Below are 72,089 nucleotides of genomic sequence, written 5' to 3'. Positions count from 1 at the left end.
TGGGTTTGAGAGCATAAGTCATTCCAGAAAACATGCTTGTAATCCAAAGCACTTGGATATCAAAGAGAATTTCCCCATAAGAAATAATGGAAATTCAGATGATTCTTTCTTTTTTTTTTTTTTTAATTTTTTTTTTCAACGTTTATTTATTTTTGGGACAGAGAGAGACAGAGCGTGAACGGGGGAGGGGCAGAGAGAGAGGGAGACACAGAATCGGAAACAGGCTCCAGGCTCTGAGCCGTCAGCCCAGAGCCTGACGCGGGGCTCGAACTCACGGACCGCGAGATCGTGACCTGGCTGAAGTCGGACGCTTAACCGACTGCGCCACCCAGGCGCCCCCAGATGATTCTTTCTATAACCCAAAAATATTCATATAAAAATGATTACGATACTTTAATATAATACAAAATAATAAATAAAACACAAAATATAAAAGAAAATACAAATTAACTTGCATTTACCTTTGAAAACCTTTGTGGCTCTTGTGAGGGAGACGAGAGAAAGGAGGGTTAGTGTATAGGATGACTTTCACTATCACTAATGGAATAATGCTATCTATTGACTCAATGGAATCTTTCTTTTTGTGTATCTTTAACAAGGAATCTATCCAATGACACTTGTTTCTGCCTCCTTTTGAGGATTTTGCAGAAATATGACATTGCATTGATGATCACCCACAATCCAGAGAGAGAGAGAGAGAGAACCATGGCTCAGTTGTGATCATATGACATTCAGCATCACATATGACTTGTGTTACAAGACATCACTTGTTTATCAAGTTAAAATTTATTAGAAATGTGTGCTCATCTTGCGGAACACTCGTAGAACAAGTTACTCGCAATCCAAGGTTTTACTGTGCTTTTATGTGAATTCTCTTTAAAGCCTTTGTTTTTTGTCTTCACTCATATTGAACTACAGCTGCACTCCCAGAACACTGCATCATGTGTCTCCAATCCTCTCTGGGCATTTGAGAGTTTGAGTTAATGGATGTGTCACTGAGAGCATCCCCACTTACAGAACAGTCCAGTGTAGAGTAAGAGAGATGCCTGATGGCTCAGATTCATTCATTCATCAGCTATCACATTCCTTTGTGCCAGGCACTAGTCTGAACACAGGACATTTAGTGGAACTTAGAGGCTGATGGGAAAGGCAACTATTCATTATAGAGATAATCACACAGAAATATATAGGAATTGTGATAAGGCCAATAAAGTAAAACCTGTTTCACTCTTTCGTAGAAATTACAGGGTTCTTTGAAACAGTAAAACAAAGGGAACAAATTGAGATTGGGGGCAGGAAAGTACTCATTGAGGAAGTGACATTTAATTCAAGATTACAAGAATGGGTAAGGATTAGCTAAATGACTGGAAACTGATTTGATATGAGCTGGCAAAAAAGGCATGATGTAAGCTTTAAATTTAGTCTTTAAATTGCCTCCCCACTTCCACTAAATGAGGAAACTGTTCCCCGATTAAACTTGAAATTCAAAGGTCCTTTGTATCCAAGGTCCTAACTGACTCTGGGGGTCAAAAAGAAATCTAGTGAAGATATTTAGTGAGGTTGTGAAGAAACACTCCAAGAAGAGAAGGCTTTGGAAAGCTTTCAGTTCATCTCATTCCCATGTCTGTGGCAATTGAAGGCTCTCTCTAGCATTCAGGAGGTTGGTGTCTGTAGAATCAAGCTTAAGAGGGCCATTCTGCTTTCAATCCATGACATTTCCTGCACCAGCCATCAAAATCGACTTTGTTCCTTTGCATAGTCACAGTCCTGCCAGGCAAAGGAACCAGAAATCACTGTAAAGCATTATGAACTGTTCCTTGTTAAGACGAACTGAATGTGCCCCAGTGAGATGGTTAAGCAGCTCTAATACTCAGCTTGAAGTATATCGAATGAAAGCCACAGATTGAACACTGTGAGATGTCTGTGTGATAGATGACGAGAAAGAGAGAGTCATCGGCTTTACCTTGTCTAAGAAGATAGGGATTTGGGGAGGGATATTAGATAACTCACAGAATCATCAAGCAAGCTGGGGAAATACTCTGGCCCTGACTTCTAGGAGCAATGACTGGAGTCATTTGTACAACTAGTCCCATAACGAGGTCACTGCCTCTGTCCCAATCACAGGACCACTTGATGGTGATGCTAAATGTCCAGATCAGGAAGCTGCCTTCAGTGCCACTGGCCACAGAACATGCAGCCAAACTGGCCCAGCCAGAAAGCTGTGCTCCTGGCCAAATCAAAAAGATATCATTCCTGCCAATCCCAGAACCATGCAGCCTCTACTGTCCCCAACTAAGAAAAGGATGTCCCTGCCTAGACTGTTCTTCACATGGCTCATTTCCCAAGTAAAAGCTCAGGTCCACACCCCAGCTGCAAGGGACCCTGGGAAATCCAGTTATCAAAAATAACTGACTTGACAAGGCAGAATTCATAGCATATGGAACTGTCAATGTGGGGATCATGTCTGAGTCCTTTTTGGAAGCCATTAATGGTAGTTGCTCTTTAAAGTAAAAAAGAATGCCCAAAGAGATAAAACAACAAAGATGATTATAGGAATAAAAGAAAGATTCCAAAGAATTAGAAATTTTCAGTTTAACATGAGAGATCGAGAGAAATTATGGAAAGTACTTTATAATTTAGTAATGTTACAATAGATAGTATAATGAACTTGATCATTAAAAGCTGAGTAAAGCTGAGGTTTGAAGCTATTTAAGGGCTCTACATCCTACAAAACCACATTATTACAAGTGTCAGTATAGTTTGAATTTATCCTAACTTGACATGAATTGTGGGTAAATGAATTCAGGGATGAGAAATAAAAACTAGTTGTTTTTTTTTTTTAATTTTTTTTTCAACGTTTATTTATTTTTTGGGACAGAGAGAGACAGAGCATGAACGGGGGAGGGGCAGAGAGAGAGGGAGACACAGAATCGGAAACAGGCTCCAGGCTCTGAGCCATCAGCCCAGAGCCCGACGCGGGGCTCGAACTCCCGGACCGCGAGATCATGACCCGGCTGAAGTCGGATGCTCAACCGACTGCGCCACCCAGGCGCCCCTAAAAACTAGTTTTTAAAGGCAGGTGTATTATTGATATCAGAAAAAAACCCAAATGCATTTACTAGTAACTATTTTTGCCAATGCCATCCATAGGTATCATTTATTTTTGTTTTTATTCTTTATCTCAAGTCGATGGGGCTGTTTTCTAAATATTTATATAAATGATTTTTTTGTTTGAAATGGCCAACAATTACTAGTGACTAGAGCCAGAGAAAATGAAATGTATGAAATTATTAACTAAAGAATTAAGAGGGAGGTTCCTGGGTGGCTCAGTTGGCTAAGCATCTGACTTTGGCTCAGGTCATGATCTCACAGCTCATGAGTTTGAGCCCCGCATTGGGCTCTCTGCTGTCAGTGTGGAGCCTGCTTTGGCTCCTGTCCCCCTCTCTCTCTGCCCTCCCCAGCTTGTGCTTTCTCTCTGTCTCAAAAATAAATAAAAAGATCAAAAAAATTTTTAAGTAAATCTATTTAAAAATAGACTTAAGAGGTATATGGTCAAACAATAAGCTCCCTTCTAAATTCTAGATATACTTGAAGAGGCATTGTTCCCTCTAGTGCTTTTGGATGGCTTTTTCTCTGGCCTCAGGTATTTTCCACATGCCTGATGAGCATTCTGCTGAATACTTGAGGCGATTCTCTGCACACCTTCTGGGACCTCTCTCTGTACACCTCTCTTTTCTCTGGTATCCTGTCCTATGAACTGTAGCTCCTCCAATCTCAGCTCTGTCTCCTCAACTCAGGGAAGCCACTAGGTTCTGCCTCAATTTCTCCTCCCTGTGCCCTGATCTGGAAACTCTCTTAAAGGCAATAATCTTGGGCAATATTAGGGCTTACCTCATTTGTTCTCACCTCTTGGAGATCATTGTCATTCATTGCCTGGTAGACAGTGTCTTAAAAACTGTTGCTTCATGTAATTTGTCTCAGGCTTTCTGTTGGTTGTTTCAGATGGAAGGGGCAAATCTGGTCTGTGTCCTTCCATCTTGGCTAGAAGCAGAAATCCAAATAAGATGATTTCTAGTGTTGTATCCATTATACACATGTGCCAAAAATTAAATCAATTCTTCTATCATTTAGGTTTTTCCCCCTTCTCTTTTCTTTTAAATAAAGTTCTCATGATTGTTTTAAAAAAATAAATCTTTATACATCATCTAACTTATTCAGCTAATATCTTTTGATAAAGGTAAGGTTTTTATTATTATCCTGGTTTTCCAGGTGATGAATGAAGCTGGAAGTGGTGATATGGTTTCTCTAAGGTCATTGGGATCAAGAGTCCAGGATTTTGCCCACTAAATGCTGCAAAGAAGTTTTTTTCAACAGAATCCTAGAAACTATTCTGTTCGCTTTACTTATTCCTGAAAACACTTATTGGATTTCTTCTAGATATCAGTTACTGGGCTGGTTGCGGGGGAAATACCAGTGAGCAAGACACACAAGGCTCTGAGCTCACTTACATTCTCTGTGAGCCAAAAAGACAATCCACGAGTCAACAAAAAGGCAAAATAAGGAGGCATAGAAAGAAAATCAGAAGGAACAAATAACTTCCAATGAAAAAGATGAATGCAAAGTAATGTAATTCCGCATTTTTTTTCCTGTTTCTACATTTGGCAAAGTAATATGCTAATAAGTCTGTGGATGTGAAAATGAACAAAATATCCCCCTGCCATGAAGAAACATTCATTATCAAAACAGATGACAAAACTGGGTAGATCAATGAGAACCTTCCTTACTCCAGGCACTGTGCTAAGCACTAGGCACACAGTCATGACCAAGACATGTGGTATCTGGCCTCATGGACCTTGGAGTTGTTCAATTTCAGGAACAGCCTGATTCATGGAAATGAGGCTTGAGGTAAGACGCATTGGGCCAGACTGAGTTTCTCTGAAGAGGGTTCTAACAGTTCCCTTGCAGTTGTCGCACCAGCCTGATGCTGATGCCTGGTAAGTGCTCTATGAGTACCTCCTGATTTAGTGACAGAGGACAAGATACAAGAGAGGAAAAGCTGACCAAGCCATGTTTCTCGATGGACCAGTTTCCACCACTTCATTCATTTGGCCACAAAAGGGTATTGATTTCTATTCAGAGTAAAGGATACAAATGAACTGTTAGCTTTGGCACCTTTACACCAGAGAATCTTTCTGTGCTCAAATCTTCCACACGGCAATAATCACTGAGGATACTTAGAAAAATTGAGACCCAGAAGTCTGTCTTTGTGAATGATCTTGTCAACCCAATGAAGCAGCTTTTATCCTTGTTTGTGTCTTCTCTTTATTTTTACATGTGGGTTTATCAGATGGAAAAGATCTTTTGGTTCTTGGGAAGGACCAATGGATCCTCAGGCAGATAAGATATTTTATACAAGAATAGATTTTTGCCTTTCCTCTCTGCTAGTGTCAGCGTATCCTGGGTCTCTCTTCTGTCTCACTGTGTAATTTCACTCAGATCTTCTGACTTCAGCACTTGATTTCAGTAAAGTGATGTAGGTGTGTCTCATCTGTAAAGCTAGGAACACATATCATGACAAGGAGAATGTTGTTGGTAGTCACTGAGACAGCTGCATGGGCCAGCATCTATGGCTTTTGAAGAGGAAGAGGCACTCCTGAGAGCAGATTGGAAGGGGTTGCATGTCTTCCTGTTCAGTGTTCTGTCTCTTCAGTGGGAGAGAAAGCAGTGTCTTAGCCTTAGTTTCCTTAAAAGCAGAACTAGAGAGAAAGACATCTATTTGGGAAGTGCGCCCCGGGAGCAGGTGTGAAGGAAAAAGGAAGCAGAACTGGACAGTGGGGAAAAACCACACTTTCAGTGGTGCATGATGGAGCTGGCCGCCATTGTTACACCAGTGCTTGATCCTGCTGGGACCTTCTGAACAGCCTTATGGAATGTGCTGCAGACTTTGCCTTCTGTGGCGGGTGGGGTTGGTGTGAAGGTGAAACCATTTATTTGGTGGGTTTTTTCCCCATTGTTCAAAAGTAGTCCCAAGAGTATTCATTTCTCCTGCACTTCTTGGTTGTGTGATGAGTGCTCAGCAGGTTCCTAAGGTATCCCACACCTTGATGTCAGAGAAGTCCCCAGTCGGGAAACAAGAGGTACACCTCTCTGGCCAGTTGAGGTGAGGCACTGAGATGTTGCACATGCATCCAGCCAGAAGAAGCCTGCAGAAACCTGGTTGTCACAAGAGTGACAACAGGAAAGGTGGGGCTGATGCACTATGAAGTTATGTCCAGGAGGCATCTGATATAAGCCATTTGGCACTTGCCGTCTTTTTTCCCTTTTCGCAAAATATTTGCTCCTATTTGGCTCCAAACCATAGGTCCTAGCTGTTTCGTATTTTCCAGCAGCCTGGGTCTAGGAATATTTTTGGTTCTTCAACTTCAGCTTCAATTATCCACTCACCAAGACATCATTGACTAAATCTCACTGCTTCTGCTTTCTACTGTTTCAACTGTCAATAAAACAAAAGGTGTTCTAGAAGTTCGTTCACACCTCATGGAATTTCAACATTGGCTCCTCACCAGGAAATGGGTACTTGAAATTAGCATTGACTTGATACGGCTATATAATAAGACTTTGGAAATGGAGTCATGTCTGAGGCTAGGAGAGATTGTTAGGCTTTTGGAGAACTCTGTTGAGTCTCAAGGACAAATAGAAGAGAAAGAAAGAGGGAAGACAAAAGAAAAAAGAAGAGAGAAAAAGTGATTGGGGTATGGTGGTGGGTGGTGAAAGGTCTTTGATGGATTCCTCCAGGTTGTCATTGATACTCTCACTCCTACTGGGATCCTATTTTGAAAGTTTCGTGCTTGTTTAAAGTTGATCCTCTTTTGTTTTTTCCCCAGTTGTCATCCATGGAGCACGGTCTCAGGGCCAGCTTTGTGCCTTTGGCTGAACAACTTGCTTATAAAACCCTCTTTCTCAGCAGAAATCTGTGTAAGATCCATTACCTTAAGACTTCACTAAAGAGATTTACACATGTTATTGGTAGTTGAAATAGTGGGAGATTTAAACAAATGAAATGAACATATGTCTGATGGATGACTGATGAATATCTGTCCTTGACTTGGAAATGGGGTTTAGAAGATGAGTCTGGCATCTTTCTTTAAATGGAGAAGGGAGCAATGTTTCAGAATTCAAGAAGACCTGCCAAGTTTGAAAAGGAAGTGGAGAGTCAACTAATGTTAATCAGTGTGCCAGGGCAGAATGAGAGAGAGCTAAAACAGGTCATAGAGGCAAAAAAATAATATTGCACCTGGAAGCCATATGGCTTCTCTGAGTGGTATGTGAGGCAGGATAAGAAACCTTTAGAGCTGAACATCTAACCTTATTCCCATTGACTAGTTTGCGCCCATGGATGGAGTTGTGTGGCTGTCAATGGACTTTAATTTCTAATTCTTCCCGCTTCCAGCCCCTTGAAATATAAAGGTTTCGTGCTCTCATGACTCAGTTCAGAGCAACCAAGGGAGAATCAGGGACACCTGGAGTCCTGTAGTTTCTAGGATTGCTGGATGGGAGGGTCTTTTTTCTGATCCTTCTGACCTTGGCTGTCTATCCCTTTTCTCCCTCACAGATCCGTATGCTCCTTCTGGAACAGATCAGCTAGGTTAGTAAGAGTGCCATAAAGAAAGAACCACAAGACTAAGAAAATACATACTGTCCTTCCCCAAAGCAGAAAATGTCCATGATCTCCAGGATGCTTGTATGGAATAGTGTCCTGTGACTTTTTTCCAATATCATAAGCCTCTTTAGAAGATGCTTTTATTTATTGCCTGACAGGACCCATTTATCGAAGGCATAGTCTGAATAAATGGAGTTTCAACATTTGTTCATTCCTTCTCCTTGTCTCCTCGAGCAAATAACTTCTTCTTTTACCTTGAAGGTAACTATGCTATCTATATGCTTTCACAAACTCCACAACAATGCTGCCTAAATGAAAAACATTGCTTGTTCATTTGTACTTTGAGTTTTATTATAAGTCCCGGTGATCACCAGAGTCTTTGGTCTCATCCTTAAAGGATTTATTTTTAGGTGCTTCACACCTGAGGCCAAATGTAGATCTCTCAGGCTGGGAGAGGTTGTTAGGGATCGTCTAGAATTTCCCTCCATATCACAGACTGTGGTGTTGGGGTGTATGTAATGTATGAAGTCTCTGACTCGTGACTAACAGACAAATTTAAGGGTCATCCTGGCCTTTCTGTAGCTTCCAAGCAGTGATGTTCCTAAACTTTATAATAAGACCATCTTACATAAGTGAATTTTTATATCTTCCGATATCCTGATCTTTCTACATGAGAGCACATTGTGACTTCTAGGAGAGGGACAAAATAAAGATACTTCATTCATAAAACTTATTTCCTGATCCAAACCTATTTTTGTGTAAATCGGAATAAAATGGGAATTTGATTGTCATAAAATATCATCGAGTCTCACATACACAGGTGTGCAAACATGCTTCAAGTCACCACAAATTTGTTTTATTTATTTATTTATTTATTTATTTATTTATTTATTTATTTATTTATTTTGAGTGAGACAGAGACAGCATGAGCAGGGGAGGGACAGAGAGAGAGGGAGAGAGAGAATCCCAAGCTACACTAACTCATGAAACTGTGAGATCCTGACCTAAGCTGAAACTAAGTGTTGGATGCTCAACTGACTGAGCCTCTCAGGTGCCCCACAAACTTCTGTTTTGAAAGATTACTAAAAAAAAGAGAAAAAGCATCCAATTTAACAGGAATCTATTCCAAACCTGGATAGGAATCAGTGGAAAGGAAAACACAAGCTGAAATTCGTGGGTACACACCCATGCTATAGATTTTCAGGATCTTCTTGGGGCTTGCAGGCTATGTTCTTAGGGTAAACAGTGTCTGGCTGACTTGGCCTTTGTATTGTAAAATTCTAGAAGGTACTGTCACATAGAATAAAGTAAGAAGGGTGCCCTCCAGAGTGGTGCCATGGAAAAGTACTGCTGGTAGAGTCTTGGGGATCTGGGGTTTTTGTGTCACCTGTGTGACAGATGCTGAGGTAGCTGTCATTGCTTAGGTCATCATTGTTTTACAGATCTTTCCTTCCAACTGCAGTGATTGCAAAGAGGCTAAATTTAGTTCTGAAGTGCTATCTTGAATTTAGTTAGACAAAGAGAGGAATGTCATGAGATTTGGGGAAAATGATTAAAAATTCTCCTTTCCCCTCAGAGCTTCACTTTGGCTGACACGATATTGGTGTTTCCGCAGTCATCATTTAGTTTTTCAGACATTTGTTACCCAACTAGAGATTCAGGTACTGCCTTAATAAGGAGTGTAACCAGGCCATATGCTAATTCAACTCAAAGGTCTTAAACCTGAGTTGCTCAAACCTCAGGGCTGATGCAGGAAAATACATTTAAATTGGAAGTAAGAATGTTAGGCAATCCCCAGAGGTCACTTTTCTGCAAGTGAATCACTTGTATTTATTTAGTGATATAATCCTGAATATCTACAGTTTTATAAATTCGAGATGAGTTTCTATCACTCGTAACAATAAAGTAGCACCTTCAGATAGCTTTGTCTTCTGAACGCATACTCTGTTGTTGCGTATTTTTAAAATCAACCAACCAACCAACCAACAAACCAACAGAATAACAAACTGCTCTCTCACCTCCGGTTCTTGTTCAGTTAGTATTCCATTTCTCTGCTCCCTTCTGAACAAAGCTTCTCAAATGAATTATTTTTCCTGCTTCTATTTCTTTGCTTCCCATTAGCTCCTCAACCAATTTCAATTCATCTCCCATTCCCACCACTCACTGAAACTGTTCTTGTCAAATGCACTAGAATCTCCTTGCAGCCAGTTGTCAACTCTCCATTCTTGTCTTACTCAACCTCTTGGCAGACCAGTACCCTCTCACAGTTAGACATTCCCCTCTCCTGACTCTCCTGGCCTTCCCCTACCTTATGACCACTCCTTCTAGGTCCCTGTGCTGCTCTCTCTCTCTCTTCTCTGCTCACCTTCTTCTGGAATGCTCCAGCCCGACCCAAACTCTTATCCCTTCACTATATTTTCTCCCTAGCAAATCTATCTCAACTGGCCTTAAATACCACCCACATGTCAATGACACCTGAGGCTTTATCTCGATCCCTGACCTCTCTATTAAGCTCAAAAATAATTTATCTAATTTCTTTAGGACATCTTTACTTGGGTTTCTAATGGGCATCGTAAACCCACACAAATCTTGGGACACCTGGGTGGCTCTGTTGCTGGAGCGTCTGACTCTTGATTTCACCTCAGGTCATGATTTCACAAGTTATAAGATGGAGCCTGAGTTGGACTCTGAGCTGGGCATGGAGCCTGCTGAAGGTTCTCTCTCTCTCTCTCTCTCTCTCTCTCTCTCTCTCCTTATCCCTCTGCTCCCTCCTGCACACACTCCCTCTCTTTCTCTTTCAAAAAAAATAAAAATAAAATGAAACGCAAATCTTGATTTCTCTTCAGTATCCCAGTCTTTTCTACATCAAGAACTCATACTGAGATGTACTCAGTTGCTTAGGCCACATAGCAAGAAGTCATTCTTGGTTCTGTTCCTTTTCCTCTGCCCTGCCCCTCATTTAATCCCTGAGCAAATCCTGTTAATTTCACTGTCAACTATATCTCGTATTTGAATATTTCTCTTCGTCACCATTGTTCCCGTTCTAGTCTAAGCCACCATCATTTTTGCATGGATTATTTCAACAGTCTACTAAATGTTCTTGTTTCTTTGTTTTTTGCTTTTCTTCCACTCTTCTCTCCTTATCTACTTTGCACACTGGAGCCAAATAATGTTTAAAAAAAAGTAAATCATACCATGTCACTGACCTGTTTATAATTCTCGAGCAGCTTCTCATTACACTTCGTATAAATCCCAAATCCAACTCACTGTGGTTTTTGTAAGGCTCTACAAGACACCTCCAGGAGCCACCTAATTCACTTGGCTCCTTCACTGCACTTTGGTTTCTCCCTTCTTATTCTTGTTCCTGGAATACACTGGGCTTTCCCTCATTTCAAGGCTTTTGTATTTGCTTTCCCTGTGCCTCGAATGCTTTCTGTCCATGACCTGGTCTTTATTCTGCTTTGAGTTTTAGCCCAAATATCATCTCACAGAATTTTTTCCCTCACCACTTGATGAAAGTGTTGTCCACTCTTATTCCGTCATAACGGCCTCTTTTATCTTCTCTGAATATTTATAATATCTGGTTTACCTTATTCACTAGAATATTGATTCCATGGGAGTAGATTATTTTGTTTATTTTGTTCACTGCTATGTCCTCAGGGCTTAGAACATATCTGGTAAATAGTAGGTGCTCAATAAATATTTGTGGAATTATTGAACGTATTTATTTCTGTATTTTTATGTCTCTCTCTATACCTTGATTGATATAAGTTTCATGGTCAGAAGGACTTTGCTTGTCTTGTTCATTGGTGTGTACCCAAAGTCTTGAATAATGCCTGGCCCTTAATAGTCCTTTCAACAAATACTTATTAAATTAACAAGTGACTAAAACAATACGATTTATGTACCCAGCATCTTTGAAAAAAAAGTGTTTTCCTACTCCCATTCAGGGAAGATGGTTCAACATTACTTTACTTGGCTTTTTAATGAAGAGAACTCTCTTTTAATGTTGAGGAAATATTTTATTCTTATCAATTTTTTATAGGTGTGGTAGACTCAGAAAAGCAAGTTGTGCCTGCCTACTTCCCTGGATGATAGTCATATCCAGGGCAAGGAATGTGGACATGTATGAAGTGAACATAATTACAGGAGGAGCAGTAGATACTATTAGGTTATAGGCTCCTCTGAGACACCAGAGAGTCTCAGGAATATTATATGCATGGAGCCTAGAAATGCTTTCTACTTAGTTACTCACGTATATTTGCTGAATTGAAATTTTAGAGTATTAGGAAGAAAAGACAGAATCCTAAACCTGTTCAGAGAGAAAAAAAAGTCATAAAAGAGAATGATTCAAAATGGCATTACCTTTCTTAACAGCAATCCTGGATATTAGGACATCAGGGAATGATATCCTCAAAATACCAAGGGAGAATGGAGTGCTTGTCACACTTTTTCTCCAAAAAAAAAAAAAAAAAAAAAAAAAAAGTCAGTGAAATTACTTTTTCTACTCAAATACTGGAAATGCTGAGGGGATTTCAACCTATAGTTTTCTAATTTTATATTCAGTCAAAATAGCAATAAAGTATGAGGGTAGAATAAAGATATTTTCAGACATGTGAAGACTGAAAAAAAATCTTATGTGTGCTTTATTACAGAAGTTTTGGAGAACGTGTTTCAGAAAAGAAAGGATTAAACCAAGAGATGAAGATATTTGAGGTTCAAGATGCAAGATGGCAAAAATGGTCAGTGATACAAAAACATCCTAGAATAACATTTATGCCCCAGGTCCAAAGAGCAATCAGTTCACACAAGCCAAAGGATAGATGTCTAGGGAGAGGGAATCTCTAGGAAAAAAGAAAAAAATAGATAATCAACTTGATGTGCATTTGGGGGAAATTATTAACAAGCGTTTTTTTTTATTATTATTTTTTAATTTTAGAGAGACAGAGCACACCCAAGGTGGGAGGAGAGGGACAGAGGGAGAGAGTGAGAGAATCTTAAGCAGCCTCCATGCTTAGTGCGGAACCCAATGTAGGGCTCGTCATTGGGCTCAGTGCAGGGCTTGACCTGAGGCTCAATACGGGACTTGATCCCATGACCCTGGGGTTGCCCCTGGATCATGATGTGAGCCGAAATCCAGAGTCAAATGTTCAACTGACTGAGCCACCTAGGTGCCCCCATTAACAAGTATTTTTAGAACTCTGCTGAAGAACTTAGAAAAAAACCAGGAAATTGATATAGAATAAATGGAAAAAAATGAAGTAATGATTAGCTAAACACAAATGGTACCAGAAAGGAAATGTAATCATAATACTCAGGTTGATAGGAAAGTGACAATATTTACATAGTCGTAATCATATCTGTACTGACTACTGATTTAACTCCGTATTGTGATATAACTGTGTTAAGAAGGTGAGAGTGGTAGTGTGTTACCATAAAAGGAGGTAAATAGATCATGCCTAATATTGATCAATCAAGAGAAAAACATATAATTTAGAAATTGTTGAAGTGGACTTGGTTTGGAAAGTGGGAGTAGAGCATGGTATTGCTGTTTTTTTGGGTGGAGGAATAGGGGAACAGACATTTGTAGCACTAATGACTTTTTAGATATACGCAGGTAGTAGTTTGATTTAAAAAAAACTTTAACTTTAAAAGAAAAAGACTTAGTTGTATGTTAATATATGCAATTAATTTTGTAAGTTACAAGAACAATGATAACAATAGTATGTTTCAGCATAAGAATTCCAGTGGATGGGAAAGAATGATGTAAGGAATCCTTGGTGAAAGAAAGGTGGAGAACCAGTGATTGAGACCCACTGGTTGATATTTCATTTCATGAATTTTTTGGGTTTTTTTTTTTTTTAAAGAGAGAGAGAGGAGAGGGACAGAGGGGAAAAGAGAGAGAGAATCTTAAACAGGCTTCATGCCCAGCACAGGGCCCAACACAGGGTTCAATCCCATGACCGTAAGATCATTACCTGAGCCAAAATCAAGAGTCAGATGCTCAACCAACTGAGCCACCCAGGTGCCCCTCTTTCATGAATTTTTATAAATGCCAGTTTCCATTAGGGATTTCCAGGTGAGAAAATTAGAACCTGCATTTTCTCCAAAGGAAGGCACTGAACTTCCCCATGACTGCTCTTACCTGTCTATCTCCATACAGAAACTAAACTGTAGTGTCATCCTTCTACTAGATTTTCTAAAACCGCTCTATGTTTTTCCTAATACAATTTTTAAAGTCTGATGACTACTGGGCATTATTAGTAAATAACTTGGAAACTCTAAGTATTATTAGGTGCTTGTTATTTATCTTCATTTATCTCTCCAAAGATTTAAGGTATTAGACCCATCAGTGAGTATTGGCAAACTCATGGTACATCTAAACCTAATACTAATGAGAGTTACCACTTACATAATACTAACTATGTGCTGGGGATTGTTTTAAGCACTTTACATGTATTGCATGTATTACCTTGTATAATTCCCACACGTAGGAGTTAGATACACTGTTTTCTCTTTTTTATAGCTGAGGAAAAACTGAGAAAGAGTAACTTAGCCAAGATCATCCCAGTGAGTTAAGTGGCAGAATCAGTATTTTTGTACCTTGGCTATTTAGCTCCAGAGTCTGTATATTCTACTTCCAATATAATAGATCACGTGTCGTTTTGGTTAAAATACTTGGTGATGATGCTTTACATTTTAGAGGTGGTTTAGAAAATATTTCATTTAAAAAAAAACTTAAAAAAACTGACATCATCTGCCCAAGGAGAGAGACAGACACGTTTAGAAAGACAAGAATGAGGGGAAATGATGCCTTTGAGCTTCAGAGTTTGGGTACAGGCTCCAGATGACGGTGGAGCACTGTGTCTCCACAGCACAGAGGTAGATGGCAGAGTCTCTGGGCTGGGAGGCTGTGATGTACAGAGAGCTGTGAAGTTCCTCTGTGTTTATTGTGGCTCTTATTCTTCCTTTCTTCTTCATCTCGAGGCTCAGTATAAACAAGGAGACAATACCTCCTCCAGGATTCTGTTGCAACCAGTGCAAAGCGGTCATTCCTACTGAGAAACTGCAGTTGATTGTGACAAAATTGCCTTCCTGGGCAGTCAGGGACTGGGGACTCTGTTCCACTCCATTTTTGCCACTTGCCCCTATTCTCAAAGACATGGTCAAACACAGAATATTACTATTATTGTAACATTTCTCCAAAACGTTTTCCTTTATACATTTCCCAGAGGGTCCTCTGGGTTAGCCACTCAGAGTCCCCTTATCTCCCCTCCTCAGAATCTTTAAAAGATATCCACTTAGGCTTCCTCTTCCCATATGCCCAAACTCCCCAACTTACAGATGAACTGAAACCACAGAGTAGCCAACAAAACTTGCTGGGTCTTCACCATTATTACAGCAGCTAAGGCTCACACGGTCTCTGTTATAGGATTTGGAATATATGTTAGTTGGTCAAAGGAATCTTTTATTATTATGACTTCTGCACAGTTACTTTAGAAATCAAATGGGATCCCCAGCCCATCAGAGACAGCACAAATGTACATATTTGCACTATTTATAGGGCTACCCGTACAATGAGCCGTTCACGATCTTTAAAATGCCCACATTGCCACCTAGTGGCTAGATGCACAGTCATTTGTTATGTAGGTCAAGTACTCTGAAAAAAACCAAGACAAATCTAGAACCAAAGTTAGCCTCCCCCAGCTGGGAGTCCCGGGGTGGGGGTGGGACTGGGGCTGGAGCTGTGGGGGGTGGGGAGGGGTAAGGTGGGGAAGAAAAGTCTGATGAATCTTTGGCTTCAGTTGGCAGTTCCAGATCAAGTAGAGTAGATGACAACCTGTCTGTGCCACTTTATACCTTCCTAAAAAACCCAAGGACTATTCTGTTCTGTTTTTTAAAGGCATTTCTTATAAATATCTCTGATTTCTTCACGTGACAGCCCTGTTTCTCCGTGTCATATGATTTCAGTCTCCTTTCCTAGTCTTAATCTTTCATTTTTGTCCATCAGTCTCCTTTCCTAGTCTTAATCTTTCATTTTTGTCCATGAGTGACCAAATATGTTTCAAATGTTATCCTGCCACAGTATCATTTTATTCATCTGGTTTCCATTCATCTATGATTGTTCCCTTGATTGTTTCAGTAGTTTTATCACTCTGTTGAATTATTTTGAGCTTGAAGTCATTTTTTAATTTGGGGACTCCTTGCTAGCCCCTCCATCAGAGGTGCTCCTTAAGGAACATATCTAGAGGTCATATTTGTATTAAGTGACCTTTCCCTGGCTGTAGCTTATTGGATCTGGGTAAACACTGGGGTTATGAATTTGGACTATGGGTATACAAACGGTTGTTAGATAGTGTTAGTCACTAGAGCTATAAAACCCCATGGAGTTTGAGCCAATCATCCCTTGGCAAAGCTGGGTATGTTCAAACTCAGGTTATTGTGGAATAGAAACTAACAGGCTTACCATGGAATCTAGTCTCCTAAGAGGAGAGCTGATTATATATTCAGAGAAAAGTAGATTCAGAAAGAATAAGCAATTGATGATATCCTTCTTGTGAGGCTCAGCTGTATTTTTCACAAATAGATTTTATGAGACTCCTCCGTATCCTTTCAGCAAATCTCTTTTTCTTCTAGTTAAGTTGAGCAAATTACATGCCCAAATCATTTTCACAAAAAGTACTGTCCATCCATGGTTCCCCTTCGTATGTATCGGAATAGATTTTGATAAAACTACATGCAGAAACACACAGTTATCCCCATAAAATTTTATTTTGGCTCTTTCATTTCATCTAATATCACCTAACATATTAACTACCTATCTCAGTATTGTGCTGTTTGCCTATTTGACGGGCACAGCTTATGTGAATTCACATAAAGTGAATATGAACCAGTAAGACGAAGGATAAAATCATGTGAAACAACAATAGAGATGGTGTTCCCAATTGAATCTTTATATAGGCCATTCTTTCAGCTGAGGACCATGGACTGTAGCATTACGCAGAGCGGCAACATGAAAAGTGGATATGATTTGGAGAGCCTAATAGACCTCAGTATGAGTCTTAGCCCTGCCACTTGCTAGGTGCTGGGTTTTGAGAAGTTATCAAAATGCTCTAGTCTTCAGTTTCCTATAAAATGGGGATAACAGCACCAAATTTGTGGTTTGTGGTAAAAATTGCTGATAACACTGGGAGTTAACAAAGTTCAGCAGTTAAGAGTACAGGTTTTGGTCTAATCTACCTGTATTTCTATGCCAGCTCTCTTCCTAATTCTGTTTGTGGACAAGTTAGGCTATTTCTCTGTACCTTAGTTTCCTGGGGACTAATAACTGAGCCTGCTTCATGGGGTTGTAGGGAAGATTAAATGAATGAATTTATGTGATGCATTTAAAACAGTACGTCATACATGTTGGGCATTTGATAAATGCTAGCTATTATTATTATTGATAGTACAATAGGGCCTGTGATAAATAGATCACTCAATGAGTGATGTATGATATTACTTATTTTCCTAATGATCTAATGAGAAACAAAGTAGTCAAATGTCTTGCAAACATTTGAGCCAGTTTTAGTCTAGAGAAGTAACTTGAATTCAGCAGGTTTGTTTAAAAAATATCTTTAGGGTATTCATTCTAGCTCATAATGTTTCCTGCATTATTTTCTAAGAGCACACACATTATCTGTTAATAATATGCTTGAAAACGTTGTTGCTGGATATCAATCCATTTCTTCCTTGTTTATAGGTTTGAGATTTCCTTCATTCCCCTTAGGCTTTCAAAGATTTTGCCCAATACCTCTCAAACGATGCCTGAAAATTCTTTTTTGTGTTTTAGAAATTAATTTAAATGATCCAGAAGACTTGATTATATTGAAAGCATCTAAATCTTTTCTTTGTATCTTTTCACTTATCCTTTCCCATTTTCTCTTTCCAGTTCAAAAATTATTCTGCCTGATGGAATAATTTCCCTTTCCCCACATGTCTTTTTCAGTTAAAGAACCCCCTGGAATTAGAGGCAGTTGCAGCTGATTTTGTTTTTATTTATCTTCCAACAATGTCCCAACAGGACTGTGAGAGAGAACAAGGTTCCTCAGCTTGGGGTTCCCAGGCTCGCTGCATACCTTGCCTGGGCCCCTGAGGTTTTTGTACAGGTCCTCCCACGCCCTTGGCACTGTGTGTATCTCTCAGAAGACAGTAGTACACCGCTGAGTCTTGTACCTGGACTGAGGATTTCGTGATAGGGGAGGTTTTGTCTTTAATATTTCTGCCTCCAAAGTTCTTGCTGTTTTCCATCGTCTCTTTCTGAAGAAATTGCAGAGCTTTGTTGGGGTATTGGACATACCAGAAAAGAGTAGGGTACTGTGTGGATGTGTACGTGCAATTCATGGTCACAGATGCTCCTTCCAAGGCAGTAATTTGGTCTGTCTGTTTGACGGAATTGCCACTGGTTCCTCCTGTAAGGAAAAAACAAAGGGCTTCTTTCACGAATTTGACCAGAGTTCTATCTTTTAGAGAAAGTTTTCATTATTTTGAAATAAAAAAAAAATAATAAAAAAAAACCCATTTCAGTAAAATGTACTTACCAAACATTAAGATCAGAATGAGAGAGCCCAGAGAAGAGTTCATTGCCAGTGTGTTTGGTCTACCAGAAGGAGGGATCACTATTGAAATGGAGATACAAGGGGATCACAGCTGTGCTCAGAATTCATGCATAAATGATGATAGTGTTGGCAACAGCGCCTCTGTGTGACAAGTTAATGAACAAATTATAAAATAGTCTTTTTGATTCAAAAATCTGCTCTTCTCACTACTGTCCTCATCTTAAGGGACCAGCTGGGTATAAGTTGGTTCTTTGGTGCAAGGGGAGTTACTACACCTCTAATAAATCTGTTGTTTCTAGGATACATATTCTGAGGGAGAATAACTTCCACTAGAACTTAGACATCACAACTATATCAGTATTGTAGATAAAGTAGTTTCCATTTTTGCCCAGTGTTTATAAACAATGCTGATAAATGTATGCTTACGTGAATTTCATCCATACCTCCCATTATTTCCCTAAGATATTGTGCACTGGAAACACGTTTTGGTCAGATGCTCAACACTGAGATGTTAGGCCAAAGCTAAAGGTGAACCTGAACATCAACAAAGTAGAATTAACTTCAGTAGTACAAGAATAAACCCAATTTTGTATTCAAAATTTAATTATTATTATAATTGTATTACTAAAGGCTTTAGCATTCAAATTTGTAAAATTTGACACTACAGTACAGGAAGAATAACTTTTCAGGGCTGTCTATTGTTTGCTCCTGTTATCACTCTATTTCACATTTGCAAAACTTTGTATTGAAAATGCAGTAATGCAAGATATTTTTTGGCTTGCTCTCCTGGGAGAGGGCTATGCCAATGGTACATTCATCCCTTTCTCACCTGGACCTGAAAGTTGGTGCAACTTTATTGAAGTTGTCCTTCCTACAAAATGGTTTGTGCACTTAACATTGTTCTCTTTTCCTTGATTGCTTTTTTTTCCCTGTCCTTTCTTCCTCAGCCCTGACATCATTTAATCTAGTTTCTCAAAACTGGATACTTTGTTCTTTGGGTACATAAGCCTGCACTGAGGCTAGATGTGATTGGGCTTAAGAATTGAGCATTTGCAGTCTTAATTTCTGATTATAGAGTGGGTGGTTCAAGACTTGTGGTACCCATTTGGGGAGAGGTTGGGGGAGGTCCTTGGAATAACAGAGAAGGAATAAGAAGGAATTCCATGATCGTGTGTGTGTGTGTGTGTGTGTGTGTGTGTGTACATAATCTTCACTATTTTGATAGATGGAAAAATGAATCACATTGTAATTTTTTGTGTTTCTTTGATGGCTAAGAATTTGTATACCTCTTTATAAATTGACTGGCCATTTGTACTTCTTTTTGTGAAGTGCATTTTCACACACCCCACCCCCCCCAGGATATTAATGGTTTCTGAAACAATTATTGAAGTATAGTTGACATACAATGTTATATTAGTTTCAGCTGTACAACATAGCAATGTCATCATACAAAGTTATTACAATATTATTGATTATATTCCCTATGCTGTACTTTTCATCTTAACACTTTTGTTATTGATTTATATGGACATTTTAATTACAAGGATATTATCAGAAAATCACATGGCGCATATTTTAAAATAACTGATGGTAAAGAAACTTCCTTTACGGCGTTGCTAGGCTTGTAGGTTTGATCAATGAGCCAACATTAAACAATAATTTGTTTCCTGCCTGGCTTGGGCAGGGTTGTGATAAATCTTTTCTTTCCCCGTTTCCAAAAAGCAGTCTCACAATGGTTCTTACTTGGGATAGCCAAACATAAGGTTTGTCCACCTTCCCAGAAATGTCCCCACATTCCAGGGCTCTGTGTCAAGGGAAAAGAAAGTTGCTCACCCATGACTGCACACAACCAGCCCCTGCTGTGCCCTCTTGGGATTTGTGTTTAGCTGCTCCTTTGGTCCTTCTCTTTATGTCGTTAGGAACACAAAGTACCCAGTTCTGCCTGCCACTTAGATGTAGGATTTCTGTAGCTGGAAGAAAGTTCTGCTCCTAACCTGATGGACCTGAAAACCTTGTGATCTTTCTCTTCATTTTTCCTGATGCATCAGAGAAGGCAGTGTAGGGCCTCTCTGGGATATTGGACATACCGAAAGAGGAAAGGGGAGTCACTGGCTTGGTACGTGCCGTTCAATGTTAGGTGTATCCCTTAAGAGAGGTCCCTTGTCTGGGTCACTGAGTCTCCAATGGTTCTTCCTGAAAATCCAAGGCTTTCTTTTTTATATTTAAACAAAGCTTTTATTAGAATGAGTAGAAACAGCATTGAATTCAATTAATAAAATGAGAATTAAGAGAAATTACAAAACCAACCAGAGGTTTAAACCGTCATTTTGCTTCCCAGAGAGTAATAACATCTCAGGCATCAAGGTGGAGGCACAGATCATGGCTGCTCTAAGTGAGTCCACAATTTCTCCATGGAAAAAGGATTGTGGATTGGTTGTGCCCCAAGACCTGCCCTGTCTTGGGAGTGCCACACAGCACATGTGAGGGTTAAGGCTGCCAACTTGTACCAGTGTTTGCATATCCCTCCTTTTGACTTTGGGGACTTTCTCATTTTAGCCGTGATTTCTCTTTGAGGTATGAGACTCACTAAATCTGCTGGGTCCTTAGCAGTATGAATATACAAGTACATGTGATTCCATGTAGGAATCTTCCTTATCTTAGATATGCCAAGACACACGATTATTTCTGCACTGGAAGAAGAAACAAAACAAAATAAAACAGAGTGGCACCCTACCATGGGTAGGAAGTGAACTTTGAGCATTTCCTATAATTTTTATTGACTTAGTCACTAGAAGAGAGAAGTTCTGGTTTATAAAACACATGCTGCCCTCAGTTAAATCAAAAGAAATTAATAATAATGGCAATAGCTAGTATTTCCTGAGGCATACTAAGGGTTGGGCATTGAACCAGAGGCTTTGCATACATTAATCCATAAAGCTATAAAAAGTAGATGTTAATATTATTGTCATTCTTGCTTTACAGATGAGAGAACTAATGATCAGAGAAGCTAAATAAATCACAGTCACACACTGCTCAACACCAGATCTGTCTCTCCATTCCCTGAGCCTGCAGGCCTTGTGTATCTGGTCACAGTTTTTTGAATAGATATTCACTAGGCTTCAGATACTATACAGGTCTGTCAAATAGTAGAAGCTCAATATTGGTCAAATAAATGAATGAATTGATCAGTGAGTGAGTGAATGAGTAATTGTTTTCAGAACCTGGGAGTTTAACTAGAACATATGCCCTTTCTAAGCATTACTTCTTTACATTTTTGCTCCTTGTCCTTGAAGACAACCAAGGCTTTCAACAAAAAGTCCCAGGTTGGCTATGATAAATTATTTTTATGATGATGCAGTTTCTTCTGTGATGGGAGAACTCTGAAACGTTATCAGGAGAGACAAATCTGGGGACTCTGATCATGGTGCACAAACTGGCCCCCTGATGCAGAGGGCAGGGAGGGGCTGAAGAAAGAGGCAGACCACTCCAGATTGGTGGGTGGCAGGTTTAAAAAGCAAGGGAATTTACATGTGAGGCTGGTCTTGGGTGGCCACAAGATGATAGAATTCCAGTTCCACCTGCCAGAATCTTAAAATTTATAACGGCCTTAATGGGGTTCAGTCAAGTATACAATCCAGATGGTCTCAACAACTCATTGCTCTCTTAAGGCTGCATCCTTGAAAATGGCTTCCACTCTGGGAACGGTGGGCAGAACATACATTCCAAGGACAGAGGAGGGGATAAGGAGCCTCTGATTGCCTGGGGCCACCAGTCATGCCCTCTTGAAGACCTCCTCCAACACCTGCCTAGATAGTTCCTATGGGGAAGGACAACAGATGCTTCTCACTTAGAAGTCGTAAAAAATCTCATGGTAAAACTCAGCCTCTTTTTTGTTTTGACTAATAATTCCTTTATTATACTATTTTCCTTTGCAGATAGATTTCTCCTATTACCTTGGTCTGTGCCACTGGGGTCCTAGTTAAACGGATTATATTCAATCTTCAGATGCCAAGAGAACAGGGCATCTCACCAGCTCAGAAGTATGTGAAAGAGGTGATGTGCCATCCCAAATGGCACAGTTAATTTGCCTTCACTCTGTCTTCTGTGTGGCTGAACTATTATCAAATTAATGCAAGTTCTTCCCCATGCTCCTGTCTGTATCATCTGTATCTGGACTATCTGTTTGGCTCATGCGAATTCAAGCTAAAGCTGAGGACCAGCTTCATGGGTATTAAACCTTAGCAGTCTCGTAAGACCCCATGCTCAGAAGGCCCCATGCTTAGTTGAATGCTCTGCTCTTGCCATCTTGAAATTCTTACTAAGTTTGAACAAGAGGCCCTGCATTTTCGCTTTGCACTGGGCCCTACCAATTTTGTAGACAGTCCTGTTTACAGGCCTGTATCTCCTGGAAGGTTGGGAACTGAGCATTCTTCTCCATTGTTGATAACTCACCCCTGCTCAAAGTAATGAGACAGCAGTGATCCTTATTGCCAGGCCACTCACAGGCATTTATACTTTCCCCCTGCTTCATAACGGCTTCTGTTTCTTGTTACCTTCATTGTCATGGGACAATTTTCCAAGGTCCTTAATATGCCTAACCTTGAGTAGGGAGTCTTACACAACAGAAGAAAACTCCAATATTTATCCTTGGAGAAGGTGTCTTCACAAGTCTTCTGGTATCTGGAATCAGGACTCCTTCTAATCCTTTTCCCCAAACTCACAGATCATCCACAGTTCAAGGATTCCTGGAGAGGTTATCAAACATGTCTCCACCTCTCCATCCGCAGAAGCAGAAATGACAGCTCCTGAACCAGCTTTCTTTGTGGAAGAAGCCTCTCAGCTCAGGGGAACATCAGACACTGTTTGTTCTGATGTTTACACAATTTTCCCTGTATTCATCTTGATGCCTATAGTCTATTCTCAATACAGCAGCCACACTGAGACTTTTAAATGGAAGTCAGATCATATCGTTCCTTTCTCAAAATTCTCCTGTGGCTCCTCGTTCCACCCAGTCCTTGAACACATTGGGAACTTCTTACTTAGAACTGGACTCTCTCTTCTGCCTGGAAAGCTCTTGCCCTGGATATCTTCAAGACTCACTCCCTCATCTTTATGTGTGAGCCTGCTCTGACCACCATACCTAAAATTACAAGGGGAACCACCTTCCTGTGCTCCACCCCCCACCCCGCACTCCCTCTTCCCTTTACCCTTGATTCTTTTTTTTTTTTTTTTAATTTTTTTTTTCAACGTTTATTTATTTTTGGGACAGAGAGAGACAGAGCATGAACGGGGGAGGGGCAGAGAGAGAGGGAGACACAGAATTGGAAACAGGCTCCAGGCTCTGAGCCATCAGCCCAGAGCCTGACGCGGGGCTCAAACTCACGGACCGCGAGATCGTGACCTGGCTGAAGTCAGACGCTTAACCGACTGTGCCACCCAGGCGCCCCTACCCTTGATTCTTATCTCCACAGGCTTATCTTTTAAAGTATTATATAACTTACTCTTTATGTGCTTATTGGAATGTCTGACATCATTGAACATTTCATTAACAGGTAAATCTCAAGTGCCTAGAAGAAAGCCTGGTATGGAGTGGACATTCCATAAATCACTTGTGGAATACATTATTTAATCTGAGATTAAATAAGGAAAAGAGTGGGATAAGAGTTTCAAAAAACACACTTCCTATAGTACAAAGGGACTGGACACATTGGCCCCGTGGCCACATACATTCATTCTACATTTATACCAACTCTCTCCTGAGCACTGTGCATGTGGTTTTCACAGACTTAGAAGTAAAGACAACTGATTCCCTGCAGGCTGCCCTTCCAGAGAGAAAGCTGGCTTCCTGAAGAACTCCAACCCAATGCTTAAGTCAACCGATTTCAGAAAAGTGTTGGGGTGATAGATAAGGACTGAGGACAGTCCATCACTTTCTATTGTTGCAATTACATAGTTTGGAGCCCAATCCTTATGCTGAGATAAGGCCTAGTGCTTCCCAATAAAGCAGCATAAAATCTGCATGGCTCAAGACTGGGATCTTATTCTTAGAGTCTGGCATTGGCCCTGCTAGAGTGCCATTTGGCACCCCAGGATGTCAAGGGAGGGGTGTGTGTGCTGTCCTTGGGGAAACCACAGACCTGCTCCTTCTCTTTGTGAGTTTCCTCAATAAGCACTATTCTAGAAGGTCTGGTATTTGTACTGTTTACTTGACATATATTCCATCTCATTTTAAATGTCATAAAAACTTTGGCAAGTGGATATTATTTTTCCACATATTTTGATAAGAAAAATGAGGCTTATGTAACTTGCCTAAGGGCACTGAACTCATAGTAGAAAAGTCTGAATACCAACAAATTCCTTCTGACATCAAGTTTGGTGTTCATGCTATTGTATTATTAGAATCTCCAATTCTATATGCAGTGGGATAAGAGTTTCAAACATAATCTGACATATTTTCCTTCTTTAAAATTCATTTTTTCCCCTCTAACCCTTTTGTCATAAATTCTGGGGATAAATTTTATTGATCCAGGAAAGGGAGATCACAAAAGGATCCAATGAGACCAAAGGTTCAAATTCTTGGCTTTGTGTTTCAAAATAGACTTTAAAAGTCTTAGGAGGAGAAGATGTCCTAAAAAGGAAAGCATTTTTGAGTTGCATGATCCTGGCACATGATTATTTTACCTTTTGAAAATTTACATGTCAAGAGCAAAGCTTGATGTTTCGGGGTGGTTTTTATCATGAATTCTGAGTCTAAACCCCTGAGTTAGTAATGCTGGTGATAAAAAAAAAAAAGCACACGATAGTGGCTATCCAATGTGGAGGGAACTTTTTCTTATTTCTGTCTGGAATACTGAGAGGACCCAGCTCTGCAAAATGATAAACTCCTATGCATTTCAGCCACAGTAGAGTAGAAATAGTAATACGGTCAATTTAAATGCTGTTTTTCAAGAATATCTGAAAATACTGCTTGCCTGAAGGAGTTCATAGGAGGTAGCTGGGAATTGAGAATAGCTGTGCCAGCCAAGGGGACCTCATTAAGTAAGATACATGGTGCAGAGACCATGGTGCAGAGAAGGACGTGGTTGAATCTCAGGGGATCAGCAACTTCTGCAAGAAAGGAATTGGGAGTCAAGATAGCTGGGAGAGACTGAAGAGCTTGCATGCTTGGTCTTCGAGAAATTCCTGAAGTTGCCACATGACATTTACACTTACATTTCATTGACCAGAACTCAGTTCATGGCCATATCTAGCTTCCAGGAAGTCTGGGCAACACCGATTTTATTCTGAGACCGACTAGAGGAGGGAAAGAGAGCAGAATGGATATTGAGGGGGAAATAGCAGGCTGTCTTTATTACACAAGGTGAATAAGAAATAGATGATTTTCTGGGCATTATGCTAAACAGACAGACTTAATGGAGAGATGTGTCATAAACCATAGTCACCAAAAACACAGAAGCTCGGTAAATGAGAGAAAAAAAGCAATTTGCAAGAAGAACCTGATAAAATCAGTAGAAGATTTCAACAGCCCTCTTTAGGAACGTGACAGATTCGATAGAAAACAAAACAAGGGCATAAAAGAATTTAATGATACAATCAAAAAGGTTGAGTACACAGCTATATGCACATATACAAATTCATAGCTTTCAGATAAAATTAATTATGGTTATGTACTTGGCCTCAAATTAAACCTTAACATTTTTTTGAAAAGCAGAGCTTTTATAGGCATATTCTCTGATCATAATCCAATTAATCTAAAAGTATAAAAAATATATATAAAAAGGTAAAATACATTAACTCTTGAAATGAAGAAATGAATTTCTAGATAAACCTTGGAGCAGGGTCAGAATTAAAAGTAGCCAAGGATGCCAAAAGCAAAGGAAAAGAATAGTTCACACCAAAACCTGTGGGACAGAGTGGAAGAATGTAAGACATAAATAGCATAATTGAGAAAAGTTTCTCTTTTCCAAATCCTTAGCATGAGCAGACTTGGTAACTGGTGCATCTGATCAGGATGAAGCTCTGAGTGTTTTACGGACCTTCTTGTTGGTAAAAGCTCTGGTCATTAGCAGCAACTGCTGGAAGCTGGGATTCACACCACCAGAAACATTTACGGATATCCCGCCAGGGGTGAACATACTTGGTTTAGTATGCTCTGCTATGTTGGTGATGTTTTCAACTCTGACAATATTTTCTTACTATACCATCATACCCTTAAAATCAACTGGTTCAGTTGTGAACACCTGGATTTGTAACACCTAATGATGTATTTTCATTAAAACTAAGTGATCCTAGGAGAAGAAAATAAAAAATCTGTGTATTCACAAGTTGTGCAGGGCCAGTAAGGGAGGTGAGAAGAGCTTACTTTTTTATGTTTTAAATTTCAAATTAATGGCTATCTGTAAAATGTCTGAATCATGTGTGCCTGGGTGACTCGGTTGAGCACCAGGTTCTTGATTTTGGCTCGGGTCATGATCTCATGATCTCATGATCTCATGGTTCATAGGTTTGAACCTCCCATCAGGCTGCAAGCTGCTGGTGGGGAGCCTGCTTCGGATTCTCCTTCTCTCCCTCTCTCTCTCTCTGCCCTTCCCTCACTCATGTGCGCTAGTGCTCTCTCTCTGTCTCTCTCACAAGATAAATAAATAAACTTTAAAAAAATAAATGTCTGAGTCATATTCATCTATTTTGGGGTTTGCTTATATTCTTGACCCTAAGAAGACTCAAAAGTTAATTTCAGAATCCAAGTCCTCTCTATACTAAGGACGAGATTTGAGGATTCAAGTGAATTATTTGTTCCTTCAGTAAACTCAATCGGATTGAACAATGATTTTTTTTCCCTGTCACGAATGGTTTCCTTGTGAAACTGCTTTCAACGGCAAAATCAAGGCGTGGTGACATGATGCTAAATGTTACAGAAAGGTTATAGGAAATTTGATATAAAACAATTGTCTGATTATAACAATGCAGAGAGTGAGTTCATAAATGCAAAATAAAAATTTCCTCACAGGAAGTCACTAATAAGGAAGCTTGCTTTGGTAGCAGTTCAGGAAACTTGAAATTCAAGGTACATTATGAACATTTATAAGTTTAAGGTCAGACTTCTTTTAACCTAATCTGTAGGAATGGAGCCTCTGCTTGACTTGAGGGAAGATGGAACCAAGTCAGTTTTTCATGAGAAATTTCATTTTGTCTAAATACGGAAGTTATTATAGTCAGTGCTGGAGGTTGTGAGTGGTTTGAAGAGCTTTTGGTCTGTACATGGCTGGAGCTGACCTTTCTTAACCCGCCAGCATGTTGCTGTGGATGCTGATTAGCCTGTGAAGATTCTGCCTATTTGGAAAAATAAGATTTTTCATTTTTTTAAAAATGTGCTGTTGCTTAAGAGGGTCTGAATATTGAAATGTTAAGGTCAACTTTTACATTGTATTGTTATTTCTGGAATATTTTCACTTAAAGTCCTGACCAAGCAAGGTTATTATTTTTCTCAGAGTTTTGGAGGAAAATCTGATGAGACTGGTATCTGAGGGTACTGATTAAGCCTTGTGCATCTCTCTTGTAGACCGGAAAACTTGTCTTCAATTATTTTTATGTAAATCTCATTCTTATAGGATGATTTTTCTGACAGGGAAATTTGTTCTTATCTAGCAGAAAAGGGCAAAGTTTAAGTAGATTTCACAATTTAGCAAAATAAAAACAAACAAAAATAGAGGGAGAAGAAGAGGGAACCAGTGGATAATAAGAAAAAATATTATATTCTTCAGACTGGCAAGGACACTCAGTCTTGAGGCAAATCTAGGTCAGATCCAAAAATTAGATTTTTCTGAGATTCCACCCTGCAACGTCTTTAGGAGGTGTTCTATGTAGTAGAGAGCTTGGGAGCATGTGAAAAGTGCCTTACAAGGATGTTGGGTCACAATTGCTAGTGGCAAAGAAACAGCCACATTTCGACAGATTTTTTTTTTTAAGTACAGTTTTGTTAACTGGTAGCTGCAGTATCTTATTTTCCCAAAATTGCTCCTCGGACTGAGAAAGCTGCTCAATTATTGACCCTATCCCATAGATGTGGAAACCGTGGAGGACAAAAAACAATAAATTCCACCATCAAAGACAGTCACTACTGGTGTTTACATAGAACTTTGCCATCTTCCTCAACTTCAGCTTGTCTGAGGTGAGACACCACCATGCTCAGGGCTCTTATACACCTTCTATTTTCCATTCTCCCTCTGCCCGCTCCCCGCCCCAGTGCCAATTAAAAACGTGGAAAGTTATTAAAAATCTGATTTGCTTTATGGGGCGCCTGGGTGGCTCAGTCCATTGAGAGTCCGACTTCGGCTCAAGTCATGATCTCACAGTTTGTGAGTTTGAGCCCCGCATTGGGCTCTGTGCTGACAGCTCACCGCCTGGAGACTGCTTCAGATTCTGTGTCTCCCTCTGTCTCCTTCTCCCCCGCTCATGCTCTGTCTCTCTCTCTCTCTCTCAAAAATAAATAAACATTAAAAAAATTTTTTTTAATCTGATTTGCTTTAGAAGATAAGCTTCATGATGAATGGCTCTCTTATTCAATTTCTTCCTTTAAAAAGTTTCCAAGTTAACCATTAGGGTTTTCTCCTGACTTTATTTCATAAAAGCTATTTCAAATGCTGCTGGAGTAATTTTGGCAAAGAATAGTGTCCTTACTGTTTCCTGTTGCAACTCACAGCACAATTGAAGCCCCATGTCATTTCTGAGGCTTTCACATTTACCAATTTGGGATGATCAGGGAATCTTTTAGTCAAAATAACCTTGTTGGGGCACCTGGGTGGCTTAGTCAGTTGAGCATCCAACTCTTGATTTCGGCTCAGGTCATGATCCTAGGGTCATGGGATTGAGCCCTGAGTAGGTCTCCATGCTGAGTGTTGAGCCTACCTAACAGTCTCTTTCTCTTTCTTTCCCTCCCTCTCTCTTTCTCTCTCTCTCCCTTTGCCCCTCTCCTTGCTCTCTCTCTCTCTTTCTCTAAAAAAAAAAAAAAAAAAAAAAAAAAGTTTCTTCTCTTGTAGCATATTTTCTCCTATTCGCCCAGTCAGTAAGTTGGGTCTCCCACTCAGTATTTATCAACCAGTAGGGCCTCTCATTCACACAAAAAATCATATTCCTTTGCTATAAAGTTCCAATGATAAAATATGAAAAGAAGAGGAAAAAAGAAGCACCAATGCCTTTAGACCAAGCAGTCCTGCTGTGTTCTCTTAAAATTGTTATTCAGGGACTATAGTATCAAATCCAATGTACAATATGAATAAATCTCTATTTTTATTTGTTGTATCTGTACATTGCTCCTTATCCATTCCTGAATGATGGTGAAAATGGATCACAGGTTACAGATACAAACACTATTGCATATGCAATTACCAAGAAGCCACATCCCTGACCTTTTAGGGCCTGTGTGGATTTTACCGATGTTCATGTAGTGTCACAGGATCTATTGTTCTATATAGTGGAGGAATCTGTTTGAGCTTGGGATTTTGGTTAGTAACTAACCCAGCCCCACTCACAAGCATTGCCCAACAGGGAAGAGGGTGCAAAACAAACCACCAGACTCAGGATAGAGACTCTGCTATGTTCTTCAGCAGAGCTGTGAACAGTGCCAATGTGGTAAGAAAGGCAGCCATGGACATTTTGCAGAACAATTAGAGGGAAGCAAAGCCTCTAAAACAATACAGAATTGATATTACGACTTTGAGAAAGTGTATACATAAACAGTAGAAATATTCTGAGGTTTCATCAGGGTCTTTAAACCAGGCAGTGACCTCTCATTGCAAACTGTTGCATTAATGCAAAGGAGAGCATTACGAGACAAGTAGAGGCATAATGGGACCTGGAAAATGGTAAACCTAGGTTATATCAAAGTAGATATTACTTTCTTTGGCAATAAACTAATGTGTTGTAACCAATCCCTTAGCGGGGAGATTAGAACTTAATGTGTAATTTTATTTCATTGTATTAAATTGCGCTCAATTCACTTCACAAAAGCACATAGTAGGGGACCTACCAGTGGTAATGTTTGGGTTAGTTCTATTATTTAGGAAGAAAAGCTAGGAAACTATTGTATAGTCGCTGAAGTTATCATCCTTTAGAAAAGGAAGATTGATACTACAAAACCATTATGGTTGCCCTGTTAGAAAACTAGCATAGATCACCTCGGAGAGTCTCATTTTGGGGATAAATCACCCTTGAGTCTCTGAAAGTAACCTTGATTGAAGAGAGGCTGTAGGATTCTCAGGGGTTTTTAAGAATATCTTTCCTTAAGAGGGTCAGGGCATAACCGTATAGTTACTCTGGAGAAAGTGAGCGTAATCAGACCCACAGAGCCTGAGAATTGCAAAACAAAAGATATTTATCACTTAGCTATGGATCTCAGAGGATGGAAAAGGCAGTGTTGTGTGGACCCACCCTATGAATGCCAGGATTACTCTGAACCCAGCGTTCTTTGGTTTTCCAGGGCTTGGGTGATGGTTTTGTGTCTACGAAGAAGAATACAGGTCTCTGTAACCCTGGGAGCCCAAGCGTGAGGCATCCCTTGGCCAGGCTGACCCTGAAGGAGCGGGGTCACCCTTCAGGGGCTGGATCAGTAGATGTCCAGCATTCCTTCTCAGACCATGGGGGTGGGGGGCAAGTGCCAACAAGAAACAAGGCAGGAGTCCACTGTGGGGGGACACTTCGTGGGCGTGGAAGTGGGGCTAGCCCTTTTTGCACTGCCTAAGTCTGTCTATTCCGACAGGTCAAGGGCGGGAGTGGGGAAAGCCTCAAGAGGGAGACAATAAACTTGCTGCTTATTTGGCAGATAGTTGCTCTAACCATTAGCTGGAAAAATAAAAGAGACCTGACGATATTTGTATCCTGGGTTTATAGATCAGGTATGTGCATAACGTTTTCATTTAACAGTGTATGGTCTGCTCTGTCCAATTATTCTTGTCTTGTCTTTTTTTTAAGGCCCTACAATAAGAATATCTCCACACATTGATATAAATAAGTATCTGGACCATATGGATATTAACTACTGTAGTCAGTGCTTTGGGAGGAAGGTAAGAATCTTCTTATAGAATGTTCTTTTATAAAGCATTTATTTATTTTCTCCATCCATTGGTAAATGCTGTATGCTGTATTCATATCTAAAACAAATAATAGGTCCATGTTTCATAGGAATTATTTGTGACAGTTGCACTAATGCGAAATCATTCTGTATAGAAGACTAACGGTTTTGACTGAGGCCGTAAAGAATGAGATCTCATAGTCTCAAAAAAGACACATTAAGGATTTTTTTCCTCCTTGAATCCTTTTTCCTTTTAAGAACATTTTCACAGTAAGGAAAATAAAAGTGAAAGCCACCATCTTTTCTCATTCATTTTAGAATTTTCCTTGCAGGAAGAGTTAGAGTGACAGTTCAGTAAGCCTCATAACTGTAGTCTCTGCAGCAGGGGTGGCCAGAGCTTCAGCTCAGGTCTCGGTACAGACTGAAAACATGAGGGACAGTGAGCATCCATGGCACCAAAGTAGGTGGCAGAGAGGCCACCTGGGAGGTGGAGGTGTGCAGGGTGCCACCACGGGCTTTGGCATCAAGTGAAGCTGTGAATCCTCCTCCTGCTTCATTGCCCCCTTTGAAGCCAATAAAAACAGATTCCAGGCTCTTCTCCAGATCCTGTCTGTACCCTGCAGTCTGAAGTAGCACTTGAATCATTGCACCAGGCAGAACAGTCTTTTCCCTCCTGTGTGCTCAGGGGCAGCAGCTTTGCTCTGCTTTTACCTCTGCATTTAACCCTGTCCAAAGAGAACATTTCAGAAGGAGGAGTATCATTATCTCTGAGATCCAGTTCCTCCCCGAGGAACCTCAGATGAGTCACATGGAGCTGGGTCTCCATCCCTGAATGTTGTATGACAATTTCTTTGCCTCCATGGTTCCCTCTCCAATAAACTCTCAGCTCACAGTCTAGATGAAGCCAGAGTCACTGTTGGCAGATATTTTTCTTTCTTTCTTTCTTTCTTTCTTTCTTTCTTTCTTTCTTTCTTTCTTTCTTTCTTTCTTTCTTTCCTTCTTTCCTTTCTTCCTTTCTTCCTTTCTTTCTTTCTTTCCTGTCCAGTTCAGTGAAGACTCAGATTTGGGTGCCTTAAAAGTTAGCTGGGGATCTCCAAATATGTAATATTTGCTTTCTCCAGAGAAGCACAATTTCAGCAGATGTTAAAACTGCTTGGAATCACCTCATGCAATTCACTCGGTTCCTCCTCTTATGCTTTGAACAGAAGTTGGTGTGCATGTATGTGCACGCATGGAAACAGTGTCCCTTGCAGGATATTTTGAGAAATTACTTAAAAAGTAACCCATAGAATTATTGTGTACACAAGTAGAATTTGCTTTTTGTAAGCCAACAAGGTGTTTCTAAATATTTCTTAGCAGCGACGCCTGGGTGACTCAGTCAGTTAAGCCTCTGACTTCAGCTCAGGTCATGATCTCAGGTTTGTGGGTTCAAGCCCCCACCATGAGCTCTGTGCTGACAACTCAGAGCCTGGAGCCTGCTTCAGATTCTGTGTGTCTCTCTCTGCCCCTCCCCCACTCGTGCTCTGTCTCTGTCTCTGTCTCTCTCTCTCTCAAAAATAAATAAACGTTAGGGGCGCCTGGGTGGCTCAGTCGGTTAAGCATCCGACTTCAGCTCAGGTCACGATTTCACAGTCTGTGAGTTCGAGCCCCACGTCGGGCTCTGTGCTGACAGCTCAGAGCCTGGAGCCTGCTTCAGATTCTGTGTCTCCCTCTCTCTCTGCCCCTTCCCCGCTCATGCTCTGTCTCTCTCTGTCTCAAAAATAAATAAAAACATTTAAAAAAATAAAATAAATAAATAAACGTTAAAAAATAAATAAAATAAAAATTACTTAGCAGATTAATCCTTAAAAATCTGGTTGATTAGTCAGGACATTTAGTCAAGTGACAGAAATACAATACAAATAAGCTCAGGCGAAACAAAATAGATGAACATAGAGGAAGGGAAGGAAAAATAAAATAAGATAAAAACAGAGGGGGAGGCAAACCATAAGAGACTCTTTTTTTTTTTTTTTTTTTTTTTTAAATTTTTTTTTTTTTTTCAACGTTTATTTATTTTTGGGACAGAGAGAGACAGAGCATGAACGGGGGAGGGGCAGAGAGAGAGGGAGACACAGAATCGGAAACAGGCTCCAGGCTCTGAGCCATCAGCCCAGAGCCTGACGCGGGGCTCGAACTCACGGACTGCGAGATCGTGACCTGGCTGAAGTCGGACGCTTAACCGACTGCGCCACCCAGGCGCCCCATAAGAGACTCTTAAATACAGAGAACAAACTGAGGGTTGATGGAGGAGAGGTGAGTTGGGGGGTGGGCTAAATGGGTGATGGGTACTAAGTAGGGCACTTGTTGATGATCACTGGGTGTTGCACGGAAGCGATGAATCACTAAATTCCACTCCTGAAGCCAATACTGTACTGTATGTCAACTAACTTGAATTTAAATAAAATTGGAAGGAAAAAAAGAAAAGGAGAAAAAAAAAGATATTTAGAGTCACAGACAGCAGATAAACCATGATTCAGCAGTTTAGTACCCTTTCGGCACAAATAATGTTTGGGCTGAATTCTCAGCTGTAAATACTCTTCAACGTAGACAAAAGCAGAAGTAACAAAATAGCAATCATTATATATCTGAAATATATATACAAAAAAAATCTCATCTTGGGAATATATACTGTGTTTGTATGTGCATGCATCTTTTTAAATTTCTTCATTATTTGTATGAACTACAGTGCCCGGTTAGGAAATGAGATGGGGATTTTGGGGAAAGAGATTTATTAAGGGAGTGCTCTCGGGATAAGCCTGTCAGGGAGTGAGGGAGGCAGGCTTAGGCAAGTGGGGAAGGCTCAGCCAGGATGTGGCCTCCACGGGAGACCACAAGGGTGATCACTCCCCAGTGCAAGAGAGCTAGCGTTTTGTACCCGTTGTGCAGGGTTTGCAGTATAGAGAATGGTGAAATAATAGGGGCGGTGATCAACTGAATGAGATGACTCCCATTTGGCCAAGGGTAACTATCCAGACAAGGACGCTGCCGTGAGCTGTTAGCAGCCAACACTCAGAGCCACTGGGAGCCAGAGCTATGGACTAGTGTTGGGTGAGGCACGAAAAGCACCAACACGATGCACTATTTTTAAAACAACAACTGAACCCCATCCATAAATAAATAAATAAATAAATAAATAAATAAATAAATAAATAAATAAGAATATGTACCGACTGACTTCAATTAGGTAAAAGTGTATTTAAGAATATGTATGAAACATGTCTTTCAGGCGGGGCTCCCTGTCTCTTTGTTGGGTTATCTTCTCCTGCTTCATACATAGTAGGCAAGCAATAAATGTGAAATCAAACAGTTAAAAAATAAACAAACAAACAGAAAACCAAATAAGCTTAGGCCAGAAAAGAAATCCATCGGCTCCTATAACCTTGGCAAACGCAGAAGTACATATGGGTTTCAGGTATCCAGGGTGCCAGGGAACTGAATCCTGCAAGGATTCCTACTCTCTGCATATCAGCTTTACTCACTCAGACCACAAAAAAGGAGACATGGTGGCAACCATTCTCTACCTGGAGTTCATCTCACAGTGTAGCCACCAAGAAAGGACCAAGGATCCCTCTTTCCCACCCCAAATTAAAAAATTCTGGGGTGGGGTTTTGCTTATATTAGTCTGAGTCAGGTTTTCCTCCAGGGGGTCAATCTGTGACTGCAGCAGAGTGTACATGATGTGATTGGCTCAGCTGGAGCATGTGTCCTTGTCTGGGTCATTTGGGGGTGTCCCAGGTGGCTATGTAAGTAAGATGACAGCCTCCCATTCAGACCACATGGTTAGAGTTTTTATCTCCTACCAGGAGGGAGTTGCTGTTCTAAGCGAACAAAATATTAGATGCCCACCACAACAGCGTTGTCTCAATTGTGTGGACTGTTGGGGGTGGGGGTGGAGATTGGGAGGATGAGAAGGTTTCATTTCTTTAGGACTTCCCTAAACATGAGTAGCTACTTCTGATGAACTGGGTTAGTTTCTGAGATCATTTTGGCTTTCTACAAGCCGTATACCTTTTCTGACTCACATTAACTCTTGGAGAACACCATCACAGCTGCTGCTGCTGCTGCTGCTGCTTCTTCTTCTTCTTTTCTAATGTTTATTTATTTTTGACAGAGAGACACAGAGAAAGAGAGAGAGAGAGAGACAGAGTGCAAGCAGGGGAGGGGCAGGGAGAGTGAGACACACACACAGAATCTGAATCAGGCTCCAGGCTCTGAGCTGTCAGCAGAACCTGACGTGGGGCTCGAACTCACGGACCATGAGATCATGCCCTGGACTGAAGTCGGGTGCTCAGCTGACTGAGCCACCCAGGAACCCCCCATCACAGCTTCTTTAGGTCCTCAAATACCTCTTACACAAGTTGTGGAAAAAAGACAAAATACGATAATAATCATAACTAATATATACAGACCGGTGCTATACTCTAAGCACTGTGTTAAGTGAATGAATGATAGCATTTACTCCTCAGAATATCTTTAATTTATAGAAGAGGAAAGTGGGATTTACAGGGCTAAATGTTAAGCTTAAGATCACACAGCTGGTGTAGTGATGGGGTGGGATTCCAACCCAATTGCCTAACTACTGAGCTAATGCCTAGTCTTGTGCTTTTCTGTGTAACAAGCTTCTGGTTAGGATTTGGTGGCAGTGATTTTTTACCCATTGCCCTCACTGCAGTCAGTGTGGGACATTGTGGAACAGCTTCATCCATATAATTTCTCTTTTTAAAAATCCTAAACCCTGGGGCGCCTGGGTGGCTCAGTCGGTTAAGCATCCGACTTCAGCTCAGGTCACGATCTCGCAGTCTGAGAGTTCGAGCCCGGCGTCAGGCTCTGGGCTGATGGCTCAGAGCCTGGAGCCTGCTTCCGATTCTGTGTCTCCCTCTCTCTCTGCCCCTCCCCCGTTCATGCTGTGTCTCTCTCTGTCTCAAAAATAAATAAAACGTTAAAAAAAAATTAAAAAAAAATCCTAAACCCAATCCTCTACTGTCTCAGGCAAATTCCCACTAAAATTCCCTTTCCTGCATGAACTCTCTATGACTGATAGACCCATTCAGTACTGATTTTTCTTCTTAACAAGGACACCTGAGGAGAAAATGAAGAATGTTAGAAGAACTAAAAGACATTATAGTCAAAGGTATGTACCAAGCACCCACCAAGTGTCAGGTAATGTGATAAATGATGGGATGGGAGTACTAAATAATTTCACAAGATCTAGTCTAGGTCTTAATGGAGTTGTAAGTTAGGAAGATTAAAATAACATGCAAAGAGCGAAAGTTAAAAAGTGAAAGCAGTGCAGTTTTTGGGGGTGGGGATGGGATATAGGCTTTCTATAAATTCAGAAAGGAGAGACAGATTATAGGACACTGCAGGAATCTGATGCAGCCATTTTGGAGGAATTGAGACCAGAAGAATACATGATGTTTGACACAGAGAGAGACAGAGGCATTGCAGGGAACATAGGGAGGTAGCAGTGAGGAGGATGTAGGACTAACATAGAAAACATAGGCTAGGAAAAAGCCTCTGGAAAAGGAGGTGGGTTGATAAAATGACAAGTGGATGATGGAGGTCACTGAAAGCTAGCCAAAGGGGCTTACTTTTGTGTAGAAAATCGGAACTACTATGAGATTTTGAATACTGAAGTGATATATAATGAAAAGATACTTTCTAAAAAAGGGTGTGGCAGTAGTACAGAGGGTGGTTGGGAGTGGGTGAAATGGGGCGAAGGGCAAGAAAGACTTCAATACTGGCAAATGTTTTGTTCAACTTGGTGGGAGGAATTACACATATATGTAGTAACTTGCTGGGTGTGTGGGGAACATAGAACAGACAGGTTTTGTCCTTTATAATTTAATGCAGACTTTGGAATTATAAAATAATATAAATTTTTAGGAAATTAGGGTTCAAATGAAAAGTTATAGATTTTTAAAAATTATCCATGTCATCAAAGTCTATTTACACAAAGAATCGATAATTTTAAAAATGCCTTCCTGAGATGGTCTTAGATCACCTTTGTCATTCTTAATGTGTATTCGTGTTTTCTCTTTTTTCTTAACAGATTTTCCAGAACTCTTGGGTTAATAAATTCCAACTTTTGTTTTGCTTTTAAATTAATTCCTACTTTTATTATTACTTTTCCCTTCTTCATTTTGGCTCATTTTGCTTATTATCCTTTTTTAATTTCTTGAATTGAAGATTTGGCTCCGTTATTTGACTGTTTATTAATAAATGTATCAAGGCTGCACATTTTCTTACGGGTTTTGCTTTGAACAAATCCACGGGTTTTTATATGTAGTGTTATCATTAGTGTTAATTTTTAATGACCTGCAGTTTTAACTTTTAGTTCTTTGAACTGGAAATTATTTAGAATAACGTAAGTGGTTAATTTCCTTCCAACTCATTTATTGACTATCTTTTAATTATTAATTTCTAGCTTTATTGCATTTTCAGAGAATATAGCTCTTATGAATCTTTCCTATTACTTCTTTGAGTCATAATATATGCTCATCTTTTGGTAAATGTTCTATAGCTGTATATATATGTGTGTGTGTATATATATATATACACAAGTTTATTTTTCATCTCCCTCTTTCTCTTTCTTTCTCTGAGAAATATATATTAAAGTACCCCATACTTATTATTGTCAAATTAGTCTTATATTTCCGACAGATTTTGCTTTATAGTTTTCTGATGCAACCTTGTTTTTGAATAAACGTGGGCTCATTCATGAACTCATTCAGTCCATTTTTGAATTCAACAAATAACTATTGAGAACCCACTGTCTTCCAGGTCCCTGGTTGAGCTCTTAGATTATGACAATGAGCAAGACAGACTCAATCCCTAATGTCCTGGAATGTGCAGCCTCCAAAGAAGGTGACATGAACACGACTCAGTGATTGTCACTAGGCATGGAGGATGAGTGACAGGAGAAGTACATAGTGCCATAGGAGATTTAGCAGGTAGTTATACATGAATCAAAAGGGCTAGGAAAGGCCTCCCCGAAGAAGTAACATTTAAGTTCAAATAGGCACATTTTAGGATCTGAAAGCAGACCCTGTCAGCCAGGGTTCTAGCAGGAAACTTGTGCACACAAAAATTGCAAAATTTGAGGAGAGTTTATGTGGCTCTAGTTATAAAAGTACAAGCAAGGTGTAGGAAACATATAAAGGATAGTGCTATGCTCTGGGACAAGGATCCGTCCAGGCCTTAAGTGGAACAAACTGATTACTGGAACCTGGAGCTAGAGAGGCTGTTTGGACAGACCATCTTAAAGAGCTGACCTTGTGATAGAGGGTCAATGTCAGCCTAGGTGAATCTCACAGGGAAGATGCTGGGGGAATAGATACCCTGACCTTATGCTCCTCTTCTTCCTCTCTATCTCTGCAGGTGCTCCCCTTGGGCCAAAACCAACTAAAGCAGACAAGAGAGTCTGTTAACGCAGTTCCTACAGTTCAGCCACCTGGGGCACAGAGCAGGGTGCAGAAGGATGGAGAGAGGACCCGGAAAAGCAAACAGGAGATACTAAACACACAGTCCAAGGTGGGGGAAACTGAGAGATGGGAGATAAGGCCAGAGAAGTAAGCCTAGATCAAGGAAGGCTTGTGAGACTTGGTGATGATCTTAGGTTTTGTCCTATGGGAAATGGGCAGTCATTGGTTAATTTTAAGCAAGAGTGAAATTATCACCACTGTGTGTTTCAGTAACTGGCTGTAGTGAGGAAAATACCTGGATGGAATGATGATTTCCTTCACTTCACTAGGATGGGGACACTGGAGGAGGTGGAGTGGTGAGATAATGAGCTTAATTAATTTGGGGCCTTTCAAGATTAAAGCATCTAGGTGGGTTTGTACTGAGAAGGGGCTGGGTCACTGACACCAATTTGTCAGTAGAGACCAGTTAATAGGTATTTCAGAGGTTAGGAGTTGATGAGACGGCTTAGAATCTGTGTGTAGTCTAGGGGCAGAACGTTTTTCCTTTCTTCCCTTCTAGGTTCTCTGCCTGGTCCAATAATTAACTTGATATAAGACAGATTAATAGGAGAAAGGAAATTTAATTTAGTGCATATGGAAGCTTCCAAGATAGGAGACCTGAGGGCAAGTTGAGCAGTTGAGGCTTATTTGCCATCCTGAGCTAAGGAAAGGGAAAGGGATAGGGGCCTGGGGCTTCACTAGGGAGGAGGGGCGTTCACAGGATGATACAAAGAGCAAATATTTGGAAATCAGATGTTTGCCCTGCCATATGAATAGATTTTTCAGATATAAAGTTGTCCCTGGTAATTCCTCTCCTGTGCCAGGCTCCCTATCTAAATTCCTTTAGGTAGTTTAAGGGGGAAAGTAAGAGTTTGTTTATTTTTTTTATTTAAAAAAATTTTTTTTTCAACGTTTATTCATTTTTGGGACAGAGAGAGACAGAGCATGAATGGGGGAGGGGCAGAGAGAGAGGGAGACACAGAATCGGAAACAGGCTCCAGGCTCTGAGCCATCAGCCCAGAGCCCGACGCGGGGCTCGAACTCACGGACCGCGAGATCGTGACCTGGCTGAAGTCGGACGCCTAACCGACTGCCCACCCAGGCGCCCCATGTAAGAGTTTTTAAATCTGCTGGATTTTGATTGATTTCAGCTCAAAATAATCCGCATGCTAAAGTGGCACATTTTGAGGTGGCATATTCTGTTCCCCTTTGGTGGAGGGATTAGGAACCCCAGAACTCAAGAAACTGGTAGAGAAGGTACAGCCTTCAAAAGAAGAGGAAAGTAGGGAGGGCTAAGAAGGTAGGAGAAAAACCTGGAGAACTTTGAGAAGTCATGCTTTTGAGTTCTTTCATGACAAGTGTACTCCCAGCATGCACTGAGTCAGGGTGGGCTTTTGTTATGCCGGATACCAGGACAACACTAGTGAGGTCATTTCAAGTAAGGGGGAAATTCGTGCTGACATTTGATAGACTTTCTTTATCTCCCAGAGTAACTGTGCCCTAGAATTCTGAAACCCTTTAAGGAAGATATGGATTTGAGTTTTCTTTTTGGAAAATCTGCATGCCTGCAGACGCTGCTTTTGTGAAGCTGGTGTCCAAAGCCAGAATGTGCCATGTGGTTGGAGGGAAAGGTATACAGTCCGTGGGATTTGACAGTATTACTATAAATGAATCATCTATTTTTGTTTCCCTTCATCACTAAATCCAGACTATTGAAAAATAATTAGGAATGTCTCAAGACATGTGGTCCATTAGATTTCCACTCACAAAGAAATCTTTAAATGTCCGGATATCAAACTAAATAAAAAATGGCCAGCTATTTTTTCTGTCCAACCTAGATGTGTATGGAACCAAGATTTTATAGTTTAGGTATCAGGAAGGACTTACCTGATTCAGAGCCAGAATGGCCTTACATGTGCTAAAAAATAAAATTCTCATACAAATAAAGAGTGAGTCTGTGTCCAAGTTTTATTAAAGTTTTTGGTGAGAGAACATTAATAATCCAAATAGCTGATTCCACGAGTGCTTACAGGAAAAAAGATATAAATGTACAGATAGCAAAATAAAATATAGGTAGAGTTGATACAACAATTTGAGGTTAATTTGTCTTCCAGGCTATGAACTCTTAACACCTCTTCCATTTCTGTAGGTTAACCTCCAATACACAGGAGTGTAAACCATATGAGCCTTTCTCAGTTATGGATTGCTAGGTAAATATGCTGTGACAGCCAAGTTACATTCCCCGAGAGTGTCAGGTAAGTTCTTACTGGGAAATGCTCTTGCATGATAGAGAAAAAAAAAAAAAAAAAAAGATCTGGCAATCATCATTTTTTTCTCCCAAGGGACAACTTTCTCTTTCACAATGTTATTAATGAATGGCCATGGCATTTAAAACTGCCTTTCCCAAGATAAAGACACATGTGTGTTTTGTTTTGAGGAGGCAAATTATGCTCAGAGACTGACTTTGTCTTTGTCAGCAATCTATTTAATACGGATTCACGGAGGGAATTTCACAAGCCAATAGCATGCAGGAAAATGTCTCTTAATAAGCCAATAAAGAAATAATATACTCTGAACCAATGATAGATTAATCACACTATTGTCCCAGGCAAGGGGAGATGAAAGGAAAAAAGCTCATATTTAGTTGAGGTGTACTTTTTTTTTTTAATTTATTTTGAGAAAAAGGAACAGCACAACTGGGGGAAGGGCAGAGAGAGAGAGAGAGGCAGAGATTGAGAATCCCAAGCAGGCTCCAAGCTGCCAGCTCAGAACCCAGGAAACTGTGAGATCATGACCTGAGGCAAAACCAAGAGTCAGAAGCTTAACTAACTGAGCCACTCAGGCACCCCCTGAAGTATACATTTAATAGGAGTTGGTACTTGGGGAGAGATGGCTTAGCCCCACCAAAAGCTGATGTCCAGCTGCGAGCCCCAGAGTAAAAGTCTCCTGTTGCTAGAGCATGTTGCTAGGGAACTATGGGGTTGGTGTTGAGGGACAGGTTGTTCTTCATGGGGCCACTGTATGGCTTTCTTCAATGTTGTTAAAACAGATCTTTACCTTGGCAGAAGCTAATTGCCCCATGGTTTTTTCAGAGATCTCTTTAGGTCAGCAGAGGTCCCTTGTTCAGACCAAGCACTCTCAGATACTCCTCACAAACCCTTGGTAATTATGTCCTAAATGTACCCTCGACATAGTTACTTCTTCGTGTTTTTATTGATAAGCCCTCAGTGGGGCCCCTCAGTAGCTCAGCTACTGAGTTCTTATTGGTAAAAATAGATAATATGATAACACTCCGACACAATGTATTTCATTCTTCTACCAAAACAACTTTCCTCCAAAAACCACTTCATTCTTTTTTGTCTGTCACAAACTGGTGGATTAAAACAACTTCATTTAAGTCATAAACAAGTTGATTTGAAATCATAACAAACCAATACACATTAGTGTGCAAAATGACTTTGTGTCATGCAGGAACTCAATCCTTATTGCTTTCTAACTCCTCAGTAGCTATTCTTCCAATCCAGAAATGTCCAACAGATTTGAGGCAATTTATTAGGCTGATTGAAATTTAAGGCTCTTTGCTTCAAATTCCCTGCTTATTTTCCTCACACCTCCTTCCTGAACGAAGACTTCCACTTACTGAGAATGAATCAGTAATATTTAGAGCAGTCCAATGCAGTGATCTTCAAACAAAGGAGCAGATAGATGTTTTAAGGGAATCAACATCTAGATCCTCAACTTCTCTGTGTGTGCTTTCCTGAAAATGATCTGCCGGAGAACTTGACTGTAGTTTTCATTTCACAACTGTGCTTCTTCACATTACACAATAAAGAATCTTTTTTCTGCAGTTTAAAAACCCCAGGACAAAAAAAAAAAAAAAAAAAAAAAAAAAGAAAGAAAGAAAGAAAAGAAAAAAAAAAAAACAACTCTAAGACATTAAGGAAAGGAGTACTTCTTTTTGTTTGTGTAGGGGAAGCCTCCTTCAATCAAATCATTATAGATCCCAGTCATTTCATTAAGATATGCATTTGCAAAGAACTTTTTACCTTTTATGTTAAAAATCTTTTTGAAATGGTAGTATCTTTAAGTAATTTTCATCAAATGTGCATTATTAATAATTGTGTTTACAATTCAACTCTGAAAAAAAAACAGAGCAATATGGTCCGAGGAAATAAAAAGAATAATAATTTCGATCTCATACAGGTTTTTGTCACAGAAATTTTGAGTCAATAAAAGAATTTTAATGAAAAATATGTGATATTAAATCTTCAGGAGTTGAAAGGAAATATGATTTTAAGGAAAGAAAAAAAGCAATTGTTATTGTATCTTCAATTGTTAATGGAGACTTTGTTCATAAATTTTAATTGGGTATTTATGGGTAGCAAATCACTTTAGTATTAAGATTTCATCGCATATATTTAAAAGCTCTTCTAAAATTTTATTTGAAAATGTCAATATTTATAATACAGTGGAATTTATAACCTCCATAGCTATTTAAACATTTACAGTAATGATCAAATATTTTAGAACTCATCTTCAAAATGTGTGATCACATAGTTTTCCTAAGTTCGACTGCCATTAATCTAATGCACTGGTTGGTCTACAAACATGAACATGCCTTGATGGCATGCAGAATTACTGTCAATGTATATGTGTGTGTAATCCTTTAGCCATTCTTAAATTTGTATTTTCTATAGGCTGGTGGAAAATATCACTGAAATTCATGAGGCTGCCTGAATGTTTCTCCTTAAATGTGAGTATGAATGAAGTAAGACAGAACAAGGGACTCTTAGATCTGAGGCATTCACCCTTCTCAATTTGCAGACATTGTGTGCGAGAAATTATCAAACTGTCATTCTGAGATACTGTCTCTACAGTATCTAAGGTTATGTGCCTTAGCTTCCCCATTAAGCAGAAGTGTTTCCTTCTGTCAAGAGATTGAAACTTCTGTTTAAAATGACTGATTCCTGGGGCGTGTAGGTGGCTCAGTCAAGCACCTGACTCTTGACTTCGGCTCAGGTCATGATCTCATAGTTTGTGGGTTTCAGCCCCACATCAGGCTCTGTGCTGACATTGTAGAGCCTGCTTGAGATCCTATCTCTCTTCCTTTCTCTGCCACTCCCCTGCTTGTGCTCTCTCTCTCTCTCTCAAAATAAATAAATAAACTTAAAAAAAAAATGAGTGATTCCTGGTGGTGTAGAGAATAAAGCGTCCAGAGAGGGGTAGATCTAAGAATAAAAGCCCAAGTTAAGAGGAGAGTGAGTGCTTTAAAGCCTCATGCTGCCAGTTTTTGTTTACCACCAAAGCAGGCTACAAGTGATAGCAAAGCACATTAGTAAGAAGCAAAATAGGCATAGGGATTAACTAATGCAGTCTCCATACCTAAAGGTTCTACTCTGATCAAGTTCTTAAGCAAAGGCTAAGATTAATATAGGCACGTGTAATATTTGTGATTTATAATTAGAAATATATATTTGATCTGTGTCCCCACTTCTGACACACAGCATCCAAAACTTGGAATTTCATTTCGTGAAAGGGATAGAGGTGTCTTTTGTTTATGTTAATGAAGCGATTTAGGAAAGGCACCTAAGGATGGCTGGTGGCAGAGAAGCCAACCATATGATTAGAGGGTTGGAACTTCCAACTGAACGGTAAACTCCTGGCTTAGTAAGGGGTCCCCACCAGGACTCTGTTCTAACGCTATGACTGTCTCCTCCCAACCTGTGTGCATTCCGATATTCATACCAAATCCAAACAGGCTATTAGATATCAGGCTAAAACTTTTTAATATCATCCCTACCTGGAGGGAAACACAATACATACAACACATGACAAATATAACAAATAGTCTAGTAGGTGAGAAAAAGCTAATGTGGGCTAATGGAGAAACACAAAGAAAAGGTTTTTAAAGTTTAAATTAAGGATATTGAGATGGGGAGACTACCCTGAAATACCCGGTGTGGAGGCCACTTTCAGGCAAGTAGGCTTGAGCATTGGAATGTAGAAAGGACCACGGCATCCACCTGGCTGAATATAAACAGGCCCATCAGATGACCCACCTCAAAATATCCATCAGCCCTAACTGACCAATGGGCTACTTACAACCAGGCACAGTTACCAAAAAAGGAAGATCCCATACATCGGCATACGGCCTCATCTTCCCCCTGTAAATATGGCCCTCACCCACTGCCTTGTTGCAGACAGCCTGTCCTCTGCTGTCCTGCCCACCACTCCCTGGCAGTGTATTCAATAAACTTTTATGCCTTTGTTCTGCCTCAGGTGAATCTTTTTACTGTCCACCGGCTTCCACCTGATCGTCATCCCACATTTGGGGGCCTCCATCCTATCCTGAGACACCCCATTGAGACACCACCCCTGGGTGAGCCCAGTGTAACTACAAGAGTCCTTGTAAAAGGGAAGCAGGAGGGTCAAGACAGAGAAGGACATGATGTGGCGGTGGTAGTAGGGGTCAAAATGATACAGTTGCAGGTTTTGAAGATGGAGGTCAGCCACGAGCCGGGAGTGTGGCAGCCGCTGGAAGTTGGCAAAGTCTCAAGGTTTCACTACCCTTCCCCCAACCCCACCCTGAGACTCTAGAACTCATGCCGGCTCCCTTGCCAATGCTTTGGTTTTAGGTTGGTGTGACTTCTGGCCTTCAGAAGATAAGATAAAAAATTTATATTGTTTAAGCCACTAAATTTGTGATTATTCGTTTCAGCAGCGATAGGAAACCAATACGGCAGGTTATAAGTCTGAGGCTGCTGGTGGCTGTTTTTGCCATCACTTGGCCAAAGCTTACTTCGGAATAAAGCCAAAAGAAAGAAGAGCTAGTGCAGGGCAAGTTATGGGTGACATCATTTGAATACTTGGACCCAGACTTCTTGAAGAGGTAGTTAGCTTGGGTTTTTCAGTTTTTTTAAGCCAACTAGTTTTTTGGTTTTTTGCTTCAGTCACTTTGACCTGGGCTCTTTCTTACTTGCATATGATGTGGAAAATACTGGGGCTCAGAGCTGACGGCTAAGAAAGAATTCTTGAGCCGTCTTCAGTGCAAAAAGGTAGTTTTATTGAAGCAAAGGGACAAGACCTGTGGGCAGAAATTGCTGCATTGGGGTTGTGAGGAGTGACTGATTCTACACTTGGGAGTTGGGAGAGGTAAAGACAAAGGGAAGTTTCCAAAAGGACTTTCATATGCTAAAGAAAACTCTCAAGATCCTGGAGGCCTGGCTATTGTCAAGCTAAGGTTGTTTTCCCTCTAGGAAAGTATTAACATTAAGACAGTAGGAGTTCCTGGAGGAATGTTCTACTCTGCCTGCCTCAAGTATTTGTCAGTGGGCTGCAGGTTATAAGGATATTTAATTTGATCTACATTTCTTTCTGCCTTTGTTCCCTACATCACTATACAGCTTTATGTACAGTATTTTTCTTTAATACTTCAATTTTACTCATAATAACCCTGGTTTGGTAACAATATACTTGTGCTCATCTGCAAAAGCGACTGATTGAGGAAATTAAGGTACATCCCAAAGATGTAAAATTTTATAGCCATGGGAACTCATGCAATGGAAAAACTATTTATGTGGGAAAGTATTTCAGAATATATTAGTTTCGCACTAGAGGTAAAAAAATTCAGAAAAAAAGCACTCACAGCAATACCCAGTCCTATGAAAAACAGCTCAAAAAGTTACAAAAAAGGTTTTCCTATGATAATTTGGGTTTTTTAAAACTACATTCTTCATTGAATAACACAGCGTGACACTTGGAACATTTATGGAGCACCACTGCCAAAAACCGTGTTTTAAATTTAAAATGTAATTGGGGCTCCTGGGTGGCTCAGTTGGTTAAAGGACCAACTTTGGCTTAGGTCATATTCTCCTGGTTCAGGAGTTCAAGCCTGAATTGGGCTCCTCACTTACAGGGTAGAATCTGCTTGAAATTTTCTCTCTCTCCCTTTCTCTCTCTGCCCCTCCCCCATTTGCACTCTCTCTCTCTCTCTCCCTCTCTCTCAAAATAAATAAATAAACTTTAATAAATAAATAAATAATTTTGAAATGGTATTGAAAAATGCATCAGACAAGTTAAAAATATTAAAAATTCACAAGCCAAATAAGTATAAACTAGTATTAAGGTACAAATTCTCTATGTAGAAGCATAATAATGGTACTACTGTTAATTCTACTTTAACTTTAACTAATAATGATAAATGAAATCAGGTAGTATGCAATTACACCCTAGAAAGAGAACAGTGTGCATATTATACAAGTGTGTGCACATTATAGCACCATTTTCATGCATTTCTTTCTCAAAATATATCTATGTATCTGTCAAATTAATAAGATTGACAGGCTGTAGCGTTTGCCACTCTCTGGGGACGCAGAATGTCCACTGATTAATGAACCATACACACAATGTGTGATTTTAGGCAAGTTAGCCTCTCTGAGGTTTAATTCCTCATATCAAATAGGGTTATCAAGAGTACCTAAAGCATAGATTTGCTCAAACTACTAAGTGAAATAATCCATATTCTGCACCTATCAGAATGTGGGGCACACATACATATGCAATAAGTGTTAGCTACTGTTATTATTATTACTATTATTATTATTAAGTATTAGCTATTATTATTATCAATATAATATTGTCATTATTAGTCATTTTCTGTATACCATATAGTCTCTGTTTCCTCTGAGTTAGCCCAGAATCAACTTTTGTTGTATCATGTTTATTGAGGAAATAAGGAAAATACTACCAATGAATTAACTTCATTAAAAAAAAATCCTATCGGGGCGCCTGGGTGGCGCAGTCGGTTAAGCGTCCAACTTCAGCCAGGTCACGATCTCGCGGTCCGTGAGTTCGAGCCCCGCGTCGGGCTCTGGGCTGATGGCTCAGAGCCTGGAGCCTGCTTCCGACTCTGTGTCTCCCTCTCTCTCTGCCCCTCCCCCGTTCATGCTCTGTCTCTCTCTGTCCCAAAAATAAATAAACGTTGAAAAAAAAAATCCTATCTGTGAATTAAGGAATATTGTAGGTATTGTTGCCATTGAAATGAATAAAATTCAGTCTCTAATAAGTAAAGCTTGCTCTTAAAACAAACAAACAAACAAAGAATACGCTTAGGGTTGAAAACCTAAGGGAAAAAAGAGGAAATGGTCAGCACTACCTGGGCAAGTTGGGGACAAGGACTTCGAGAAGAGGAGACACTTCAGAACACCTTGAGCACTAGAGAAGTGGCTGAGTGGGGATGGGCATTCCATGTTGAGGGACCAGTTATTTTTATAACTATTTTGAGAATTACTAAGGCTTACAGACATCCTTTCTGTGTTTCCTCTGGTTTGATAGAATAGTATGTTTTTTCTCTGGAGAAGCTGATGATTCCCTCTCTATGCTCCTGGTACCCCAACCACTCACCCTCCCCCTTCCCCCGACCTCTGCACAGATGCTGAGGTCTGAGGTTTCTGTAAATCTCCCTCTGTTGCTCCTGTCACTGTGCCCTCCATGAGAGCACACAAATACATCGCAGCATCCTCCAGCTGGGCGGCTGAGATCCTGAGACTGAAGGATTTGTCTGCCTTCTGGAAGTTCACAGAGAAGCGATTATTTGTTGCATTCTCTTGCTTATAAGCTTCTTGGCGAATAATGAGAACCATCTCCCTGCTGGGAGGCTGCTTGTACCAGAACAAATAATAATTACTGTCACTAGTGTCAAACGTGCAGTCCAGGGTCACAGTCTCTGCCTCATGCACAGACATTTCTGGTTGAGTCTGGGTGACCTTCTGGGCCATGCTGGATCCTGTGGGAAAGAGGAGAGGGTATCACACCAGATAAGGCAGGCAGACTCACAAGCTGATCCCATTCCCTACCACCTTTCGTCTTCTTGATCAAACTTCAGGTAATATCCATAAACTTCTTTGCCCCCAATAGCCAGCACCAATGAGGAGGTAAGATGCCTGTGTTACTGATCTTTCTTCCTATTTCCCAGTCCTGTTGGATAAAAGCAAATACGTGTGCCTTTCTTACCAAGATAGGTGGAAACCACAAATACCCACAGCAAACCAGAGCAAACCATGCTGGCGGCTCTCTCTTGCAGGGTGAAAATTCTCCTGCTCTGATCTGAAACCGGGGGATCAGCTGTGCTCAGTGACGTCATTGCTCCAGACCAGGAAATGTATGGCAGGTGGGTGGTTGGTTCTGTCTTGCTTAAAGAAGTGCATCAAAGCTTTTTGTCTTTTGCTTCAGAGAATGAAAGTTTGGTTGTAGTGGCAAATGAAAAGAGATGTCAGAACTGTAATTTATTCTGAGATAACAATCAAGAAGTGAAGGAGCTGTTAAATTGTTTTTGTAAAGATCTAGGAGGGGAGGATAGGGTGGGTAGGGAAAAGACAAGCAAAGCTAACGGAATGACCTCAGTTTTCTCTGCCAGCTTTCTCTCTCTCTCTCTCTCTCTCTCTCTCTCTCTCTCTCTCTCTCTTTTCTTTTTTAAAGTTTTGAAGCCAATATCCTAATGGTCTCTGGGTTGCCATACACAAGTTTTGGTTATATTGTTCTTTGACCGATTCTGTATTTTAATTATTTCTCCAAACTTCAAAATAATGATAAAGATAACAGCAATGCTCAGATAGTCTAGAGAAAATTGGAACCAGGATTTTGATACCTAATGCACTGTTATTTGCTTGAAGAGTTTATTTTTTATTTTTTTGTAATTTGAGAGAGAGAGAGAGAGAGAGAGAGAGAGAGCGCGAGCATGTGGGGGAGGGGGAGAGAGCGAGAGAGAGAATACCAAGCAGGGTTCACACTCATCCTGATGTGGTGCTCCAACCCATGACCTTGGGATCATGACTTGAGCTGAAATAAAGAGTCTGAAGCTCAGCTGACTGAGTCACCCAGGCCCCACTCTCCCTTTTTAAAGAATATCTGGCTTGGGTGAGGTCAATGAGCTCTAAAATACCAGTGGCAAATGTTCCCATAAGGACTTTTGTGCACATGTATTCATGTCTGCGTAAATGAAGAATCAGAATAATTGGTATAAAACTTATCTGGGAACAGTCTGTGCTGCCCATTTGACAGTGTTTCATTGGCACGCCATTTTTCCTCATGCACACATTCTCCTATGAGGAAACAACGGAGCTAAAATGAAAACTCATATGTATGGAACCACTCATTTGCATTAATTTTCTCTTCCTACCGAGTTTTTGTCATCCAGTCTTTAAAAAGGCCATCTCTGTGGTCCAGCTTTATGTAAACTTTCCCTCTGCATAACAGAAAGGGGAACAAAAGATAAGTTAAAAGCTGTTTTGCTGTATAGGGCACGGTGGCCTTACGTCTTCCAACCTGTTTATAAGTTCCACTCGGGAAGTGTGGTAAATAGTAGGCATTTTGCCACCGACGCTGCTCTTAACATCAGAAAACTTAAAGCACAGCCTGGTGAATTGCTGTAGTTGGTACAGTCCTTTCTCCTGTTTGTTTCGTGACGAAATTTCTACCATGCCTACCATTTTCTGGTTGGGGTCATACGACATTTGCAAAGCTGTGATTATTTTACAATTTCTCCCTTTTTCTCTTTAGTTTTTATAGGAAACTCTAGATTGGTGGACTGTCTTTTGTCTCCATCTCAGTCCCACTCAAGCTATGAATTCACAAACGAGGCTCTCAGGAGGGAGTGTTTTCTGCCTCTTGCCTGCGTTCACTGCACACGTGATGATGTTTGGGAATCCCTAGCCAGAGCGTCTTTTCCTGATCCTCTGGGCCCCGCCAATCAGAATTTTAATATCTTCTATCCATCATCTGGTCAGCCCCTAGCTGCCACAGCTGATCAGGCCATTGAACTCTGAAGATGGAATAAGATAATTCATATGAAAGAATTTTCAAGTGGGCAAATATGGGGGTGGGCAGAAAGCTGAATTTACCTTTCTCCTTTTTCTTTTTTTAAAAGATAGATATTATATCTAGATGATCCTTGCTTTTTTTTTTTTTTTCTTTTAAGTCAGAACAGTCATTAGGTTGGGTTGTTTAGGAAACCTATAGAAGGTGGTGAGCAAATCCAGATTATAGATTATTAAGCAGAAAGGAAGGGTGAAGAGAATAGAGGAAGAGGTTAAAAAACAAAAAGCAGGGGCTCCTGGGTGGTTCAGTCGGTTGAGCCTCCGACTTTGGCTCAGGTCATGATCTCAGGGTCCATGAGTTCAAGCCCTGCGTTGGGCTCTGTGCTGACAGCTTAGAGCCTGCAGCCTGCTTCCGATTCTGTGTCTCCCTCTCTGTCTGCCCCTTCCCCCACTCATGCGCGCGCTGTTTATTTATTTAAAAATAAATAAACATTAAAAAATATTTAAAAAAAACATAAAAAACCCCCCAAAACAAAAAGCAGTGCCCCATGCGGGCAGTCTGAAAGAGTTTACTGTGCTCCCTTGGGATAGCAATAGTATCTGGCAACTACCATCACAGGATTCCTCACAGGATTTGACTATAAAAAGTCAAAACTAGGAGAAAAATATGTGGACATCACATGTCTACTCTCACGTTCTCATGGAAGAAGTTTGACAGAGGCAGAAACTAAGGCGCTTCAACAACTCATGGCCCAAGTGCGAGAAGCTGCTCCAGACATCAGGACACTCCCTTTTGGCTGGGTGGATCTCACGGAAGAACACTGAGGGTCCCGGCCCCAGTCACGTCTCTGCCATCTCCTGTGTAGTATTCTCATGATCTCATTTCCGTATTTGAAAATACAGTGAACAAAAAAACTGGTGAAAAAAATCTTTTTAAAAAGTTGTATTTATATTCTTTATATTCACTGACAATTTTGTTTTGTCAGAGGAGATGATGGAGACTGTTTACTAGCTTCTGACTGGTGGTCCCCATGCAGGGTGTAAGTCCCAGTGCACTTGGGTGCTCTTTGGGGACCGTGAGCTTCCTCTAGCACAGAGTTAGGTGGCTGAGACTCTCAAGTGCACAGTCTGGATGTGCAGGGAGGCAGGGAGCTGGGACTAACACAGGATCATCCCTCGTGCTCCAAAGCCCTGTTGATCCAGAACAAAAACAAAAGCATCAGATTTATTTTACATACTTTCCATACTATACCCGCGGATCTGAAATAATGTTCAAGCAATTACAATAAACATTAAAATTCTTTCCTCCTTGGATCATCAGTTTTAGGAAGGATTTTTTTCTCTTTTTTCATTTGGTGATTAATTTTCTTAAAAAGAAAATGCTAAAGAGCGGATTACAAAATTCATTTGTCCTTTGAGTCCCTTCTACAAAAAATAGACACTAGTTCTTGGAAACTTCTGGGTCCTCTGGGTTCCTGATGACATAAATTCTCCCAGCTGGAGGCGCCTGGGTGGCTCAGTCGGTTGAGCATCCGACTTCGGCCCAGGTCATGATCTCGCAGTCCACGGGTTTGAGCCCCGCATCGGGCTCTGTGCTGACAGATCGGAGTCTGGAGCCTATTTCAGATTCTGTGTCTCCCTCTCTCTCTGACCCTCCCCTGTTCGTGCTCTGTCTCTCTCTGTCTCAAAAATAAATAAACATTAAAAAAATAAAAAAAAATTCTCCCAGCTGAAGACACCAGATCATAAATGTGGCTCCTAGAAGCTCATTTATATTTGGCCTTCCTAAGTCCACAGAAGATTTGATTCTGGAATGTGGAAATCTGACCTAGACTCTTCAGATAAAGAAGGGTTTGTTCCAGAGTTTTCATATGTGTGAGGGACAGAGATGTTGGAATAAGAGACAGGTTTTTGCAAATAACTGTTGTCAATGAATGCAAGCAGTGCTCTCTTCAGGTCAAAGAAATAATAACAGAGGCAATTCCTATGATTCAGTCCTCTACACAAGAAGAACTTGGTTTTGTCAAGAAATCTGTTCTGGAAGTAATGTGTTTATATAAATTTCAGAATTCTGTTTACACTCAATGAAGAGAACTTGATATTTAGAATGTACCTTATTCTTCCCTTTATCACTGCTTTTAAAAATCCTACCTTTTATCCTGTCTTACCTTTTCAAAGAAAACTTTCTGTGACAAGGTTAGAATGTACCGATTTTTCTGCTTAATATTCTGTCATGAATATATGATGATTATTAACTATGTTTTAAGCATAATCTTTAGCTTTACCGAACACTTCCCATCTGCCTGACACTGTGCCAAGAACATTGAGGAATGTTGAAGTATACAAGGGAAAATTCTGTCCTCCTAGAGACTAGAGTAAGAAGCAAGATCGGTACCTTGAAACAATACCAAATGCTTACAAAGGTAAGGTCACGGGGCACTTGGGTGGCTCAGTTGGTTGAGCATCTGACTTGATTTGGGCTCGGGTCATGATCTCAGGATCGTGGGATCAAGCCTGCATTGGTTGGGCTCCATGCTGAGTTTGCAGCCTGCTTGAGATTGATTCTCTCTCTCTCTCTCTCTCTCTCTCTCTCTCTTTCAAAAAAAGAAGGTATATCACTGAGAGTCAAATTGTATGGTTCAGATTCAATGCCTAATTGCATGACATTAGAAGAAAAGGAATTCAAGGATTCTCTGTTAGAGATGAATCTTTGGATGAGATAGAGCCTTAAGGTGTGCTTATATAGGACTAATATGATTTAGCCAGCCTGAGATATACATAAAAGTATATTTGGTAAATTTGGGTGAGCAGAACAAGCAGAAAAGAAATTCAAGAGCTTGAAGTGTTTATGGGTCAGTGAGGAGAATAGACTGAAATAGAGCTATGTTTTGGGAGGAAGTAAGAATGAGGTTTAAAAAGTAGAGGGTGAGCAGACATAGGGAAGGGGATAATGATAAAGAGAGTTTAGATTTGGTACATAAAGTTTCTGTGCAATGAAAAGACATGATCACACATCTGCAGAGCCTGGAGTTTCATATATGTGACCTGTTTGAATCAGATCAGACAGATCTGTTGAATCACATGGAAGATTTCCAATTAATCACTCAAGTACCCACCTGCTGTTATTAGCAACCAGCCCAGTAAAGTTCACCTCAGACTCTCTTCTGTTCTTTCTCTATTAAATTTTCAAAGAATGTGTTAATTTTTCTTGTCCCCAAATAGAGCCTGAAGCAAGGACTCAGGTGAAAGTAGTTTATTTAGGAAGCAATCTTAGGCAGCAGGAGTGAGAAAATAGGTAGCATAAGATTGGAACTTGATTCTGCCCGGATCTCCTGGTAAGCACACAGGAAGTCCCTCTGGGACCCTCTGCTGGAAGGCAGGGAGCTAGGGCATGCCTTGGTCCTCCCTCCCACTGGTTGGGACTTGCCAGTGGAGGTGGTAATTCTTCTTTCAGGCTGTGCTTACCCACAGCCTGAGTGAGCTCCTGAGGAGTCAGAGAAGGCTCTGGGGTAAGAAGTAAAAAAACACACAGTGCATGTGTAATGTTGGATGTTATCAGCTTGAGATGGGTGTGAGTGTCCACAGAATTATCTACCATACCTATTGATAGAATTGGAGCTGGCATTTGGACATGACCAGAAAGCACATCAGATCTTGATTACAATGCTTTCTTTGCACTACTCAGGTGGGTGTTTGCCCTGTATTATTTTCACTACATCACTGAGTCTTCAAGGTTGTGGTGGACTGAATTCCATCTAAAACACTTAATACATGACCTTCAGGCCCCACTTCTTTAACTGGTCCCAAGGCTGTAATTAAAACTCTTTCTCCCCACCCCCCTCTAGATTTCCTTGCCATTGGATAGCACTTTACTGGACTTAGATTGCTTGCCTGATAGGGGGACCCAGGCCTTCATTGCTCAGGGGTCTCAGTTCTTGTTTACTTTGTCCTTTTCAAGCCACAACTGCCACTTGCTGTTTTTATTGGGCATGAAATACTCAATGTGAAACACAGATTCCAGACACATTCCTTTTTGCCCCCATTGTGTAATAACAACCCGATGCTTCATGATAATCAGAGTCAATTACCCCTCCTTTCTTTGCCTGCTGGACATTTGGCACAAGGAGTTTGAAATGGCGTAGGCAGTGGTCATAGCTGCAGGTTCAGTGGAACGCTTACTGGATCCTCTGGTGGAAGCATTCTTCCGCAGGGTCCTAGGAACTCTAATCCAGCAGAGCCTAGGGCTGTAGGAAAGGGCAACACAAATTCTGGAAATGAGCTACAGGGAGTGATAGTAGAAGAGTCTAGTCTACTTCTAGCTCTTCATTTCTAAATTTGCATAATTTAGCTAGGAAGCCACAGCACCATGTATCAGCCATTGGTTTAATGAATACTATCCCTTCCGGGAACATGGCATTCCAACCACTAAGGGTGATGCCGTTGAGCTGGCTTCTTAACTGAGCTTTTAACAAGCCATTCCATCCTTTTTCTAGGTCATCTGACCTAGGTACCATGGGTCTAGGTCAACTTTTTGGTTCATGGTAGGACCAGTGGATCCTTTCCTTGGTCACGCCTTCAACAGTCACATCCACTGTGTTGTAAAATGGGTACCTTGTTCCGAGAGATTCAGTTTTGGACATGGATGGACAATTAAAAGAACAAACACCAACCAGCAAAATGGAAAACGTTATGAATTTTGGAAGCATGAGCTCCCAGGCAAATTATAAAGATTTGCTGGGCAGAGGACATGCTTAGGAATTCTGATTTGTCACGTATACCATGCAAAGCGAGAAGGGTTACATGTGACACAATGTATGAAGATACTTCGTAAAACTGGAAAACACTACATATGTTATTATTTTTGCTGTTATTTTAAGGATTGTAGCTTACAGATATCCATCTCTCTGTGTTTCTTATATTCGGATAGAAGGAGCTTTTATTCCAAGAGAAGTCAATGATTTTCTATGTTCCTGGTGCCCTAGTCACTCCTCCCACCCCGACCTCTGCACAGATGCTGAGGTCTGAGGTTTCTGTAAACCTCCCTCTGTTGCTCCTGTCACTGTGGCCTCCATGAGAGCACACAAATACATCGCAGCATCCCCCAGCTGGGCGGCTGAGATCCTGAGACTGAAGGATTTGTCTGCCTTCTGGAAGTTCACAGAGAAGCGATTATTTGTTGCATTCTCTTGCTTATTAGCTTCTTGGCGAATAATGAGAACAATCTCCCCACTGGGAGGCTGTTTGTACCAGAACAAATAATAATTACTGACACGAGTGTCAAACGTGCAGTCCAGGGTCACGGTCTCTGCCTCGTGCACAGACATTTCTGGTTGAGTCTGGGTGACCTTCTGGGCCATGCTGGATCCTGTGGGAAAGAGGAGAGGGTATCACACCAGACAGATAAGGCAGGCAGACTCACAAGCTGATCCCATCCCCAACCACTTTTCCTCTTGATCCAAACCCGAGGCAGCACATATCAGCTTTCTGCCTCCCCATAGCTGGGCTCTGAGGCGATTCTGTTCCTGTGCTGTTAATCTCTGATTCACAGCCCCATTAGATAACACTATGCATGAAGACCTCCACCTTCCTTACCAAGACAGGTGGACACCACGACTGCCCATAGCACACGGGCCAGAGGCATGCTGACAGCTGTCCCCTGCAGGGTGAGAAGAGGCTCTGGCTCTCAGCTGGGTGTTCTGTGCTCCGCGGCACTTCTGTTTCAGAGCAGGAAATGATCTGACAGGTGGGTGGCTGATTATGTCTCACTGAGGAAAGTTTTCCTAACACTTTCTGGTCTCCCTTTCAGAAAATAGGACTTTGGTTGTATCATTTAAATGAAAATGTGAAAATGTGAAATGTTTTCTGCGTCCTTCTATTCTGGGATGAAAATAAAAGAGACAGGGAGCCGGCAAATTTATTTCTGATATGCCCCAATCTCGGAGAGGAGAGTGGGACCTTGGGTGGTGGCTGGAAGTGGCAGGGTTTCCTTTGAGACAATGGCAGACTCTAATTTTTCTTAAAAAAAAAAATTTTTTTGACATTTGTTTTATTATTGAGAGAAAGAGACAGAGCACGAGCATGGGAGGGGCAGAGAGAGGAGGAGACACAGAATCGGAAGGAGGCTTCAGGCTCCTAGCACAGAGCCCAACGCGGGGCTCGAACACAAACTGTGAGATCATGACCTGAGTCACCCAGGCACCCCTCTAATTTTTCTTTTTTTTTTTCCTTCAAAGATAAAAATGACAGGGCGCTTAGGTGACTCAGTTGGTTAAGCGTCTGACTTTGGTTCAGGTCATGATCTTATGGTTTGTAGGATTGAGCCCCACAGCACAGAGCCTGCCACAGAGCCTGCTTCTGATCCTCTGTCCCCCTCTCTCTCTGCCCCTTCCCTGCTTGTGTTCTTTCTCAAAAATAAATAAAACATTAAAAAAAAACAAAAATAAAAATGACAAAACAAATATGAAAGTATGAACAATTAGTTATGAATGATGAGAATATACCTGTTATATTAATGTATTCAATTTTTTTACATTTCTACAATTTCCTAACATACAGAATGAGATAAATATAGATTTTTTTTGAGAGAGAGTGCACATGCACATGCATACATACATACAGTGGGGGTGGGGGCAGAAGAAGAGAGAGAGAGAATCCCAAGCAGGCTCTGCACTGTCTGTGGGATTTGATCTCATGAATGGTAAGGTCATGACCTGAGCCAAAATCAAGAGTTGGACACTTAACCCGCTGAACCACGCAGGCACTCCTAAAGACAGATGTTTGTAACTGGAAAGAGCACTGACTATATTCAGGAGCGGAACATGTGTCTAACTATGCTCGTATTTTCCATGGATTCTTTAAGAAAAAAAAAAGTCCTTGTTTGTTCTGTATCAGGAAATGCTAAAACAACTATGGCAGGAGTTCTCACTAGCACTGAGTTGCCTCACCCAACTCATATGAAGAATTGTTTTCCTGACTCTCATTCCGTCTTGAGGAAATGTTGTTGAACAAAGAATGTTTTAAAAAAACATACTATGATTCATTAGAATGTTGCTTTTCCAGACAGAGTGACAGAGATACTTATGTAATTCCGGAGTTAGAGTCCCCAAGCTGGGAGTGAGAATGGGGTCTTGTCACAGACAAGTTAGTGTCTGAGGAGCATGGGTCCTCTGTGACACAGAAGTAGGTGGTTGAGTCTCTCCACTCAGAGAGATGTGCAGGGAGTCATGACGGTTGGGACCAGCCCTGAATGAGGCTATGAAAATCCCATGTTCCACCAAACCCAGTTTGATAGCAATGGAGGAAGGAGCACTATTATTTCTTCTAGATCATCTCGATCTTTGCCCTATGATTTGAATTCCTGTATCTTGGTTTTGGATCTTTGAAAGTCAGTTCTAATACAGGGATTTGTGTGTAAGCAGTTTATTTCCAGGTCATTCCAGGAAACATTGGTAAGAAGTAAATCAGGAGGGGGAAGGAGGCCAATACAGGATGTTGTCAACAAGTCAATTAATACCATTAGCAGTTGGAGCTTAATCTAACTGGTAACTCTGGGAGACAGCATAGCATACCCTTTGGAGTTATTCCAAGTGAGGCATGAAGGAGCTGGAGAATTCATCCGTAAACTCATTGTTCATCACTGAGTGAGGGCTGCTTTGGGGGCATTAACTCTCCAGCACATCTGGCTAGCCCTGCACGCTGGCCACATGTGTTCCCATGGCCTGAAAATAGTCCTCAGAGTTGCTAGGTTTTTCAGCATGTAGAGGTGACTGTCAAGGGGATATGAACAGAACACCAATAGCCACTGTACAGCCTGTCCCTTGCACTGCTGGTATCCACTCATGCTTTGTGTCAAATCCACCCGGATCATTAGTTCTTAAAAAAGATTAACAAAAGGATTAGTGAGACAAATTGTAATCGCAATAGTTGATTTCATGGCTGTAATTCATATATACCAGCTCTCTCCATCTACCTTCTATACCACTCATTCTTGATCCTCTCCACCTTTGGCTAATACATCTATTGGTCTAAGTTTCTATCTCAGTGAGATAACCAAGATCTTTACCCCTGATTATCAGGGTCTAAGCCCCTGATTATTCTTCCCTTGTCAGGCCATAGTTGTTACAATTGCCTATTTATAGTAATCACTGCCACAAAAGCACTCAAAGTCACCCCAGTAAATCCCCTGAAATTTAGCCGTATTTTCCCAGTGCCCATTAGGTAGCAACCGCCCTATATCCTCATGATAATCACAGTTGATTGCCCCTGCCAGTGTTGTAACCCCCTTCTTGGCCTTCTGGTCTTCTGGCATGAAGACCTCCAAATGACCAAGCGATTTATGTAACATCAGGTTAGGTGAAAAACCTCTGTGTTTCCCTAGTAGCAGTGCCCTCCTTTCCCCCTCAAGGGGAACTGGGGCCCCTGGTTCAGAACAGTGTGAGGACAGGATACATCAACATCCAAGTGAGTCACTGAAGGTGAGAGTCGATGGGGAGATAATCCTGCTTCCACCCCTTGGCTCCACGTATTTTATCTAATAGGAACGTAGCATCATAAAGAATAGCTCTCCAACCTCTCAGAGCACTATCCCTAAACTGGTCCTTTCACTGAAACTTTAAGTGATCATTCCAATGTGGTTTGTGGATAATACTCCAGAAGTGTCAGCATACCCAATGGTCACATGTCCATTGTTACACCTCCTTACAATCAAGCGGATCTGTTGATGCAAAGGTATGTGAAATCCTTTACTCATCATGATAATCAACCAGCCACTCTGAGTCCTCAGTCCATGTTTCTGTGCGTGGCAGTGTGGAGGGAAGGCAAATCATGCCCAGAGTATGCATTAACCCCAACAAGCCAATAAGAAAAGATTTCTGCTATCTGCAGGGTGGAAGTGGTCTAATGTAGTCAACTTGGCAACCAGCGGCTGGCTGGTGACCTTGAGGGGTGATTGCATATTAAAGGCTCAGTGTTGTATCTGCTGCTGACAGGTTGGATGTTTGGCAGCAGAGTAGCTAAATCCAATGTAGTGAGAGAAACCCATGCTTCTGGGCTCATGGAGAACCCCTACTCTGCCACCTTGGCTAATGTGTTCACAAGCCTATGTAAGCACTGAAATGGACTAGAGGGGCACCTGGGTGGCTTAGTTAGCTGAGTGTCTGACTTTTGATTTTAGCTCAGGTCATGATCTCACGGTTCATGGGATTGAGCCCAGAGTCGGGCTCTGTGCTGACAGTGCAGAGCCTGCTTGGGATTCTCTCCCTCTCCCTCTCTTTCTGCCCCTCCCCCGCTCACACTTGTATTCTCTCTCACTTTCTCAAAAGAAATAAATATTTAAAAAAAAGAAAAAAGAAATGGACTAGAGACAGGCTGGTGATGTCCTCTGAATGGGTCATCTTTTCCACATGGACATTGAGCTCCTTGTACTGAATGCTTTGTGGTGGGTATTGATGGGAGACACAATGACCAGAACACTGTGCCTGCACTCACTGCTTCTTGAGTTCATCGTTGCCCCAAATGTGACTCGTCCTCCTCCCACTCACCTGCTCAGGGTTCTGATCCTAGAAAGAGCAGTTGTTTGGGACTTTGAAAGACCTCTGGCTAGTAACTTCTGGTTATACCCCTTGACTCTTCCCTAACCAGCCAGCCTCCACTTTTCAGGAGGAACCAGACTTTCTATCATACTGTGTTATCTTTACACTTCGTCCTTTATAAACTTTATACCATTTTCCCTCAACTTTTTGTTCTTGATCTTCTAAGCCAGCCTTTTCAGAATGTCAAAATATATTTTCTTTCACTACTGAATTTGATGGTCATGGCTTTTAAGATTTTGTATTTTCAATGTATTTGTAAAAGTCTACAAAAGAGCTCAAGGGCAAGAATTTTATTCTGTTCTCTCTTTGTTCTTTAGTGCTCTCCCCTTTCTGGTATTAAGCCTCAGGATCTTGGACTAGGTTTAATGGAGTAAGGACTTCACACTGAGAAACAAAATACATTAGATGGTATTTGAAAACGTTATCCCTCTGCCCAAGATCTTCAAATGAAATATTTGACATCAGGTTATTAAAATTCCCTTGTGTTTGCTCAAAGTTAAGTTCAGCACCCTGGAGCCCTTGTAGAAGTTGGCGCAGGGCGGAGCAGGGTTTGGGTGCAAGGCACAGGTGTCTGAGAAGCACTGTACTATCCACTGCACACAGGAAGGTGGCTGAGTCATAGAGGAGCGAATCTTTCAAGTGCAGAGAAAAGTGCTGGTCTCCTTTGTTAGACGTGGCTGTAAATCTTCCTCTGATCTTCTCTTTCTCGTTTGATCGAATATGTATCAGAGTGTGGATGCCTTCCGTGGGATCCTGCCTAAACCATTGGAAGAAGTCCAGAGTACTGTCTCTGTAAGTGCAGTTTATTGTGAAGCTCTCGCCTTCCTGGACTGTCAGAGAAGGAGGGCTCTGTTCCACTGGACGCTGTCCATTTGACCCTGTTCAGAGAGAGTGAGAAGACTTTCATACATAAGAAACTGTTTTGTTTTGTTTTGTTTTGTTTTGTTTTGTTTTGTTTTGTTTTAAAGAATTTTCCCTGAGGGACCCCGAGGATCCCTCTGGATTTCATTTCCAGAGCTGCACCCTATGCCTTCCCCTCCCCCTCACGCACAGGTTAGCTTCACACACAGGAGCATCAGCAAGGCTTGTAGGGCAATCTCCATTCCTGCTTCTTCCTGGAGTCTCTGACCATTCAGTTTGGAGGCCTGGAACTGACAGTGTTCATTGAGCCTGGTTCACTGTTCTGGATTCTTCTGCCTCTTTTGGTTTGGAAGCTTAGGTGATCTTCATACTGTTTTCACAACCAATCAAAAGCTGACCTGTCACGTCAAACTCATCATTGAATATACTCTTTCCTGCTTCTCCCATCACTCAGTCTAGTTCCCAGCCAATCACTTTTGCCAGTGGAATCACTGCCCCCAGGTGGTCTGAACTTTTTTTATTACATTTTTTTTCCTTTTTTTCCCCTTTAATACAATGTAACTCATTATGCTAGATCAAAGGATGATAGAACATACAGAGAGCGGGGAAGCAAACAAAATAGAAAAAAACCAAAACATAGTGTTAAAATGTTCTCCAGTAATGACTGTCTGAATCTTCTTAGTGCCTGGAATGCTCTTCCTTCCACTGTTCACCTTTAATGAAAATCTACAAAGTTCATTGCCTATATGACCCCATACTACATTCTAAGGGATATAAATCAAAGGTTGAGAAAAGACCTGATCCTTCTCCTCAGTTGATTAGGGTCTGTCATAGCTTTGTTGTATCTTTCAATCTGAACAGGTTTAAATTAGCCGAAAAATTCAGAGCTCTTCCAGATTCTCCCTGAAAATATAAAGGAGGGAAATATAATATACATATTTTTAATTTAAAAATGTTTTTATTTTTTATATTTTATTTTTATTAGAAAGAGAATATGCAAGGGGGAAGGGGCGAGGGAAAGGAGAGAGAAAGAGAATCCTAAGCAGGTTCCACACCCAGCACAGAGCCTGACATGGGGCTTGATCTGATGAAAACCATGAGATCATGACCTGGGCAGAAAACAAGAGTCAGATGCTCAACTGACTGAGCCATCCAGGCGTCCCCAATATCTTTTCTTTTAATACATTCTCAGATGTGAGAAAGCATCCTGGTGTCTGGCTAACTCTAAAAATGGTAGTGCTTTTGCAAAAATCTGAGTGTTTCTTATATTTCAGTCTGGGCACCTGTGCAAGGTCCAGTAATTTCTCCTATTTAGTTTTTACATATTAGTTATCTGAAACCCTGTTTTATGGTCGCCTATATTTATAGAAAGGATTAGGAACTGGAAGAGGAGAGATTAAGGAAGAAAGTTCTCTTCTATCCTTTGCATCCAGTGCTCACTCTGATGATTCTAGATACCGACCTAGAATCGACTTAACCACACTTCCTCAGGTACCTTCCATGGCCGAAGCCCTGGCCCTGGCACACCAATCCCCATCCTTCCCTCCTTCACTTCTTGCTGTGGGGCTGAGCTAAGTGGCTGAGAGTTGGTGATGAGTAAAGGGCTGTGATCTTCTTTGATGTTCATTGTGGATGTCAGTCTTCCACTCTGCATGTATGAAATTATGTACAACAGGGAGACTGCTTCTTCTAGCGTTTTTCCTGAAGCTCCATGTCATAGTAACTCAGCTAGGAGTTAGCTCCCTCTTGGATCTGCAGAGTCAGAGGAGAACTATGCTTTACCTTCCCCTGTCCTCTGATTTCTGCTTGAGAAGAAAACAACAGACCCGTGGGGTGGTCAGCGGAGAATCTGGCTGCTTGTAAATTGCTACACTTTCTTGAGAACATGATGGTTCTTTTCCTAATCAGAGCACTGTCAAAGGGCATCAAATCTGGAACCACAAAAATACTAGCAAAACTTCTTTGTGTCTTTTTAAAGATTTTCTCTCCACTGATGAGGAATGTTCTCAAAGGTGGGAATTTTAGTCTGGGAAGAATAAAAGGAACTGTTTCAGTTGTTTGGGAGAAGTAGCAATTATACGAGCATTTCCCTTGGAATTTTTTTCTTTCCTGTCTCAGGTATGATGATTTCAACCTGCCAGATAGGTGCCAACAGGAATATGTCTGGTTAAAGGTGATTTAACAATTTTCCTGAGCAATGATGGACAGGGGTTGTAGTAGGTCAACAATAAATGTTGAGTGCCTGCTATCAAAAGCTCTTTCAACTTAACCCTGTGGGGATGTTTAATAAAATGTACAAAATAGAATATGCTAATTATGCAGTTGGGGGAGACTGGAAAAACACGTGTAAAGTTAACTAACTCTAGAGGGCACTGGATGATAGGTATTAGCACTTATAACAATATAAGCAAAGTATAGGAGTGAAATATTTGCAGTTAAGAATGAATAGCTTCGGGATGCCTAGACGGCTCAGTTGGTTAAGTGGTTAAGCATCTCACTCTTGATTTCGTCTCAGGTCATGTTCTCATGATTTGTGAGTTCGAGACCCACATTGGGCTATGAGCTGACACTGCAGAGCCTGCTTGGGGTTCTCTCTCTCACTAGTGCTCTCTCTCTCTCTCTCTCAAAATAAATAAATACATAAACTTAAAAATTACTTTTAAAAGAATGAGTAGCTTAATAACTGGCATAAGAGCTAGCAAGAAAAATCATGTTCATCTCCATTGATATGGAAAAGGCATGTGACAAAATACAAAACCCATTCATGTTAAAAACCCTAAAAAAAAAAAAAAAGGAATTACTAACAAATTCCTTAACACAAAAAAATGCATATGCATATGTCACAACCCCAAACCAACACCTACTTAAGGGGAAATGCTAGAGACTTCCTTATGAAAGGTAAGGGAAAGACAAAGTCTGCTATCCTCACCACTATTTAACAGCATGTTGGAGCTACTAGATAATGCAGTCAGCTCAGAGAAAAAGAATTTGAAGCATAAGAATTGGAAAGAAGTAAAACATCATCTGCACGTTTGCAGAAGAAATGATTATATACCAGAATATCTAAAAGAGAAAAAGACAGTTTATAATATAAACAACAGTTTAAGTACAGTATTCATGGCATTCACATGCAACCCCCCCAAAAAAAAAACAGATAAAAAAACATGTAGAAGAAATGAGCACATTATTGCATAAAAGTAAAAAGAAAGAGAAAGGAAGGAAAGTTCTTTTTTTTAAAGTTTATTTTGAGAGAGAAAGAGCAGGGGAGGGGCAGAGAAAGAGGGAGAGAGAGAATCCCAAGCAGACTCAGCACTGTCAGCTCAGAGCCTGATGCAGGGCTTGATCCATAAACAGGGAGATCATGACCTGAACTGAAATCAAGAGCCTGACAGTTAAATGACTGAGTTACCCAGGTGCCCCGAAAGGAAGGAAAATTCTTAAGTGCAAACAGACTAGGCAGACAGGTCAGTTAAATGGAATGGCAAGTTAATAAATCGGCCCAACTGTGTATGGGTATTTAGCACATGACTGACAGCATCTCATATCAGTGTGTGTGGGTGGTGGGGGGAATGACTCCTCAGTATGTTGTAATAACTTGTATCTCTTCTAACTGCTTCTATTAGATTGTGATAGTGTCCCATTTTAGACCAGTGGTCTTCAAACTGGGGTTTATGTGCTCTTGGAATTGTATGAAGAGTTTCCATGGGTTCTGCAGGCATAGATAATTCTAGAGGAATCCAACTATATATGATTTTCTTAAAACTTATCTGCTCTAGAACATGCCTGAGATCCAGATGTCATGCTGCTGCTTCTTTCCCATTTCCCTTTCCACTCTACCCTTCCCTTAAAAAAAAAAAAAAAAAAGAAAAGAAAAAAAGTAGTATACATCTCAACCATCCTGAATCTTAGTATGGTGTATTACTTCAGAGTGCCAAATCTCCAAGGTACCATACAAGGAGATAATTCAATGGCTTCTTCAGAGGGAGAATTCTTAACAGCTAAGCAAGAACTATAACAAGACAGGGCTATGCTTCAATAAGACAACAGCCTCTAGACAAGATTCCTTGTTTCTATCTATCTATCTATCTATCTATCTATCTATCTATCTATCTATGTATCTATCATCTTAGAATTAGTGTTTAGAAATGAATTGGTTGTTGCAGGGGAAAGGGAAACATTTCCTTTCTTCCCTTCTAGGTTTTTTGGCTGGTCTAATAATTAAAGTGACATAAGACAAATTAACAGAAGAAAAACATTTATTTATTTGTAAAGAGTTCAAAGATATATGAGTCTCAAAGAAGGACCAAAGCAGGCAGCTTTTCTTTTAGACAAAGAAACAATACATTTGTCAGGAATTGACAAGACAAAGGGGCTTGGGTTTGAAGTAGTAAAGTAGTAAAGAAGTAGCAAGTTTGTTTATACAGCCTTCTCAGCCTTAAATTCCCTCCCTCTAGTAATAAGGATTGCTTTTACCCTCCAGGAGCAGGAATGGTGGGCTTCACATGGGGAATTTATTTCCTGCTTTCAGGAGGCCAGAGGAGGGTCAGAGTGACCTTCTTGCCCTGGCTGTGTCTTAAGTGACTTTAATTCAAAATAACCAATATGCCACAGTGGCATAATTTGGGGTGGCCTGACATGAACCCCATTACTGTCACTGAAACCCAGCATGTAACATCATTATTTGAATTGAAAAACGAAGTCAGACTTCTTCTGACAGGAAATAAATCTTATGTGGCCAGTTTGTTTGACAGTGTGGGGTATGAAGAAAGAGAGAATTAAAGACTCCAAGGTGTTTGGCTTTAATATAACTACCTTTCTTTTCTTTTTTCTCTTCTCTTCTCTTCTCTTCTCTTCTCTTCTCTTCTCTTCTCTTCTCTTCTCTTCTCTCTCCTCTCCTCTCCTCTCCTCTCCTCTCTTCTCTTCTCTTCTCTTCTCTTCTCTTTGCTCTTCTTTTCTTTCTGAGATAGAAAAGAGCAAGGGAATAGCCTATGGGAGGGAATCAGGCATTATGTTTTGGATATGTTAAATATAAGATGCCAATTAGACATCCAGTGTAGATATTATACCAATTACAGTATATATGAGCCTGGCTTTCAACAGAGAGGGCTGGGTTGGAGATGTAAATTTGTGAGTCATCAATGGGTAAGTCAGTGGTAATTAAAATCATATTTCTAGATGAGATTGTAGGGGAGGCAGAGCTTTACCTTTTCCTCCAGCTAGGCCTGAAAATTAACTTGAAAGAAAATGGATGAGCAGGGGGAAAACATGTAGATTTTATTTAATAATTTTTACATGTACAGGGAAGCCTTCATAGAAAAATGGGAACCCCAAGAAGTAGCCAGGCCTAAGTATTTATATGCTAAGTTGAACAAAGAGAGACAACTGTGGACAAGTAATAAAACATATGGGTAGATCAAAGGGGAAGAGGGGAGTGACTTTAACAAGGTCTGTTTGCACAGATTTCCTTCAGCACAACCTCCATCTCTGGTGTTATGAATGCTTCTTTTCTGGGTGAGGGAGGGTATCGTTTTTCACCTCCTTCTCTCAGGAGGAAAAAGAGGTGGTGGGAGAGGGGTGGCATGCCAAAAGCGCTTTTTGCACCTGCTATTTTCCAAGTGCCTTCTGCTCAAAATAATCAATATGCCAAAGTGGCACATTTTGGGGTGGCATGTCCTGACCTCCTTTAAGATTATTTAAAGAGAATGAACGTAGATAGAGAATATGTTTGAGAACTGAACCCTGCGACAACACAACATGCAGAGGTCAGCGGGAGGGGGCAGGTCTAGGGAAGGAGACAGGGCAGGAGTGGTTTGTGAGGCGGAAGGCAAACCAGGAGGACATGGACAAAGATGGGATTCAGGGAGAAAGTAGCTGTGGTGTCACATTCTTCAAGATTCAATAAGATAAGGAATGGTAATGGATCAGTGGGTTTGTTGATGGGAGACTCATTTGGGACCTTAGCGAGAGTAATTTCAATGGAAAGGTAGGAATGAAAATCTGACTAGAGTGGGTTCAAGTATAAAGGGGGTAGGGTGTAGAGATCATTAATTTAGAAAACATTTTAAAGGAGTTTTGTTTTTAAGAAAGACAAGAAACAGAAAATGTGTAAACTGGCTTTACCCATTGAGCCACTAATTCTAGTTCTAGGGTGCTGTCCTAATGAAATGATGAACATTTTAAATTAAAATTTAGATTTAAGGGTGCTCGCTTTGGCAGCACATATACTAAAATTGGAACAATACAGAGAAGATTAGCATGGCCCCCGCACAAGGAGGATGAGCAAATTTGTGAAGCATTCCATATTTTTAAAACATAAGAGACTCATAAATATGGAGAACAAACAGAGGGTTATAGGAGGGGGTGTGGGAGGGGGATGGGCTAAATGGGTAAGAGGCATTAAGGAATCTGCTCCTGAAATCATCGTTGCACTATATGCTAACTAATTTGAATGTAAATTAAAAAAAAAAATATCTGTAAAAAAAAAATTAGATTTAAGGGGCACCTGGCTGGCTCAGTCCATGGAGTATGCTACTATTGATCTCGGGGTTGTGAGTTCAAGCCCCACGTTGGGTGTAGAGATTGCTTAAAAAAAATATTTAAAAAACATTTAGATTTAAGATGGTTACCATAATGCTATTTAAAATTATTTAGGGGCACCTGGGTGGCTCAGTGGGTTGAGCATCCAACTCAATTTCAGCTCAGGTCACGATCTCACAGTTCGTGAGATCGAGCCTCAAGTCGGGCTCTGTGCCGACAGCAAGGAGCCTGCTTGAAGTTCTCTCTGCCCCCCTCTCTGCTCCTCCCCAGCTTGTGCTCATGCTCCTTCCCTCTCTCAAAATAAAAAAAATTAAAATTATTTAAAATAAGAAATAAAGAATCAAAATATATCAAAACATGACACTTATAAAGTTGAGTATGGTATACTTATGATGTAGAACAGTAGATCATCAATCAGTTTAAACTATGAATGCAAGGCTTTAAAAGACAGAAACGTAACTGTTAATAAAAGAACATAAAATTTTTCCTACAATACGATGTAACGAAGTACAAAAAAGTGAAAGAGAAACAAGTGAAAATAATGAGTGCTTATCTGTGAATGGTTTTAGTATTTTTTTCTATTTTTTCCACTCAGAAATTTGTAAACATATCGAAGACTAACATGACTGATGTTCACTATAATGAAGGTAAACTGATGATTATCCGCCTCTATATAATTCCAACTATTTTGACTAGACAATGCTTCTAGGCACCACAAATTCAGCCCATAAAATAAAGCAAAATCAATCAAGAGTCTCTCCCCATCTTTGGGTATTAATTATGGATCTATTGGTTGTAAATGACAAAATCTTGACTCATGCTGGCTTGTTCCCCAAAGACAGTGTTTTGACTTTTGCAGCTCCAGGCAGAGCTGGATCTACAGGTTCAGATTATGCTCTCTGAAATCTGTCCTTCTTCCTGTCTCAGCACTGTCTTTCTGACTCTTAGACTAAGATGTGAATGATACTCCCAAATGTTGTGCAGTGAATAACTTGCACAACTCACAAAAATTTGGAGGCTTTACTGGACAGAAAAAAACCATGAAAGCCACAGGTGTCCACTTAAAGAAATCTGTCTGCAAAGCAGTTATACTAATTGACTTCTTGCGTCTTTGTGTTTACTCTCTTGTCCACAGTGGTTTCAACTTTTGAGATGCTGGAAGCCTATTTAATAACAAATCTTAAGTGTGCCCTTTTGGACAAATCTTCTCTGTCCATGGCCCATTCCTATTTCTCCTCTCTTTCCTCTGGATTGTTCTTGGTCTCTTCCACCATTCAAGATCCTAAATGAGTCTATCATAGCATTGCCCAACATTCTGCACCAAGAAAATCTTCCCCTGACAGGAACAGTGGTGAGTGACATAATTCTAACTCTAATGACTGTTTTTTTCAGATTGGATTGTAGATATTTGATGGAAATAAAAGGTGCAGACTTTGAAAATTTCTACATCTCTCACTTCATCTATCACCAAATAATGTTATAGAAAGCCTTTTATTTGATAACATAGATTTCTCTTTTGCACTGTTATCAGTCTCTAATTTTAAAGAATGTCTTTCTTTTCTGAATGATGTGGAAATAAGATGAAATCACCAAAAGGCAGAACAACCATTTTAGTTTTACTATAGAGTTGGTGTCTATTTTTTTTAAATGTTTATTTATTTTTTTGAGAGACAGACAGAGTGCGAGCAGGGAAGGGGCAGACAGAGAGGGAGACACAGAATCTGAAGCAGGCTCTAGGCTCTGAACTGTCAGCACAGAGCCTGACGTAAAGCACGATCTCGTGAACCAAGAGATGACCTGAGCTGAAATTGGTCACTTAACCAACTGAACCACTCAGACGCCTCTATGTCTACTTTTTAAAGTGTTTACTTGAGTCTCAAAACCTGCATCAATTAATAGAAAAACAGAACTACAAGTCCCCTAAAAACTTAACATATTGCTGTCTGAAGAACCATTCTGTTTTATGTACACCCAACCATATTTTTCTAAGAGTTAATGTGAAACAGAATGTAGCTATGTTTTATTTGTTCGGTCTGTAGTATTTGATTTAAAATTTTGTTCTTTATGCGGTTAATGAATTGAAAAAAGCAATTAGTCTTCCCCTTCCTGCAAACAAAATTCAGGCTGGAAAGTGATCATAAAATTGAAACACACTTGAAAAAGCATTTAAATTTTTCCTTTTCTCCAATATGGGCTATTCACTGGTGGTTGAATTGCTCAGAGAAAAGAAAATTTATATGTTCGTTGGATCAATTATTACGGTAATCCAGTATTTCCATACATTTAGAAATGTGCTTATAAAAGTAAATCTTTGATGTTATTTAACAATTTAAATTTAGATGAACATCTCATTCTGAAAAACAATTTCAAGTTATTTAACAATTTAAATTTAGATGAACATCTCATTCTGAAAAACTATTTCAAGTTATTATTTTTTAATTTTGTTTATGGTAAAGACATATAATCTCATGATTTCGCTTTGTCTGGGAGGAACCTGGTTCTGGGCTGTGTGTAGTCTCTTGGATTAATAATTGGCTCAAACTGACATTTCGTATTATCTCACAGTACTACTCAATAAAAATTATCCCCTTTAGTAATACTAAAAACTTCTAATTTTCATTCAGTTTCCATGAATCTGGAAGTGATTTTTTTTTTTATTGGTGGCAAATTTTAGAAGCATTTTAGTTAGGTTCTTTTATGGCGTTTTCTCCATTCAAATCTTAAAATTCTTAATTTTGCACAAAATCATATAATTTTGTAATTCTTTATCATCACTGGAAAATGGACATTCCACTTTTCTTTGAATATTTTCTGTAATGAGGAATATTTTATACTTCAAAGCAGTCTGTTTTGTTTTGAAAAACCTCTAGCTGAAAATTGTCTCCATATAAATTCTAACCGTTGGCTATAAAGGTAGGTTATTAGCTATAAATATGACATGTGGGCCATTCATTCATTCAACCATCATTTAGTGAATGCTTATTGGTAAGAAAAAATTTGATGTCTTCAGAAAGCTTAAATCAGACTATTGGCTAAAAATCTAAGAGTATTTGTATACATGTGGATTATGGGAGATGATGTAAGTAAGGTAATGTTATTTCAAAACCTTGGGAGCTTCCTAAGTGAGATCTGAAATTGACCCTGATACACAGGGAGTGAGGAAAGACAGAACCCTCCAGATTAGTAGGTAGCAAGTTTCGTAAGGAAGGAGACTTACATATGAGGTTTGTCTTGGGTGGCCTCAGGACGAGCAGATGTCTGCCCCTGCCTGTCTGAATCTTAAGGTCATATAGAGGCCAACTGGGTTCAGTCACATATTCAGCCCAGATGGTCTCAACAACACAATGCTCTGTCTCTCTTTTTTAATGTTTATTTTACTTTTGAGGGGGGGAGGGACAGAGACAGAGGGAGACACAGAATCTGAAGCAGGCCCCAGGCTTTGAGCTATCAGCAGAGAGCCTGATGGTAGGCTTGAACTCACGAATGGTGAGATCATGACGTGAGCCTAAGTCAGACACTTAACCAACTGAGCCACCCAGGTTCAGCCACCCAACACAATGCTCTCTTAAGGCTGCATCCTTGAAGTGACTGCTAGTGTGGGAATGGTGGGTAGAATGTACATTTCAAAGATAGGGAAGGGGGTGAGAAGCCTCCAATTGCTGGGGTCCAGCTTGAGGTCCAACCAGTGGTCGTATTGCTTGATGACTTCCTCCAACAGGTGGAAATCAGAAGCTATAAAGAAACAGTGTATTTGACTATATGAAATTTGAAGTATATTCAAAAACAAAATGTACCATGCCATATACTATTAAAAGAGTCAAAAAACAAGTGGACTGAGGAAGTGTTGGAAAATTTGTACAGCCCTAGCATATATTTTATTGATGAGAAGTAAATAACCTAAAAGAAGAATGGATACAGATACAAAACACAATTTACACAAGAGAAAACCCAATCTGCCATAAACTTTCGATCTTACTGGAAATCAGAGAAATGCAAATTGGAGCAACAATGAGTTAATTTTTGGCCTATCATATTTGTAAATTTTGTCTAAAACTAGTGAGAATAAAGGGAAAATCCACACCAATTGTGTGACATGCGATACCTTTATTTGAAAGTAATCCAAAAGTCTGTTAAAAATAAATATGAAGATATCCTTTGATCCTGTAATCTAATTTTTAAAAATCTATATGTAATATAGATCTATATAATATAGATATAGTTATTTATCACAGCAGTTGTCCTAAATAGACAAGATAATATCTATCCATAAAGAAATGCTTGTGCCAGATGCATGGGTTTGGGCCCAAGCTCAGGGCCTTAGAAGATTATAAAAATATGCACTTTTATTTATTTTTTGAGTATATCTCCTGAGGACTCTCAGTGATATTGCAAAGAGATATGGGATCTTCTGGGTCCAGCTGTGTCAGGCAAGGACAAAAAGAAGAAGGTGGTGAGAAGATCC

The 72,089-nt window shown here is 40.4% G+C and overlaps 1 non-coding gene and 4 gene segments (V, D, J or C); 1 reads left to right on the top strand and 4 right to left on the bottom strand.

The window, feature by feature from the left end:
* Positions 1-14,443: 14,443 nt before the first annotated feature.
* Positions 14,444-15,168, bottom strand: LOC123583703. The segment is given in 2 exon segments: positions 14,444-14,808; positions 15,003-15,168. Coding segments are annotated over 2 exon segments (417 nt in total).
* Positions 15,169-48,224: 33,056 nt separating this feature from the next.
* LOC123583702 lies at positions 48,225-48,967 on the bottom strand. The segment is given in 2 exon segments: positions 48,225-48,610; positions 48,838-48,967. Coding segments are annotated over 2 exon segments (516 nt in total).
* Positions 48,968-54,527: 5,560 nt separating this feature from the next.
* LOC123583342 lies at positions 54,528-56,377 on the bottom strand. The segment is given in 2 exon segments: positions 54,528-56,004; positions 56,232-56,377. Coding segments are annotated over 2 exon segments (432 nt in total).
* A 3,612-nt stretch (positions 56,378-59,989) lies between these two features.
* Positions 59,990-62,090, bottom strand: LOC123583327. The segment is given in 2 exon segments: positions 59,990-61,107; positions 61,281-62,090. Coding segments are annotated over 2 exon segments (594 nt in total).
* A 5,200-nt stretch (positions 62,091-67,290) lies between these two features.
* LOC123584509 lies at positions 67,291-67,397 on the top strand. Its single transcript, XR_006705477.1, has one exon. It is a non-coding gene; the product is annotated as a U6 spliceosomal RNA (small nuclear RNA).
* Positions 67,398-72,089: the final 4,692 nt, after the last annotated feature.

The sequence above is a fragment of the Leopardus geoffroyi genome, chromosome B3, assembly GCF_018350155.1.
Source record: "Leopardus geoffroyi isolate Oge1 chromosome B3, O.geoffroyi_Oge1_pat1.0, whole genome shotgun sequence".
Classification (NCBI taxonomy): domain Eukaryota; kingdom Metazoa; phylum Chordata; class Mammalia; order Carnivora; family Felidae; genus Leopardus; species Leopardus geoffroyi.
Note: the sequence above shows the minus strand (reverse complement) of the source record. Positions and strands in the feature narration are given on the sequence as shown.